Raw genomic sequence first — 72089 nt, forward strand, 5'->3', positions numbered from 1 at the left:
TACTTGACCGAGCAAGTGAGTTTATTAATGTTGAAGAGACTCAGGTTGCTTGAAGGATGGAGATTATGGCACCCACTCCTTCTCCTGTTGTTGATCACCCTACACAGCCAGCTCATCCACCAAGAGGACCTTAGGTGGGCCCTTAATTTCATCATCAAGGATCATGACCTCAAGCTGTAAAGCATGTGGAAGTTCCTCAAAGAGTTCCATGAAGGTGGTGTACATTTCATCATACATCTACCCACAACACTGAAGATTGTTATACTTTGAAGAATCAACAAAATAACAATCCCATATATCATCGATGTTCACCAGCATCTAATCTCAGACCATATCAATATTAGCCATACAAATAATAAAATAGTCCGCTCAAGATTGAATATAAGGCGGCCAGACAATAACAAGGAACAACCCAGCAATAACTCAAGTAGGGTTCAATCCCCATCCATGTTTAGCTAGAGCAACCTTTGACTCGGTAGAAGGAAAATCGTAACAATGCTCCCAGGGGTAGCATTGGTGTGATTGAAGGAGGTCCTACTAATGGGGACTCCAACCTAGCAAGGAAGTCACGTGCCTGACGTCTAGAAATTCATGCAGTTGGGTGTATGTGGAACGTGGAGCTGGGCCCAAAATTTGTTTTGGAACCCAAGATCCATAAGGGGTAGAAATATCCCATGATGATGCTTTAATAATAAAAGCTATTATTGCTAACAATACCATTTCTCATACTTTTATTGACATAGGTAGCTCAGTTAATATCATTTTTAAGCAAGCATTCAAGCAATTATAAATTGACCTGAACGAACTCCACCCCATGATTGTTAGAGTGTATACTAAAAGCCTAGCTTTTGTAAACATTTATTTTTGAAATAAAAGAATCACATTGGTCAATATCTGCATTTATTTGTTAAATGTAATTGTTCAATTAATTTATATAGTAAGTAACATGGAGCGTGGTGTCACACTCAGAAGATCATGTTGTCGGTTCTTTATAAACTATAAAAACTTGCTCGCGACTACGATGGAAAGGAACAAACCATTAGAATAGTTGTAGTGTAATTAAGTATTAGTTTATCTTGACTAATAAATTACACTGATACACTCTAAGCGTATTGAGTAAGACCATTTTAGGTAAGTTCTTTTTGTACTGATTTAATAAAAGAACTAGATCTTAGTTATTATGGAAGTGTGTGCTCTTAAACCTAATATAATAACAAGCACATATATTTAATATTTATTTCTTTGACTTATAAAAGGGTGAGGTTTAGCTCAATAAATCAATATGCCCGATAAGTTGGGAAATGACATTACTTATAGTGTGTGTTGTTGATTATAGAAGGAATCTGTGTCCTAGTTATATAGGTTGAGAATGTCCCTAAGAGGAGCTCATAAGGATTGCCATGTTAAACCCTGTAGGTGGACTTAGTCCGACATGACAATGAAGTTGAGTGGTACTACTCTTAGAGTTAGATATTAATTAAGTGAGTTGTCAGTAACTTACTTAATTAGTGGACATTCGTTATCTTAAACACAGGGAGACTAACACACTCATGATAAGAAGGAGCTCATAATGTAATTTGAGATTGGTGTGGTAGTGCGATAATAACTCTCTAGTGGAATGAGTTATTATCGATGAACTTGAGTTGTGTGTTCAGGGCGAGCACGGGATACTCAAGCTCATCGGAAGGCGAAAACCAATTTCTCCTCTAGGTCCTTGTCGTAGCCTCATTATAGCCTCAAGTCCAACCAAATGTAAGGCCCTTCTTGGTGTACAAGAAGGGGGTCGGTCCATTGCTTGGTGACCAAGCAATGGCCGGCCACATCCTCTTCTATAGGGGCCGGCCCTATTGCTTGGTGACCAAGCTAGTAGGGGGCGACCATAATAATTCAAACAAGGAGGGTTGTTTTGAATTTTTTAAATCTTCTCTTTGTAGAAAACTATAAGTTTTAAAAGAGAGATTTTAATTTTTAAAACTTTCCTTATTTGAATTAGGTCACATGTTTAATAGAGAGTTTTAAAAGTTTTGAAACTTTCCTTTTTTAACCATGCTCATGGTTTAAGAAAAAAGAAAGATAAGTTTTAAAATTTAAATTTTCTATCACCATGTTAAAAAATAAAATTTTATAAGAGAAGTTTTAAATTTTAAAACATGGTTTTAATTTTTAGAACTTTCCTTTATTAACTCCTACTTTAGGAAAGAGAGCTTGTAAAATTTTATAAAAGTTTTTCTTCTTGTAAAATTTTACAAAAAAAATTTAATATTCCTTTCCTCTTATGGGGGCCGGCCACCCTTGCTTGGTGCCCAAGCAAGGTGGTCGGCCATGTTAAAAAAAAATAAAATCATCAAATTTATTTTTGGTGATTGATTCAATCAAGAGGAAATAAAATGAAAATTAAAAGGGAAAAGGAAAAGCTAGAGGAAGATTTTAATTTTTGTAAAAATTCTTCCCTTATTTGCCTTGGGCAAGTATTATAAAAGAAGGGGTGAGGAGGCTTCTTGAGACACAACAATTCTTAGTCTCTTGCTTGCAGATCTTGGTGTGGCCTACCCCTTCTCCTTCTCTTTTCCCTTGCTCTCTTCTCCTTGGTGGTGGTGGTGGCTAGATTTTAGAGGAAGAGGAAGAAAGCTTTTGGGTGGTGTTCATCTTGCCGGATCGTCGCCCACACGACGTCCAAGGCGAGGCGAGGAATACGGCAAAAGATCTCGAGCTCATTAGCATACAAAGAGAAGGTATAATTAGCAATTGTTTTCCGCATCATGCTAGTTATTTCTTTTTGTAAGAATTCCAAACACAAGAGGCATTAGATCTAGTTTTTTGAAATTATTTTTTGAGTTTGTGTTTTCTTTTTTTTTCGAATTTGTGATTCGATTGTTCTTTTTGGTTAACCTAGAGTTATTTAAGAAAATTAAATATTAGCTTTCCTTAAAAGGCTTTTTCTAGGCGGTGGTGGTTACTCCCATATCCAAGAAGGTCATGTGCCTCGCCATGTAGTCCTGGAAGCCAATTTTGGAAATTAATATTTAATGGAATTAATAACATAGGTGGATTTGAATCAATAGTGTTAAGTTCCGCTTGCGATTCAAATCTAAACCATTAAGAATAGATAAGTTAAATTTGGAATCAATGATGTTAAGTTCCGTCTGCGATTCCTAATTTAATTTCTAAAGAACACAATAGGTTATTTAAGGAAAGGTTCGACACTTGTATAAAAAAATTTTGTACAGTGGAACCGGTATGTTTTCCTAGGACTAACCAACAATGATGACTACTTTATATGGTTTCACTGGTATAGAAGTACAGCCACTCAGTCAAATAAAACTGGCTATATCTCTAAGGGAGGAGCCCCCAATGAGGATACGACAATTAATCTTCATGGTGGTGGGCACACCTTTAGCTTACAATGTCATTTTGGGTTGGTCGACCCTTATTGAGTCTCGAGCAGTTGTTTCAACCTTTTGTTAGAAAATTAAATTCCCTGTGTTGGGATGTATACTATAAGCCTAGTTTTTGTATGAACATCTGTTTTGAAATATTTTGAAATGAGAATAACTTTGCTCAAATGTTTGCATTTTATATTTATATATACGTCAATGCAGTTGTCCACTTAATTTATATTGTAGATAACATGGTGTGTGGTGCCACACAGAAAATCATGTTATCGGTTCCTTATAAATTACAAATAGTAGCTCACAACCAAGATGGATTGGGATAAACCATTGGAATGGTTGTAGTGTAATTTGGTATTAGTTTGTCTTGAATATAAAATTACACTAGTAGACTAAGTGTGTATTGAGCAGGACCATTTGAGGTTGTTCGATTTATACTGACTACATAAAAGAATAGAACCTCTATTATTATGTATGTGCATACTCTTAATCCCTATATAATAACAAGCACGTATACTTAGTATTAATTTCTTTAACTAATCAATCGGTGAGATTTATTCGTTAAATCAATAGGCCCGATGAGTTAGGAAATAGTATTCATTATATGGTGTGTTATTGATTATACAAGGAATCTGTGTCCTAATTATTTAGGTTGATAATGTCTCCTTGAGGAGACCATAAGTATTATCATATAAACCCTGCAGGTGGACTTAATCCTACGTGATAATAAAGTTGAGTGGTACTGCTCTTGAAATCAGATGTTAATTAATTGAGTTGTCAGTAACTCATTTAATTAACGGGCATACGATATCTTAAACACAAGGAGATTAACACACTCATGATAAGAAGGAGCCCATATTGTAATATGGGATTGGTGCGGTAGTTCAATAATAACCCTTTAGTGGTATGAGTTATTATTGATGGACTTGGGTTGGGTGTTTGGGCCGAACACAGGAAGCCTAAGCCCTCAGGAGGCCTAAACCAATTCCTCCTCTAGGTCCCTGTTGTAGTCTCTATATAAAGCCTCGCATCCACCCATCCATAACTTGGTTTGGTTTAACCTGGTTTGGTTTAACTGGGTTTGATTTAGAAAGAGAGATTTTTTTCTAAACAGAATTATGTTATTTTTCTTTATTTGTAACCGACGGTAAGCTTATAAAAGGGAGGAGGCACTATAAGAAAATCCTTATTCAACAACACTCAAACGACAACGGTTTTATGTTAAATCATTGTCTTTTTGCCTTTTAACAACGGTTTTAACAAAAACCGTTGTCTTTTAGTAGTTTTTTTGTCCTACGACAATGGTTTTTAAAAATCGTTGTCTATTTATGTTTTTTTGGCGCTACAACAATGATTTTTAAAGGCTATGACAACAATTTTTGAAAACTGTTGTCTATGTGCGTTTTTTTTCCTTCGTCGCTTTTCCACTTCGCCATTTTTTACCGCCGTGATTTTTCTTTCCCTCTCCCCAAAATTTTTTGTCGCCACATCCCCCCTTACCTTCTCGATCCCTAAACATTTCCATCAAACTTATGATCTCCATCTACGTTTCTTTCCCTCTCTTCACCGGCGAACCCCTCTCCACCTAACCCCTCTACGCTGCCTAAATGTGTTTGTGTTTCCCCCTTTCGTATTTTCCTTCCTGAACCTAAATACCTAAATGCCTTCCTGAACCCTAAGCGACAAAATACATCTCCGCCAATCCTCAATGCCTTCGAGCTCTACACGACCATGAGCAACACCTCTGTGCCCTCGGATACTGATGATGGTATGTATCTTAGTTGAAGTCTTGCCAAACCTTGCAGAGTGTCAGAAGATACTTAATGACCAAGCTGGAAACCTCTCATCTTGTGTTCTCTTGTTGTCTCTGGAGGATGGTTTATTCTTGGCTAAAGAACGACAAGCTTTTCAGTTAGAGGTTGTTCGTCTTGCACATAGTAAAATGAAACATCTAGTACCCCTTGATGTTTCATTGTTGATCACATTTTCAGGCAATCCTGGTCCACCACTTTAGTTATGTTATGGGGACCCTGGTATAGTTTCAATAACTATTGTAAAAAAAGACAATTGGTGGACTTGTGGAGGAAAAAGTTTTTCTTCTTCAATTCTCTATACTTACGAGCAATACAATGACTAATTTATAGGGTGTAGTCTACCCTTTTAAAACTGAAATAAACTTAACTATAGGCAATTAAAAAAACATTAACTAAGAGTAATTGCTGACTCTTGACATTTCATATTCCTAAAACTGTTGGAATAACTAATGTAAATGGACATTTAATGTTTATTCAACAATACTCCCCCATAAACTTAAATGCTTCTGCCATCTTTCATGCCAATCAGTCTTTTGTAGTTGTCGAGAAGTATCATCGGTAGCGGTTTCGTGAAGATATCTGCGACTTGGTCCCGACTTGCCACGTGCATTAATTCCACACTTCCTTCCTTTACCTGATCTCGGATGAAGTGAAATCGAACGTCAATATGCTTGCTTCTTTCATGATTCACCAGATTCTTGCTCAACTCAATTGCTGATTTGTTGTCAACTCGTATTACAGTTGCATCGAGTTGTTGTTGCTCCAAGTTCCCCAATAAATTTCTGAGCCATATCGCATAGCATACACATAAAGATGCTGCCACATATTCAGCTTCACATGTCGAGAGTGTCACGATCGGTTGCTTCTTTGAAAGCCAGGTAAACGCCGTATCACCCATAAAAAACACATAACCCGATGTGCTTTTTCGATCATCCAAGTCTCCACACCAATCGCTGTCGGAGTACCCGACCAACTTGTAATCTGCAGCATTTGTATAGTATAACCCAAGTGACACTGTTCCTATGATGTACCGTAGGATTTGCTTCAACGCCTTCCAATGAGAATGAACTGGCTCCTCCATGAACTGACTTACAATGCCGACACTTAATGCAAGGTCCGGCCTTGTACATGTGAGATAGCGAAGGCTTCCCACTAAACTTCGGTATTTGCTTGCGTCGACTCGTTCTCCTCCATCAAACTTAGAAAGTTTTGCTCCTGGTTCCATTGGTGTTGAAACAGGATTGCAAGACTCCATCTTGTACTTCTTCAAAATCTCCTTTGCATATGCCTCCTGGGATACAAAAATACCCGTCTTTCCTTGTCTTACCTCCAGACCAAGGAAAAACTTCATCAAGCCCAAATCTGTCATCTCGAACTCCCGTGTCATTGTGCTCTTGAACTTTTGTAGCATTTTACTATTATTCCCCATAAAAATGAGATCATCAACATAAAGGGCAACAAATAACATATTACCTCCATTCTTCTTCACATAAAGGGCATGTTCGTAGGGACATTGTTCGAACCTGTTCTCCTTGAAGTATGCATCGATACGAGTATTCCATGCCCGTGGTGCTTGCTTCAACCCATAAAGTGCCTTCTTCAATTTCAACACCTTCTTTTCTTCTCCGATTTTCATGTATCCGGGTGGTTGTTCGATATAAACTTCTTCTTCAAGCACACCATTCAAGAATGCCGACTTGACATCCATTTGTAATATCGGCCATTTGCATTGAGCCGCTTGTGAAATGAGCAATCTGATTGTCTCCATTCTTGCAACGGGAGCAAACACCTCCTCATAGTTGATTCCTGCCTTTTGCTTGTATCCCTTTGCTACAAGTCTTTCCTTGTATCGTTCTATCTCTCCTTGAGCAGTCATCTTTCTCTTAAACACCCACTTGACACCAATGGGCTGAGTTCCTTTCGGTAATTCTGCTAACTCCCATGTGTTGTTTCGATCTATTGCTTTAATCTCTTCGTCCATGGCAGCTTGCCATTTCTTGTCTCGCACTGCCTGTTCAAAACTTATATTCTCAGAATCTACCAAAAGACATATAAGGTGTACCTCATTTGTCGAATCATACAGATCTTGTAAACTTCGCATTTTGGACTGTCGTGGTTCATCTTCATTATCAATAGTTTCAGAATCTTCTGATATGGCTGTTGGTATAGCAGTTGATGATTCTCCAATTTTAATGATGCCCTCTGTTTCTTTATTCCAATCCCATTCAACTGTTTCATGAACTCGTACATCACGGCTCACAAGAATCTTCTTGCTTATCGGGTCGAATAGCTTGTATCCTTTTGTTTTCTCATCATACCTAATAAAAATATATCTCTTGCTTTTGTCTTCAAGCTTTGTTCTTCGCTGATCCGGCACGTGTGCGTAGGCCAAACTGCTGAATACTTTGAGATGAGAAACTGTTGGTTTTTGTCCGCTCCATGTCTCTTGTGGTGTTTGATCATACAACTTTGCATGTGGGCACCGATTTTGAATATAGACGGCGCATTGCACGGCTTCCGCCCAAAATTCCTTTTGCATTTTCTTGCTCTTGAGCATTGACCGAACCATGTCGAGAATGGTCCTATTCTTCCTCTCGGCCACCCCGTTTTGTTGTGGAGAGTACGGTGCGGTTAGAAATCGCCTTATTCCTTGCTCCTCACAATACTCCATGAAAGCCGTTGAAGTGTACTCGCCACCTCTATCGGATCGTACAGATTTGATGTGTCTACCGGTTGCCTTTTCCACCAGCACTTTGAATTTTTTGAACAACTCAAATGCCTCGGATTTTTCTTTCAGAAAATAGACCCAAGTTTTTCGTGAGAAATCATCAATAAAAGAGATGAAATACCTTTTGCCGCTGAAAGATTCAGGGGTAATTGGTCCACATATGTCGGAATAAATTAACTCGAGAGGTTGCTTAGCCCGATATTCTGCCTTCTTTTGAAATGGCATTCTGGCATGCTTTCCAAGCACACATTCTTCACAAAACTTTCCCTCGTATTGCATGTCTGGTAGTCCGTGCACCATATTCTTCTTTGCCAATTTGTTTAGGCCTTCATGATGTAGGTGGCCAAAGCGGAGATGCCATAGTGACGCCTTGTCTTCTATGTTGACTTGCAAACATCTTTCTCGTACACTTCTCAAATTCAGTTTGTACATCCGATTTCTCCCCATTTCAACTTGAGCGACTAAATGCCCTTGCTTGTCTTTCAACAGTAATATCTGGTCTTTCATAAAAACCGAATAACCTTTCTCCATAAGTTGCCCCATACTTAAAATGTTGCTCTTGAGGTCTGGTACATAATACACATCTTGGATTGACCCAACTAAACCATCTTTTTGTAAATAATAAATCGTACCTTGGCCTTTGACCTCAACCTTCGATCCATCTCCAAATGATACAGATACAGCTTCAACCTTTCGCATTTCTTTGAAATAATGCTCATGCCCGCACATATGGCTGCTTGCAGCCGTGTCGAGGTACCACTCTGTGTTGTTGTCGGTGTTGACTTTGTCATATGCCATTAAGAGAAAACCTTCTTTCGCTTCATCTTCCATGGCTAGGTTGATTGTCTCTTCCACCTTTTCTTCGACTCAACATTCTTTTGCAAAATGTCCCACCTTTCCACAATTGTAACATTTATCAGAATTGCAATCCTTCACATAGTGACCATATTTGCCACACTTGTAGCACTCGATGTTGGAATAATTTGACCGACCGCCTCTCCCACGACCGCGTCCTCTTCCACGCCAGTTCTGTTGGTTTGATTGCCTCTTCTCCTCATGATATCTTTCTTGGCCGCGGCTTCTCCCACCGCGACTATTTCCTCGATCACCATGGCCACGCCATTTACCTCGAAAGTTTTGAGAATAGAATATCTTCTCACCATTGATCGATGCTTTGGTTTGAAGTGCCTGCTCAAGTGTCTCCTCCTTCTTCTTCTTCTTCCGGTATTCATGTGCCAATAGGGAACCAGCAAGCTCATCGATCGTGAACATTGCTAGATCCTTTGACTCTTCTATGGCACATACCACATTCTCGAAACTGTCGGTTAACGACCTCAGAATTTTCTCCACGACCTGTGCATCGGACAACTTTTCTCCATCTCGGTTGAGTTGATTCACCACAGTTTGAACACGTGTGATGTAATCTGACACACCTTCTGACTCCTTCATCTTCATGCCTTCCAACTCGTTGCGAAGAGTTTGAAGGCGAACTTGTTTAACTCGGTCGGCTCCTTTGTATGCAGTCTCCAAGATGTCCCACGCTTCTTTTGAAGTTGTTGCATTCGCAATCTTCTCAAAGCCCGACTCATCAACAGCTCGGAACAGCATGTACAATGCTGTCTTATCTTTTGATCGCGTTTCCTTCAACACCTTATTTTGAGCCGCCGAATATCCTGCGGTAGATTCTGGTTCTTCGAAACCTTCTTGAGCCACCTCCCAACAATCCACCTCACCAAGAAGAGCTTTCATTTGGATCCTCCAATTCTCATAGTTCACCTTCGTTAACTGGGGCAACGACACATTATTGATTATACTCCCCATCGGCTCTGATACCAATTTGTAAAAAAAGACAATTGGTGGACTTGTGGAGGAAAAAGTTTTTCTTCAATTCTCTATACTTACGAGCAATACAATGACTTATTTATAGGGTGTAGTCTACCCTTTTAAAACTGAAATAAACTTAACTATAGGCAATTAAAAAAACATTAACTAAGAGTAATTGCTGACTCTTGACATTTCATATTCCTAAAACTGTTGGAATAACTAATGTAAATGGACATTTAATGTTTATTCAACAACTATTTGGAGTGGTTTTCCTGATGATATTACTTTGGAGTCTCTTAGCTTGACACTTACAAATACTCATAATACAGATCAAGGTGTCAAGATTTGCCTACTATCTTGTAGTACAATGAACATCGTGCAAATAAGCTAGTTACAAATTTTTCATTATGTTTTGTTTTATCTTTTTAATGTTTTATCCATGATCGCACACACTAATTTAGTCTCTGGTTCATTTAGTTTATCTATCATTCAATATAGTATTTTTCACGTGGACATTAAATCTTGCATGTGTCTTTACACTGGATTAAATGAAGAATATGTCAAGATATTTTTATTAGCATTGGCCAGACACTTTGTATTTTGTTTTCATGTTTTGAATTTTTCTTTTCTTTTTTTTTTTATGAAAATAACTGCATCTTATATAGACAATAAAGATTGCAGATTCCTAAATTGACATTTTGTCTTATGCAGACAATAAAAAGTTTAGATGCTCATATTCTCAAACCTGGTAGGAATGTCATCAAACTTGATGTGCCTCCACAAAAGCCAGGTCTCTATGTTCTTGGAGTTCTTACATGACAGATTGGCAACTCGAGGTTTAGATCCCATAACTTTTCACAAAAGGTGGGCCGCAAGATAATGATGATTTTATGAGTTATGAGAAACCAACCAGACCTGTTCTGAAGGTAAAAGTTTTGGTTGCTAAAGCTCATCATTTTTCGTATACATTTTTGTTTGGATTTAGGATTTCAGAGTAGGTTTTCTTTTCTTTGGTTATTTAGCATCCCCTATGAAACAGTGTTGCCAACTTCCACTGAGTTGAGAGTGTATAAAATGGAAGGAAAAGAAAAGAAAAAAAAAGAGAGTCAATAATGTTGTACTTCAATAAGTGTGGAAAAACTCATGGATTCTATCTTCTTTCAGGTGCTCAAGCCAAGAACTCTAGTGGATATTTCTGCTGCAGTAACATCGGCTTTGTTAATGAATGAACTCCAATGGCTTGGACTTATATTGAAGCCAATAAACTACTCTCTCAGGGTTCTCTTTTAAGCATAGATACTGGTCTTGGGTTGATGATTGATGAATCTCATACAATTGATATTAATGAGTATGCAAAAATAATGGAGGATAAAGTTCATGCACATGATTCCAACACTATTACAGAGAATAACGCTCATCCTCTAGAACTTAAACAACTTTATATTGAAAATGGTAAAATAGCATTGCCAAATTGGGCTAGTGACACAAGTACAACCTTATGGTTTCCAGTTCATGCTATTGATGACAGGATGGCGAGAGCAGTATCTGCAGGTTCAGTCATTTCCTTTCCATGTAGTAGCATTGTGGAAACCTGATAATATATCACACGAACAGTTTTCATGTGCAGATAGCCCTCACAGGCAGAACATGGTTGATGGTATGAGAACAATTGCCTTGAAACTTGAATTTGGAGCTTTCCGAAACCAAATATTTGAAAGGTAATTTTCCTTCTCTACTCATGTACATAATATGTCAATTTTTTTGAGATTAGCTAATTTTACTTTACCCTATTTCCCTTCGCACCAGGAACATTGTTGTGCATTTCACTGACCCATTCTATGTCACTACAAGGGTTGCCAATAAATACAATGATGGCACTTTACTTTTGCATGTTTGACGATCCATATCTAAATGATGTTAATTTAACAAGGGAGAACTACCCTGGAATGTATGGTTATTATTAAATGTCATTCAGCATGAACCTCTCTTATGTTTGGTTCCCTCTTCTCGTCCATGTATTTTTGTTGTGAAAATAGACATCACTTCTGCAAAATTTCTGAAAACTTGTAAAATTATTTACTGGAAAGAAAACAATTTTTCACTTGAGCATGTTTGTAACTCTGTGATTATCTTTTAATGACTATTTGAATATGTGTTTTAAAAAAATTTATCTGCTTATCTAGGCGACGATACACTCCCAAGTAAAAGCTACTTTGTTCTTATATGATGCGTGGTTAGACCTTCAAGCTGGATTTGTGCATGTGAGGAAGGAAAATGGGAGACCTGTTTCAAGTTTTTTCCCTCTCATCATTTCTCCATCTTCCAGGAATCTTATTTAGTATTTGTATAGATAAGATGGCTATTGGAGGTACATTTGTAACACCCATGAATTTTTGTTATATAAATACATAGGTATTATTCTCATTAAGAGCATGGAAATAAATAAAAAGAATAAGAGAAAAAGAAGAGTAAGAAACAAAATAAAAATAAGAGGTAAGAGGTGGAGGCCAAGGATTGAACCTTGAACCTCCCACCAATAATGGAGAAAGATTAATGGCATGATCACCACTAGGATAGAAAGTAACATATGCATAGGAAGGAATAAAAATATTAGTTAAAGGAGAGAAGAAAAATAAAACAAGGAGCTAGAGAAAACCAAATTGCTCACCTCTTCTCCCTCTTGACTAAGAGAAGGAATAAGAAGAAGGCAAGCTGTTTCCTTCACCCTTCCCTCTCCTCATTTTTCATGGGAACCAAGAGAAGAATAATGGATGAATTAAAGAGAAAATTAATGAGGGCATAAATTTCCCTCATGAGGAATAAATAGAAAAAAATGAGAAGTAAACCTCTCATTTTCTTCATTCTTCCTCCTCCTTCCTTCTTTTCTTTTCTTCACCGAGACTAGGAGATCCACCCACTCCTTGATCCGAGCACTAAGTCAAGTTCTTCTCCAAGGAAGCCAATTTTCAAGAAGAAATCTTCAAGTTCTAGCCCTTCCCAAGCAAAGGAAATCAAAGAAGGCACAAGAGGAAGAAACTTCTTCCTTCCCTAACAACTAGAACACTTTCCTCCTTAAGGAAAACCACAAGCGAAAGGATGTAAGTTTCCCTCACCTGTGGTACAATAGCTATATGTTTGTTATGAAAAATATTGCTTAAAAACCTATGGTTATTTGATGTGCGTAGATTATATACTCTTTTATGCATGTTTTTACGCACATTTATATACTTTGAGCATTCTTGATCTATGCATTCTTATACTTCCAGCTTTCCTTTTAGCATATTTACTCTTTTGGTTCGGAGATCTGCTTTTTGTGCATTTTCTGTACACAGGAGTCGAAATTGGTGAAGATTAGGCGTCCTCGGGCAAGCTTGGAAGTAATTAAAGGAAGAGGACATGGCCGTGTGAATCTCACACGGCCGTGTCTTGATTTGAAGAAACCAGAGCAGATGCCCTACATGGCCGTGTGGATCTACACGGCCATGTGAGGTTTCCAGAGACCAAGCAGGTGATGGCCGTGTGCATTACACGGCCGTGTGAATTTTCCAGAGACCAAGCAGATGGTGGTCGTGTGGATCTACACGGCCGTGTGGATTTTCCAGAGACCAAGCAGGTAGCGGCCGTGTGCACCACACTGCCGTGTAGCATTTCCAGAGAGCAGGAGGTACTTGGCCGTGTGCACCACACTACCGTGCAGCATTGGCAGAGAAGGAACTGGACATGGCCGTGCGGATCTCACACGGCCGTGTCGAGGGGCCGTGTGGCGCCCAATTCCCTCTTCTATTTAAACCTTCCTTCATGAATTGAAAGGGGATCTCTGCCCCTTTGGGAGAAAGCAAGATTTGGTGGTTTCCTCCCATTCTTGGGAGGATTTCTGGACGATTCTAAGGGAGATCTCGACGATTTCGACTCCGGAGCGAGGATTGGATCCGAAGACAAGGCTTCTTCGTAGATAAGTTTTCTTTTTCCCCCTTTTCTTGTTTTCTTGGATTGGGGATTCAAGGAATGCTTGTAATCTCTATTTCTTCGGGTTTTCTTCCTCGATTCATGGAGTAGATCTTGTATTCTAGGATTCAGGGAGTATTTGTATGATGGATTGATGTAATCTCTTATGGATTTGCCATTTTCTTGTTTCAATGACATTATCTTGCTTGTATCAATTAGATCTTGAACGATTAATGGTGATTTGTGCTTAATTCTCATTCTTGATTGATTGTTTGGATTTCTTATGGACTTTGTAAAGATAAACTCTCACTCGATCATCCGAGGGATCCACGTGACAGGTGCAAGCCCGTGTAAGGACGTTTGAGAGATAATCTTGAAGAGGAAATAGGAATATTCAAGAGAGTAGGATGGATTTTATGATTAGCTTCTTGTATCTTGATAGATTAATAAGTTGTGGGCTTCTATGTTGATATCCGAGGAAGGCATAGTAATAGGTGCGCTTCTGTGTAAGGACAACGTAGGTTCATGTCTATTTAATCCTATTTAGATACATTTCTCAGTCCTTAGCCAGTTGTTTATTGCAAGAGGGAACCGGCAACTTTCTACATGTTTGGCAATTGAGGGATAAGAATTGGTGAACCATTTACATTCAAGAAATCTTACAAAGAAACCGAAACTCCTAGAATCTCCCTTTATCATAACCCAAAACACTAAACTCTTGTTTGTTGATCTTTAATATTAGATTTGTTTACCTTTACTTTGCTTTTGAGACGGTTGGATAGTTGTTTAGCTAATTCGCATTGAGATATTTCTAGTGCTTATTCCAGTCCCTGTGGATACGATAATCTTTTATATTACTTGTGACATTTCCGTACACTTGCGGAGAGTAACAAGTTTTTGGTGCCGTTGCCGGGGACTGCGCTATAACATTAGGAATTATCAATTGAGTTAGACTAAACATAACTTTTCCTTTTTTCTTTTGATTTGCATAGTTATAACTAATTGTTAGAATTCTATTTTCGTAAGTTTTTCCTTTCTTGAATAATATTCTTGACAACTCTTTTTGTTGCAATTCTAATTCTAATTCTAACTTTGCATTCTTGATTTCTAGTACTCTAATATAACTTTTCTCTGTTTTCTCTTTTGATCTTGTTTCTTTCTTCTTTTCTTTTGTAAACATATCTTGCAATTTTTAGCATATGAATTATTCTAGACATTTTTCTTTTTTCTTTTATCTTTTCTTTCTTGTTTTCATTATGCACTTTCTTTCTTGCAATTTAAATTCTGCATTTGCTTTCTTGCTTTTCATATTGCATTTTATTTCTTGTTTTTGATTCTTGATAATTTTCTTTTTCTTCTTGAATATCCATGAGCACTAACATGTCAAGCAGGACCATGAGAAATTTTTCTACACCCTTTTCTGCAAGATTTTTATCTCCCATTGTGCAACCTCAAATTGAAGTAGAAAGTTTCCAACTAGACCCAGAGATAATTTTCATGATACAAGGTCACAAATTTGGAGGAGAAGTATCAGAAAGTCCTTATCTGCATCTTGAAACATTTTTAGAGATTTGTGATTTGGTGAAATATGAAGGAGTATTAGCAGATGCAGTTCGATTAATAGCATTTCCTTTCAGTATCAAGGATAAAGCAAGGACTTGGCTATATTCTCTCTGTCCTCAAAGCATCACAAGTTGGGAACAATTGGAGAAGCAATTTCTAAATCATTTTTTCCCTCCAAGTAGAACGGTGTATATGAGGAATTGCATAACAAATTTTTCTCAGGCATATGGAGAATCATTATTTGAAGCATGGGATAGATTCAAGAGTCTTCAAAGACAGTGCCCTCATCATGGTTTTGAAAAATTGTTGATTTTGAACATATTCTATGGGGGAATTTCTTTCTCAGACAAGACTTTATTGGATTCATCAGCTGGAGGTTCTTTTATGGACAAAAGTGTAGATGAAGCTTATTCGTTAATTGATCAAGTGACATTGAACCTCCATGAATGGTCGAACAAAAGTTGGATGGAATTTCCCTCAGATATTCAAGAAGTGCAAGCCATAAATGTAAGAGAACCTGTCAAACAAAATGAAATTCAACCACCTAAAAATGTTGAAATTCACAAGTCACTGAGTGAGGAGTTCAAACATTTGGGGGCAAAGCTTGATAGTATTGTTTCAAAATGGTTTAAAGAAGATCCCCCTCCTACACAGTCAAGATCTAATGAAAATTGTGATGATGTTGGGTTGAGAAGTGGCAAAAATCATGAAGAACTTCTGAAGAATGACATATTTAGAATTGAGGAGAAGAATAATAGAAGATCACAAGAACTCAGTTCCATTTCTCTAGGAAGTTCCCAAAGGCCACAAATACCTTTCCCTCAACGATTAATCACACCAACATTAGATAAGCAAGTTGGACCTCCTCCAAAAGCTCAAAGGGAATTTGGGAAAAAGGGAGTTCAGTTTTTCCCAGGACCTTCACTAAGGGTTCCTTTTCCACAAAGGTTAGTGGGGGTCAATGAAAATAAAGACTTCGGCAAATTCTGTGACACTAATATGGTTGAGTGTAGATTTTTGAATATATATGAAGATGAAGATTTTTCAGATGAGGATTTTATTGATAATGTAGTGGTAAATAAGTTTTCAGATCTACCTCAAAATTTTATAAGGTATTATAGTGACATTGAATTTTCAGATGATGAATGTGATGTGGTAGATCAATTTAAAACTGTAAGTGAAGTTATTGATCCTCTGGTTATTGATTCTCCTATTGAGGGCATAGATGTTAGTTTATTTTTTGATGTATGTGTTGATGATGATGATATGGGAGAATGTGTAGGGAGCTGTGGATCACCACCTTTGTCAAGACAACCCTTAGAGGTTTTAAGAATTGATCATGTTGTGGAACAATGTGTAGGGACTTATGCAGAGCTAGCAGAGTCTCAAGAATCACCATCATTGATATCATCAACACCTAAGCTAGAGCCAGAACCATCATTTGATTCAGAGGAAGTCACATCTACATGTTTAGAAATTTCAAGTATTTCTCAGCAAAGTAAGGATTGTATTTCTTGTGATCTTTTGGAAAACTTTATGGAGGTACCTATAATTGACTTTGTTGGATGTGATTCAGTTTTTATTACTTATTCATCTTATCTTGATATGGTTCTAGCTCTATACTATATAACGTGCTTGTGGGAGATTTGTTTTTCTTTTGGATGTGCAGATTTCACATGGGCCAATAATTGGAAGCTCAATCTGAACCGTCTTCGACCACCTGAAGAAATTTCCAAGAAGACGAAGATGGAGAGAGTTATACTTTACTTTGTAGCTCCTTTGATGAAAGCTCCCTCCATAATAAGAGCCCTTGGTAGGAGGGTTCTAAAATATCTTACCCCTCCAAGAGCAAGATTTAGATGAATCTAATGAGGTGGTCGAGCTAATGACCTTAAACAAGTGCTTCTTGGGAGGCAACCCAAGTTCATTTTCCTTATTTTCTTTTATGTCTTTAGTTCTCTCTTTATAATAAACATGTATCCTCTACTTAATTTTTCTTGTCTATCTTATTGTTGTAGAATTCAATGTTGTGGAGGAATGTGTGTATTGGATGGAGGAGTATCTTTAAAAACATGAACGTCAACCATTTGGAGCTCATCACTTGGTAACTTCTTTTAAAATCTCCACCACATTGTTTTTAGTTTTCATTGGGACAATGAAAAATTTAAGTCTAGGGGGATGTATTAGATGCATTTGATTTGCTTTGTTTGTTTTTGTTTTTGCTTATGTCTTGCATTGTGTTTTGATTTTTTGTGGCATACATCTTGAGAACATCAAAACTTCACTTATATGCTTTCTTGGATTCATGTGAAATGTTAGCACGATTATTGTCTTGATTCATGATGTTTGAATGATGCTAGTAGTAAACTTTATGTAGTTCTTTTTTCTATCTTGGGAAGCATTAATAAGCTAAGAATCTTATGGTGATGAGTTTTAGTTTTGGTTCAACCTTAAGGACTTTATCTTCACTACACTTGTGCTTGATGCTTGAATAGTTGATGTCATTGAAATAGTCATGATTCATCTTGTTTGCTTAGTACTTGGTTTCCATGGTGATTTCTCAACTTTCATTTTGGTTACTGGATGATGCTCGAATCATGTCAACTCATTTGGAAAAATAAAAATATCCCAACATGTGTGCTAAAAGTACATTTGTGAATAAGTTTTGCACAATGCAAACACTTAAAAAAAAAAAAAAAAAGGGATATAAAAAACAGTTGTCATGAGTGGAATCTAGCAAGTCACCCCTTTGACACCGAGTTAGGTTACTGGGGAAATGACTGCTTAGCTTCTCTTGAGATTGAGCACACCTTTAAGACCATGGGTTAGTTGAGAAATATGAACCAAGTGAATGGTGAGTAAGTGCCTATCACTGGTTACTTGTCTTTCATTGGAAACATTAGGAATTCAAATTTGATGACGACTTGACTAGGACATGGATTGAAACTTGAAGGGTGTTGAGTTACTTTTACACTGTGCACAAGATTCTTATGCTTGAACCATACTTTACTGGTTTCCATGATCATGCTTGTTAATGAAACTTTTTGATAGAATTAGGAAAGTGCATTAGGTTTTATGAATGTGTTGTAGAACATATGAATTTAGACTGCAGCATTTTGCTTGAGGACAAGCAAAGGTTTAAGTCTGGGGGTGTGATGTGCGTAGATTATATACTCTTTTATGCATGTTTTTACGCACATTTACATACTTTGAGCATGCTTGATCTATGCATTCTTATACTTCCAGCTTTCCTTTTAGCATATTTACTCTTTTGGTTCGGAGATATGCTTTTTGTGCATTTTCTGTACACAGGAGTCAAAATTGGTGAAGATTAGGCGTCCTCGGGCAAGCTTGGAAGTAATTGAAGGAAGAGGACATGGCCGTGTGAATCTCACACGGCCGTGTCTTGATTTGAAGAAACCAGAGCAGATGCCTTACATGGCCGTGTGGATCTACACGACCATGTGAGGTTTCCAGAGACCAAGCAGGTGGTGGCCGTGTGCATTACACGGCCGTGTGAATTTTCCAGAGACCAAGCAGATGGTGGCCGTGTGGATCTACACGGCCGTGTGGATTTTCCAGAGACCAAGCAGGTAGCGGCCGTGTGCACCACACGGCCGTGTAGCATTTCCAGAGAGCAGGAGGTACTTGGCCATGTGCACCACACTGCCATGCAGCATTGGCAGAGAAGGAACTGGACATGGCCGTGTGGATCTCACACGGCCGTATCGAGGGGCCGTGTGGCGCCCAATTCCCTCTTCTATTTAAACCTTCCTTCATGAATTGAAAGGGGATCTCTCCCCCTTTGGGAGAAAGCAAGATTTGGTGGTTTCCTCCCATTCTTGGAAGGATTTCTGGGCGATTCTAAGGGAGATCTCGACGATTTCGACTCCGGAGCGAGGATTGGATCCGAAGACAAGGCTTCTTCGTAGATAAGTTTTCTTTTTCCCCCTTTCTTGTTTTCTTGGATTGGGGATTCAAGGAATGCTTGTAATCTCTATTTCTTCGGGTTTTCTTCCTCGATTCATGGAGTAGATCTTGTATTCTAGGATTAAGGGAGTATTTGTATGATGGATTGATGTAATTTCTTATGGATTTGCCATTTTCTTGTTTCAATGATATTATCTTGCTTGTATCAATTAGATCTTGAACGATTAATGGTGATTTGTGCTTAATTCTCATTCTTGATTGATTGTTTGGATTTCTTATGGACTTTGTAAAGATAAACTCTCACTCGATCATCCGAGGGATCCACGTGATAGGTGCAAGCCCGTGTAAGGACGTTTGAGAGATAATCTTGAAGAGGAAATAGGAATATTCAAGAGAGTAGGATGGATTTTATGATTAGCTTCTTGTATCTTGATAGATTAATAAGTTGTGGGCTTCTATGTTGATATCCGAGGAAGGCATAGTAATAGGTGCGCTTTTGTGTAAGGACAACGTAGGTTCATGTCTAATTAATCCTATTTAGATACATTTCTCAGTCCTTAGCCGGTTGTCTATTGCAAGAGGGAACCGGCAACTTTCTACATGTTTGGCAATTGAGGGATAAGAATTGGTGAACCATTTACATTCAAGAAATCTTACAAAGAAATCGAAACTCCTAGAATCTCCCTTTATCATAACCCAAAACACTAAACTCTTGTTTTTTGATCTTTAATATTAGATTTGTTTACCTTTACTTTGCTTTTGAGACGGTTGGATAGTTGTTTAGCTAATTCGCATTGAGACATTTCTAGTGCTTATTCCAGTCCCTGTGGATACGATAATCTTTTATATTACTTGCGACATTTCCGTACACTTGCGGAGAGTAACATTATTTCATAAGGGTTTTGGCCAAATAAAGAAAAAAGGAAAAGGGAGTTTAAAGAACCTTGAAAACCAACTAAGATATGTTCATGATTTTTGCTTATGTTATGTACCTTATGATAGGAGAGATAAACTAATATTTTCATGCTAGAATGTTTGGTTAGAACATAAATTTATGAACTTGGATTTTCGGCATAGAAGGTACAAAAGAACTAGAAGAGCTCTAAACCTAAACCAAGCATGCTACCTTGTTCTCATGATATGTACCTAATGATAAGTGGTGTTGTTGATGTTTTTTCTTTCCCACTTGTATGTCAATTTAAACTTGGTTCCTTATTCATGTATATTCGGCCATGATAGAGTTGAGAGCCTAGAAGGGCTTAAAACCTAAAAATTTAAGCATGCTATGATTCTCATAAGACAAGATATGAAGCTAATGTGACATGCCATGATCTTAGGTTAAGTTGAACAATATTTCTTATATATGAGGGTTCGGCCATTTCAAGACTTGAACCCTAGGAAGGTTTAAATCATGTCTAAGATACCTATGCTCTACTTGATGAAGAGATATGAAATAAATTAATGTTCACATGTTGCTTGAAATTTGAATTCTTGTTCTTTAGTATTCGGCCACAATTGTTTTTAAGACCTAGTATGCTTAAATTTCTAAACTAAGTGGACCATGTTATTCTTTGAAATGAAAGCTAGGAAAGTTCTTATGGTCTTCATGCTAATATGCCACTAGGAACTTAATACCCATGCTTACAAGATTCGGCCACATTGGATTAAAATGCTTGAGAAGCTTGAAACTTAGACTAAATGTACTTATGGTGATTCTCATGATATGTATTGATATGTTAGTATGAAGATTAACCTTTTCATGTTGCTTGTAACCTAGAAACATGTTGCTAGGGTTTCGGCCATGTTAGGGTTAAAGGCTTAGAGAACTTGGAACCTAATCAAATATGCTCAAAGGGTTTCTTATGGAATATGATATGAAAATTGTTAGGTTTGTTCATGCTTATATGTTGTTAATAACCTAAAAAGGGGACTTAATAAGTTTTGGCCAGGTTATGAAAAGGGACCTAGAAAGCTTGGAACCTATACCTAACATGCTTAAGATGCCTCTTATGTCATAAGAAATGATAGGTGTTTAGGGTTCACATGTTCTTTTGTTGCTTGATAACCTAAACCACCTCTATATGTTTCGGCCACCACTTGTCACTAGGGATAGAGACCTAATTGTGTTCTTCCATGAACTTCACATGCAATGCTTTATGATATGTGGAGAGTATGACATGCTGTGAGGTTCATTTATATATGTTAGGTCCTATTCATGATATGCTGTGTGCTAAGTTTCATGATATGCTATGTGCTTATTTTTATGATATGCTGTGTGCTAAATTTCATGAAAGGCTATGTGCTCAAGTTCATGATATGCTGTGTGCTAAATTTCATGATATGCTATGTGCTCAAGTTCATGATATGCTGTGTGCTTAAACTCATGATATACTATGTACTCAAATTCATGATATGATATGTGCCTAAACTCATGATATGCTATGTGCTCAAGTTCATGATATGCTGTGTGCTTAAGATCATGATAGGTTGTATGCTTAATTATGCATGTGTTCATGATATGCTGTGTGCTCAAAATCATGATATACTGTGTGCTCAATTATACGTGCTTTAAGCTATGCCTAAAAGAATTGCTTCCCTATAAGTGGGATCAAGAGCACTCTTCATGACATGAATATGGCATGAGTGATATGGACTATGTAAATATGACATGTTATTTTACTTTTAAGGCTTGTACCAAGGGTGGGCTCCATAAGCGCCCCGGGGTCGATGGACTAAGAAACGGGCCTCGTTAGGGATGAGCTCCTAAGTGCCCCTAGGTCGATGGACTAAGAAACGAGCCAAGTATATGCCTTGTAGGGTTCAAGATTTGCTACCTTGGACCTACTAGGACGCGCGCATTTATGTACGTGGTACAAGCCAGGATCCCCTCTTATGTTGAGATTATGTTTAAGTATCTATGCTATACGTTTTAAAAAGTCATGATGCATGTTTAAAAAGTTCACCTTGCATATACTTTATGAATATGTCATGATATATACGATGATCATGTTATGATATGCCATGCTACCTTGTGTTTATGCCATGATTATGCCATGATATCTATGATTGTGCTCATATATATATGATGATCATGTTATGATATGCCATGCTACCTTGTGTTTATGCCATGATTATGCCATGATATCTATGATTGTGCTCATGATATATATGATGACCATGTATGATATGCTATGATACTTTATGCTTTGATATATGCTTTGTGATTGATGACATGCTATACGGATTTTGTGAGTAGGAAAGGAACTTACTGAGCCATGATTGCTCACAGCTTACTTTCTTGTACCACAGATAAGGGCAAAGGTTGGATGGACTAGGGGAGCAGCAGGAGGGGCTAGCAGGATGTGTGTGATAGTGACTGGCTAAAGAAGAAAAGACCTGCTTCCATTAAATATGAATTGTGCTTGTTGATATTTTTATGATTGTAACTCCATGACATTTTATCATGTTAATTTCTATATGTCTTGAAATAATGTAAGGTATGACATATGGATTTTATGTTTCAAAAATTTACAAGTAACACTTCCGTTGTAATAAGTTAATAAGTTGTTAAGTAGGGTTAAGTAACCCCCGTGGCCTTAGCAGGAGGGGCGGGGTGTTACAGTATGGTATCAGAGCCAAGTTAGCCTCTCACTACACACATGTCAAGCCTTCCTCCTGCCGTTCCAAGTAAGAATTTATATGTTTAAGTTAAATTCTTTTATTATGATGCTTTAATATTATGCATGTTTACTTATTCTGTTTAATTATGATAGTAACCAGTTTAGGATAGGAATGCATGTTGGTAGAATAAGAATGTTAACGACCTTATGTTAAATTGGATAGAAATAATGATAATTTATTGTCATTAAATGAAGATAAGCATGGCTAGGAGACGCACTGCTCGAGCAGATGAGACAGCGACTCCACCGGATCTGACCCAGGTAGTTACTGACCTCCAGCGCCAGATCACGGAGCAACAACAGTTGATCACGACTTTAATGGGTCAGCAAGAAAATCTCATCACCCCGCCAGTTAATCAGAACGCAGTGCCCATTATTCCAGTTGTTGCACCAGTACCACCGATAGCCCCTACTCCGGTAGTCCGACAGGAGACCTACCTGATCCAGTGGCTAAGGTTGAAACCGGAGAATTTCTCAGGTACTTGCTAGCCATGGGACGCCCAGGCATGGTTCAAGACAGTAGAAAGCATAGTAGAGCTATTGGACTGGCCTGTACCGGAGAAGATCAAATGTGTATCGTTCTGTTTTTCCGGAGACGCAAGGATGTGGTGGGAAAGAGTAAAGGCAAAGAGACAGATTAATTTGATGACCTGGACAGACTTCGAGACAGAGTTCCTTGAGGAGTTCTTCCATATGCAAGTGACGAACCGACACTATGACGAGTTCACCGAGTTTCGACAAGGTAACCTATCAGTGAACGAGGCAGTTAAACGCTTCAACCAATTGGCACGGCTATGTCCGGAGTTGGTTCGCACAGAAAGGGAAAGGGTCAGACTGATGCTGAAAATGCTCCGACCTGAGATAGCACTGAACGTAGCTGGTGGAGTTAATAGACCACAGACTACAGAGGAACTGGTCAGCAGTGCCCTGATCACGGAGCACTATCAGAAAGCAATGAACGAGAATAAGAGTCAGTCCCGAACAGACGGACAGAGAACCTCAGGCGGCAAGACAAACTGGAAGGGGACCTCTACCGGAAAAAGGAAGCAATGGGACAATGCTAAAGGTGGCCCAACGAATAAGCAACCGAGATACCCCTAGTGCACTATTTGCGGAAAGCTGCATCCCGGAATGTAGCGCCCGCCCTCCCTTCTAACCCTAAGGGACGGGGCTACGATACTCTATGTACATATTACAGCGGAAGACTTAAAATAATTTTCTTAGTTTAATAAAACTTTTGTTTTGTTTTCAAATCCGAACTACACTAATATGGTTTCCATAACATGATAACAAGATAAATAGAAACATAACATCAAGTTACCCATATAGTACTACAATTTACGAAACCAAAGCGTAATTCTTAAAAGTTCTTAAAGCAGGTTCTTATTGTGTTGCCTAGCCACCGCCACACACATCTCCTTGCCTCTCCTGCTGCTCCTTTAGCTCATCCAGCTTTTTCCCTTATCTGTGGTACAAGGAAAGTAAGCTATGAGCACTCATGGCTCAGTAAGTTCCTTTCCTACTCACTAAAACCGAAAATCATCACATGATCAAAGAATATCTTAACATAACATGATCTTAACTAGTCATGGCATAACATATCATACTCTTTAAGCATATCATGCAACATAACAAAATCATAACTAATCATGACATATCATCTCTTAAAGCATAGCATGATGCATAACATAATCATATCTAATCATGGCATATCATAGCATCATCATAAGGTAGCATGGCATATCAAGCTCTTAAAGCATAGCATGAAACATAACATAATCATATCTAATCATGGCATATCATAAATCATAGCATCATCACAATATAAGGTATATGCAATATGATTTTGAAAACATGTATCCGAAAAACATGTGTATGTCTCATGATCTTTAAAACCATTTCTTCTTACATATATACTTGAACATATTATCAACTTAAAGGGGATCCCGGCTATGTACCACTTACATATTGCGCGCAACCTATGTAGGTCCAAGATAGCAAGTCTTGACCCCTACAAGGCAAACATACTAGGCCCGAGTCTTACTCCATCGACCTAGGGGCACTTAGGAGCCCATCCCTAACGAGGCCCGAGTCTTATTCCATCGACCCCGGGGCGCTTATGGAGCCCACCCTTGGTACAAGCCATATAAAGTAAAGTATATGTCATACTTATACATATCACACATCATAAGGGTATGCATCACTTAGGCACACATCATATCATAAAAGTATGCATCACTTAGGCATACATCATGTCATAAAAGTATGCATCACTTAGGCATACATCATATCATAAAGGTATGCATCACTTAGGCATACATCATGTCATAAAAGTATGCATCACTTATGCATACATCGTATCATAAAGGTATGCATCACTTAGGCATACATCATGTCATAAAAGCATGCATATTTTCACCACATAGCATATCATAAAAGCATGCATATTTTCACCACATAGCATATCATAAAAGCATGCATATTTCTATCCACATAGCATATCATAAAAGCATGCATATTTCTAGCACATATCATATCATGGAAAGTATGAATCACAAGCATACATGTTTAAGCATAAGGGTGTATCATGTGATTATACTATCATAAGAAACATGGTAACATAGTTAACTTGGGTTCCAAGCTTCCTAATCCCTTGGGTTCTTATCATGGCCAAACCCCCTTAGATCTCAATTTAGGTAAAAATAACCTCCAAGCATGTGGAACCTAAATTATCATCACATCAATTTCATAGGAAGCATTATAAGCATGATTAACTTGGTTTCTAAGTTCTCCAAGTCCCTAAACTTCATGTGGCCGAACCTTATCAGGTGTGAAACAAGGTCCCAAATGTCATGAAAGCATGGAAACCTTAAACCATATTTATAACATTTTTCTTCCAAGTAACATAGTAATCATATTTGAGCTAATTCCTAAGTTCTTCAAGCCCTTAACATATGTGATGGCCAAAATTTCACAAGTATTCATTAGGGCTAAAAACAAGCATACAAGCATGTGAACTTGAACTAACATCTTGTATAAATTCATAATAAGGTATCATACAAAGGGTATGGCCGAAACTTACCCTAGCCTCATTTTAGGTCATTAAGCAACATATAGCATGAGAACTTTGGCTTTCTACTTATCATATTTCATGTAGAGTGCCATGAGAATATTTAATTTTCATTCTAGCGTTTCTAGGGCATCTATCCCTTCATGGACAAGACCTACAATGGTCCATTTAGGTCATGGAAAAATTATACAAGCATGTGACACAATCAACACATTATCATATTTCCATAAGAAGCATTTTTAACACAATTGGTTTCAATTCTAAGGCCTCTAGGTCATTTAAACCCTACTTGGCCGAGACCCATCAGTGGTTAACTTTGCTTCAAATAGCCTAAAAGCATAGGAAGTCATACAAGTTTCATAGCATGTATAAAGACAAGCATAATAAACATACATGTGCATTGTGTCTTAGGCTTCCTAGGTTTCTTTCCTTTTTCTTTTATTTTTCCTCATGGCCGAAACTTACCATTCTCTAAACTAGTTTTTAAGTGGCCTAAAGCATGGAAAACCTAAGTAAGTTTCATGGAAAAAATTACTAAGAACATCATATACAAATTTGGTTCATAAACAAGCTAGGATCCTTGTGACCTTACAAGTCATATATCATGTAACTAAATTCTCTATACCCTAATTAAGCATGAGAGCATTAAAACACTTTCATATCTTAATATCACAGAGGTCTTGAGCATGTTAAAATTTTGTTTAAGCTTTCCTAAGCTATCCATCTTAACATGGCCGAAAATCTTAATGAAGAGTTCATGAATTTCTAGCAATATTCAACATGCAATTCTTTAAGAGAACTCTATATTCTATCATATAAACATGGTTACTTAAATTTAAAGGTCTTCCTAACCCTAAGCTCTTTTCTTGGCCGAAACATATGAGGGGATTTCCTTTGGTTCCTAGTAACTTTCAAGCAGGAAAACCAATAAACGATCCTTAGTAATTCATGGAGGGAATCTTGTATTAGTTTGGTTAAACAATGATTTCCCTAACATCTTTAAAATATTTTTGGCCGAAATTCTAGGGTTAGGTACTCCTCTGACCAAGCATCATATAGGTATAAAAACATGAAGGAAAACCTTCCTACATAGCATAGAAAAATATTATGAAATGAGGACTTGTTTTAACCTTCCTAGATATGAAAACTCTTCTTTGGCCGAATTTTTCTTAAATTCTATTCTAGGTTTCTAATCCTCATAAAATCCGAAAATCACATAAAAAGCCTTGTACCACAGGTGAGGGGAAGCTTACATCCTTTTCTCTTGTGGATCTAAGGTATGGTGATGGAAGAAATAGCCTCTTCTTCTAGTTCCCTTTCCTTGATTCCCTTGCTAAGTCTTCCTTGTATCTTAGGCTTTCTTAGGAGAAAACCTTGGCTTGGGGCCGAAGATGGAGGAGAGGGAACTGAGGTTCTCGGTGAGGGAGAGGGAAGAATGAGAGAAATGAGAGAAAAATTAGAATTCTTCTCTTTACTTGCTCCCTTTTATGTTAAGGAGGAAGAAGTAGCAAAATTAGTTTTTGCTTTCCTTCTCCCTTAGCCCTTTTTCTCTATTTTATTTTTATTTTTATTTATTTATTTATCCTCATCATTCATGGTGAAATAAGGGGGAATGAATCCCCTTAATTAGCCTCTTTGATTTTCGGCAAGAGAAGAGAGAAAGAGGGAGAGAAGGAAGGAAGGCAAGTTGCCTTTCTCTTGCTCTTTTCTTGTTTTCTTTTGGCTAACTTTTACTCTCACCCTTATCATGAGTTTCCCTCCTTTGCTATCAATATCTTCTCTCTATCCCAATTGGTTTCTACTAATTAATTCTCTAAATTATAATATAAGAGGTTCAAGGTTCAATCCTTGACCTCCTCTTCTTTTTATTTCATTTTATTTCTTTTTGCTTCAACCCACTTCCTTTTATTTTTCTAAGGCAAAATCCTACATTCATATGCTTATCTTAAAAGCTTAGTGGGTGTTACAGACGAGGCATTGTCTGTTGTTGTGTATCAATTGTGATACATGTTGCACTTTCCTTGTGGTATCTCACCTTGTACGGGTGGTATAAGATTAGATCGTAATCCTTAATTAAGAAGCCATTGGCGTTGCCTCATATTCAGGTTTTTTTACGTGAAGAAATATTTCAGACTCTGATGGTCGGTATAAATCTTACACTGAGCTCCATATAAATAGTGTCTCCATATTTTGAGACTGAAGACCACTGCTGCTAGTTCTAAGTCGTGAATGGGATAATTCTTCTCATGCTCTTTAAGTTGTCTAGAAGCGTAGGCAATGACTTTGCCATCTTGCATGAGTACAGCTCCAAGTCCTGTGATGGAAGCATTGCTGTACATATCGGAGCACTGGTCAGTCTCCTTTTAATTCCGTGAAACTCTTCTCGCAAGCTTCTGTCCATTCATACTTTGTATTTTTCTTGGTGAGGGTGTCATAGGGGCTATGATTTTGGAAAAATTCTCTACGAATTTCCTGTAATAGCCTGGGCATTCCTTGGTCTGTTCCAGTTATTTACAGCTTCGATTTTGCTTGGATCCACCATAACTCCATCTTTGGAGATGACATGACCTAGGAATATTACCCGATCAAGCCAAAACTCGCATTTGGAGAATTTGGCATATAGTCGTTTCTCTTGAAGGATCTGTAGTACAGTATTCAGGTGTTCAGCATGTTCTTCTGGGGGTCTCGAATAGATAAGTATATCGTCAATAAAGACGATTACAAATTTATCAAGATATGCCGTAAATACCCGATTCATCAGGTCCATAAATACTGCAGGAGCGTTGGTTACTCCGAAAGGCATAACTATGAACTCATAGTGTCCATATCGGGTTCGAAATGCTGTTTTTGGTATATCATCTGGTTTCACCTTCACTTGATGATAACCGGATCGTAGGTCTATCTTTGAGAAAACGGTCGCACCCTTCAGTTGGTCGAACAGGTCATCGATCCGTGGGAGTGGGTACCGGTTCTTGATCGTCACATTATTCAGCGCTCGGTAGTCTATACACATTCGCATAGACCCATCTTCTTCTTTACGAACAGCACTGGAGCTCCCCATGGAGAGTGACTAGGACGAATAAGTCCTTTGTCGAGTAATTCAGATAACTGTTCCTGAAGCTCCTTTAATTCAGCCGGAGCCATACGATAAGGTGCTTTTGAGATCGCTGAGTACCAGGAATCAATTCGATCTCGAATTCTATCTCTCTGTCAGGGGCCAACCCTGGTAGTTCATCAGGAAATACTTTTGGATAGTTGCATACTACCCTGACATCTTCTAGCTTCGGGTCTTTGACTTGATTGGTATCAACCACGTGCGCTAGAAACCCCATACATCCTTTATCTAACATCCTTTGTGCTTTAATAGATGACAATAACTTCTCTGTTCCTTTCGGTTCCCCGTAAAACTCAAACTCTGGTTCATTTTCGGGTCGAAAAATCACTTTCCTTTTGCGGCACTCGATTGAAGCGCCGTATTTGCTAAGGAAATCCATGCCCAATATTATGTCATAATACTGCATATTAAGTACTATCAGATTGCAGTAGAGTTCTCTGTTTGCGATCCGAATGAGTACTGCTTGCAGCATATGGTCCGATGGCATAATCTCCCCGGATGGTAAGGTTGTTAAGAATGTGTCCTCAAGAGTTCGGAGTGGTATATCTAGCTTCTTCATAAAAGGTGTTGAGACGAACGAGTGTGTTGCCCCGGTATCAAATAATACTACAGCATACTGATTGTAAATAAGTAGCTGACCTGTGACAACAGTAGAGGCATTCGCCACGTCTTCCTTGGTAAGAGAGTAGACTCTGGCGTTCGTCATAGTGGGAGGGGCCTCCAATCTTCCTTGGCTGATTGAAGTCCCTTCTATGGCAGTATGCATCTGGTGCAGCTGTGCAGGGGTACTCATATTCTGGTTGTTCTGCAGAGGTAGTGCCTGAGACTGAGTAGGGCAATTTCTTGCCAAATGACCTTCCTTTCCGCAGTTGTAGCACTTTCTAGTGTTTAGAAGACATACTCCAGAATGCATCTTTCCACATGTGGCACACTGAGGGTACTTGGTTTGCTTATTGGCCGGACCACCTTTTGTGTTGTTCCACTGTTTCCTCTTTCCACTTGAGTTTCCTTTCCAGTCGGTTCTGGTATTGTGCGATTTTTGTCCTCCTGTCAGTGCTTGGTTCATGCCCTTGTTCATTGCTTTCTGGTAGTGCTCGGTAATTAGGGCACTGCTGACTAGCTCCTCTACAGTCTACAGTCTATTAACTCCGCCGGCTACATTCAGGGCTATCTCGGGTCGGAGCATCTTTAACATTAATTAGACCCTTTCTTTTTCAGTACGGATCAGTTCTGGGCACAGTCGTGCTAGGCGGTTGAACCTCTTGACGGCTTCGTTAACTGACAGATCACCTTGCCGGAACTCAGTGAACTCATCATAGTGCTTATTGGTCACTTGCATGTGGAAGAATTCCTCTAAGAACTCTGTCTCAAAATCCGTCCACTGCATCTGGTTTATTTGTCTTTTCGCCTTTACTCCGTCCCACCACATCCGGGCATCTCCGATAAGGCAGAACGACGCGCATTTGACCTTCTCGTGTTCAGGCCAGTCCAGTAGTTCCATTATGCTCTCCACGGTATTGAGCCGGGCTTGCGCATCCCATGGTTCGCAGTTTCCCGAGAATGCTTCCGGCTTAAGCCTTTGCCACTGAATCAGATAGGCCTCTTGTCGGACCATCGGAGTAGGGGCTGGCGGGGGCACTGGTGCGGCTGTAGGTACAACAGGTTGTGGATTCACCGGTGGGGTAACTGGGTTGCCTTGCTGACCCATTAAGGTAGTGATCAGCTGTTGTTGCTCCGTGATTTGATACTGGAGGTCTGCGACTACCTGCATCAGGTCTGGTGGAGTCACTGTCCCTTCGGTTCGGGCATTGCGTGTCCTAACCATGTTTATCTAAATAAGGAGAAACAGACTAGTGTAAGTGGTTATCGTTTTTAGCCCATCTAACGTACTGTTTTGTTTCTATCTATTTGTTCTGGTATTATTCCTAAGCTACCAATACGTAATCCTAATCTAAATTATAACTAAAAGCATAGAATAAAGCATCAAACATAAACAAGCAAAACATGAAACTAAAGCATAAGCAGTATAAGGAAAATAAGGAATAGAGTGACAAACAATATAACATAAGGAAATAAAGCATAAGCAATGTAGCAAAGAAAATAAAGCATAGACAATATAACAAGGAAGAAAAATAAATAAAGCATAAGTCATATAACAAGTAAATTAAGCATAAGCATATAACAAGAAAATTAAACATAAGCATTCTTACTTGGAGCGGCAGGTCGGAGGCTTGATGTGTGTGTAGTGAGCTGGCAAAAACTTGGCTCTGATACCAACCTGTAGCGCCCGCCCTCCCTTCTAACCCTAAGGGACGGGGCTACGATACTCTATGTACATATTACAGCGGAAGACTTAAAATAATTTTCTTAGTTTAATAAAACTTTTGTTTTGTTTTCAAATCCGAACTACACTAATATGGTTTCCATAACATGATAACAAGATAAATAGAAACATAACATCAAGTTACCCATATAGTACTACAATTTACGAAACCAAAGCGTAATTCTTAAAAGTTCTTAAAGCAGGTTCTTATTTGGTTGCCTAGCCACCGCCACACACATCTCCTTGCCTCTCCTGCTGCTCCTTTAGCTCATCCAGCTTTTTCCTTTATCTGTGGTACAAGGAAAGTAAGCTATGAGCACTCATGGCTCAGTAAGTTCCTTTCCTACTCACTAAAACCGAAAATCATCACATGATCAAAGAATATCTTAACATAACATGATCTCAACTAGTCATGGCATAACATATCATACTCTTTAAGCATATCATGCAACATAACAAAATCATAACTAGTCATGGCATATCATCTCTTAAAGCATAGCATGATGCATAACATAATCATATCTAATCATGTCATATCATAGCATCATCATAAGGTAGCATGGCATATCAAGCTCTTAAAGCATAGCATGAAACATAACATAATCATATCTAATCATGGCATATCATAAATCATAGCATCATCACAATATAAGGTATATGCAATATGATTTTGAAAACATGTATCCGAAAAACATGTGTATGTCTCATGATCTTTAAAACCATTTCTTCTTACATACATACTTGAACATATTATCAACTTAAAGGGGATCCCGGCTATGTACCACTTACATATTGCGCGCAACCTATGTAGGTCCAAGGTAGCAAGTCTTGACCCCTACAAGGCAAACATACTAGGCCCGAGTCTTACTCCATCGACCTAGGGGCACTTAGGAGCCCATCCCTAACGAGGCCCGAGTCTTATTCCATCGACCCCGGGGCGCTTATGGAGCCCACCCTTGGTACAAGCCATATAAAGTAAAGTACATGTCATACTTATACATATCACACATCATACGGGCATGCATCACTTAGGCACATCATATCATAAAAGTATGCATCACTTAGGCATACATCATATCATAAAAGTATGCATCACTTAGGCATACATCATGTCATAAAAGTATGCATCACTTAGTCATACATCATATCATAAAAGTATGCATCACTTAGGCATACATCATATCATAAAGGTATGCATCACTTAGGCATACATCATGTCATAAAAGCATGCATATTTTCACCACATAGCATATCATAAAAGCATGCATATTTTCACCACATAGCATATCATAAAAGCATGCATATTTCTATCCACATAGCATATCATAAAAGCATGCATATTTTCACCACATAGCATATCATAAAAGCATGCATATTTCTATCCACATAGCATATCATAAAAGCATGCATATTTCTTGCACATATCATATCATGGAAAGTATGAATCACAAGCATACATGTTTAAGCATAAGGGTGTATCATGTGATTATACTATCATAAGAAACATGGTAACATAGTTAACTTGGGTTCTAAGCTTCCTAATCCCTTGGGTTCTTATCATGGCCGAACCCCCTTAGATCTCAATTTAGGTAAAAATAACCTCCAAGCATGTGGAACCTAAATTATCATCACATTAATTTCATAGGAAGCATTATAAGCATGATTAACTTGGTTTCTAAGTTCTCCAAGTCCCTAAACTTCATGTGGCCGAACCTTATCAGGTGTGAAACAAGGTCCCAAATGTCATGAAAGCATGGAAACCTTAAACCATATTTATAGCATTTTTCTTCCAAGTAACATAGTAATCATATTTGAGCTAATTCCTAAGTTCTTCAAGCCCTTAACATATGTAATGGCCAAAATTTCACAAGTATTCATTAGGGCCAAAAACAAGCATACAAGCATGTGAACTTGAACTAACATCTTGTATAAATTCATAATAAGGTATCATACAAAGGGTATGGCCGAAACTTACCCCAGCCTCATTTTAGGTCATTAAGCAACATATAGCATGAGAACTTTGGCTTTCTACTTATCATATTTCTTGTAGAGTGACATGAGCATATTTAATTTTCATTCTAGGGTTTCTAGGGCATCTATCCCTTCATGGCCGAGACCTACAATGGTCCATTTAGGTCATGAAAAAATTATACAAGCATGTGACACAATCAACACATTATCATATTTCCATAAGAAGCATTTTTAACACAATTGGTTTCAATTCTAAGGCCTCTAGGTCATTTAAACCCTACTTGGCCGAGACCCATCAGTGGTTAACTTTGCTTCAAATAGCCTAAAAGCATAGGAAGTCATACAAGTTTCATAGCATGTATAAAGACAAGCATAATAAACATACATGTGCATTGTGTCTTAGGTTTCCTAGGTTTCTTTCCTTTTTCTTTTATTTTTCCTCATGGCTGAAACTTACCATTCTCTAAACTAGGTTTTAAGTGGCCTAAAGCATGGAAAACCTAAGTAAGTTTCATGGCAAAAATTACTAAGAACATCATATACAAATTTGGTTCATAAACAAGCTAGGACCCTTGTGACCTTACAAGTCATATATCATGTAACTAAATTCTCTATACCCTAATTAAGCATGAGAGCATTAAACCACTTTCATATCTTAATATCACAGAGGTCTTGAGCATGTTAAAATTTTTTTTAAGCTTTCCTAAGCTATCCATCTTAACATGGCCGAAAATCTTAATGAAGAGTTCATGAATTTCTAGCAATATTCAACATGTAATTCTTTAAGAGAACTCTATATTCTATCATATAAACATGGTTACTTAAATTTAAAGGTCTTCCTAACCCTAAGCTCTTTTCTTGGCCGAAACATATGAGGGGATTTCCTTTGGTTCCAAGTAAGTTTCAAGCAAGAAAACCAATAAAAGATCCTTAGTAATTCATGGAGGGAATCTTGTACTAGTTTGGTTAAACAATGATTTCCCTAACCTCTTTAAAATATTTTTGGCCGAAATTCTAGGGTTAGGTACTCCTCTGACCAAGCATCATATAGGTATAAAAACATGAAGGAAAACCTTCCTACATAGAATAGAAAAATATTATGAAATGAGGACTTGTTTAAACCTTCCTAGATTTGAAAACTCTTCTTTGGCCGAATTTTTCTTAAATTCTATTCTAGGTTTCTAATCCTCAAAAAATCCGAAAATCACATAAAAAGCCTTGTACCGCAGGTGAGGGGAAGCTTACATCCTTTTCGCTTGTGGATCTAAGGTATGGTGATGGAAGAAATAGCCTCTTCTTCTAGTTCCCTTTCCTTGATTCCCTTGCTAAGTCCTCCTTGTATCTTAGGCTTTCTTTGGAGAAAACCTTGGCTTGGGGCTGAAGATGGAGGAGAGGGGACTGAGGTTCTCGGTGAGGGAGAGGGAAGAATGAGATAAATGAGAGAAAAATTAGAATTCTTCTCTTTACTTGCTCCCTTTTATGTTAAGGAGGAAGAAGTAGCAAAATTAGTTTTTGCTTTCCTTCTCCCTTAGCCCTTTTTCTCTATTTTCTTTTTATTTTTATTTATTTATTTATCCTCATCATTCATGGTGAAATAAGGGGGAATGAATCCCCTTAATTAGCATCTTTTATTTTCGGCAAGAGAAGAGAGAAAGAGGGAGAGAAGGAAGGAAGGCAAGTTGCCTTTCTCTTGCTCTTTTCTTGTTTTCTTTTGGCTAACTTTTACTCTCACCCTTATCATGAGTTTTCCTCCTTTGCTATCAATATCTTCTCTCTATCCCAATTGGTTTCTACTAATTAATTCTCTAAATTATAATATAAGAGGTTCAAGGTTCAATCCTTGACCTCCTCTTCTTTTTATTTCATTTTATTTCTTTTTGCTTCAACCCACTTCCTTTTATTTTTCTAAGGCAAAATCCTACATTCATATGCTTATCTTAAAAGCTTAGTGGGTGTTACATGGAATATGTCACAAGGGTTCAAGGAGGTGCTATAATTGCGGAGGGGAAGGACATCTGGCTAGAGATTGCACCAACCGGGTTCAAGCACCGCCCCAGCAGAATAACCAGAACAGGAGTGCCCCTCCCCAACTACACCAGATGCAAGCTGTGATAGAAGGGACTTCAATCAGCCAAGGAAGATTGGAAGCCACGCCAGCGACGACAAATGCTAGGGTTTTCTCGCTCACTAAGGAGGATGTGGCAAACGCCTCTACTGTCGTCATAGGTCAGCTGCCTATTTTCAGTCAGTATGCTTTAGTATTGTTTGATACAGGGGCGACACACTCGTTCGTCTCGGCATCATTTACCAAGAGACTAGACATACCACCCTAGACACTGGATATCACATTCTTAACAACCTTACCTTCCGGGGAAGTTATGCCATCAGATCATATGCTGCGAGCCGTACCTATCCGGATCGCAGACAGGGAACTATACAGTAATTTGATAATACTCGATATGTGGGACTATGACATTATATTAGGCATGGATTTCCTGAGCAAGTACGGTGGCTCAATCGAGTGTCGTAAGAAGATAGTAGTTTTCCGACCTGAAGCTGAACTAATGTTTGAATTTATTGGGGAATCTAGGAAGGAAATTGAAGGATTCTTATCAGCTATAAAGGCACAACGAATGTTAGACGAACGGTGTGCTGGATTTCTAGCACAAGTGATTGATGCAAGACAAACCGGGAGCCAGAAGCTAGAAGAGGTCAGAGTAGTTCGCATCTATCCGGAAGTATTCCCTGATGAACTACCAGGACTAGCGCCCGATAGAGAAGTGGAGTTTACGATTGAGCTAATTCCGGGTACTAAACCAATCTCCAAAGCACCCTACCGGATGGTACCAACTGAATTAAAGGAACTTCAAGAGCAGGTACAGGAGTTACTCAACAAGGGACTTATCCGCCCTAGTCACTCTCCATGGGGAGCTCCGGTACTGTTTGTGAAAAAGAAGGATGGGTCTATGCGAATGTGTATAGACTATCGAGCGCTGAACAACTCAACAATTAAGAACAGATACCCTCTTCCACGGATCGACGACTTGTTCGACGAATTGAAGGGAGCAACTGTCTTCTCGAAGATTGACCTAAGATCCGGCTATCATCAAGTGAAGGTGAAACAAGATGATATACCCAAGATAGCCTTCCGAACAAGATACGGACACTATGAGTTCGTAGTTATGCCCTTCGGAGTAACAAATGCCCCTGCGATATTCATGGATTTGATGAATCGGGTATTTACTGCATACCTTGATAAATGTGTGATCGTTTTCATTGACGATATCCTCATCTATTCAAAAACCCAGGAGGAACATGCTGAACATCTGAATATAGTACTACAGATTCTCCGAGAAAAACAACTGTATGCAAAATTCTCCAAGTGCAAGTTCTGGCAAGACCAAGTAGTATTCTTGGGTCATGTCATTTCCAAAGAAGGGGTCATGGTAGACCCAAGCAAGATTGAAGCCGTAAGTAACTGGGACAGACCAAGGAATGCCAGTGAAATCAGAAGTTTTCTGGGATTAGCAGGCTACTACAGGAAGTTCGTAGAAGGTTTTTCCAAAATTGCAGCCCCTATGACGAGTCTTACCAAGAAAAACAAAAAGTACGAATGGACAGATGACTGTGAGAAGAGTTTTACGGAATTAAAATGGAGACTGACCAGTGCTCCGATCCTTACTCTTCCGGAAAGTAACAAAGGCTTTGATATGTATAGCGATGCTTCCTTACTAGGGCTTGGAGCGATACTCATGCAAGATGGCAGGGTCATCGCCTATGCCTCTAGACAACTCAAAGAACATGAAAGGAATTATCCCATTCATGATTTAGAATTAGCAGCAGTGGTTTTCGCGCTGAAAACATGGAGACATTATTTATATGGAGCCCAGTGCAAAATTTATACAGACCATCAGAGCCTGAAGTATTTCTTCAAGCAGAAAGACCTAAATATGAGACAACGCAGATAGCTCGAGTTAGTCAAGGACTACGATTGTGAAATCTTTTATCATCCGGGAAAATCAAACAAGGTAGCCAATGCACTCAGTAGAAAGTCCGGCACCACTTGATATCATTATTCTAAGTTCGAGGATGAACTTTCTACGAGGTATGGGGTACTTTAACACCTGTGAATTTTTGTTATATAAATACATAGGTATTATTCTCATTAAGAGCATGGAAGTAAATAAAAAGAATAAGAGAAAAAGAAGAGTAAGAAACAAAATAAAAATAAGAGGTAAGAGGTGGAGGCCAAGGATTGAACCTTGAACCTCCCACCAATAATGGAGAAAGATTAATGGCATGATCACCACTAGGATAGAAAGTAACATATGCATAGGAAGAAATAAAAATATTAGTTAAAGGAGAGAAGAAAAATAAAACAAGGAGCTAGAGAAAACCAAATTGCTCACCTCTTCTCCCTCTTGACTAAGAGAAGGAATAAGAAGAAGGCAAGTTGTTTCCTTCACCCTTCCCTCTCCTCATTTTTCATGGGAACCAAGAGAAGAATAATGGATGAATTAAAGGGAAAATTAATGGGGGCATAAATTTCCCTCATGAGGAATAAATAGAAAAAAAATGAGAAGTAAACCTCTCATTTTCTTCATTCTTCCTCCTCCTTCCTTCTTTTCTTTTCTTCACCGAGACTAGGAGATCCTCCCACTCCTTGATCCGAGCACTAAGTCAAGTTCTTCTCCAAGGAAGCCAATTTTCAATAAGAAACCTTCAAGTTCTAGCCCTTCCCAAGCAAAGGAAATCAAAGAAGGAACAAGAGGAAGAAACTTCTTCCTTCCCTAACAACTAGAACACTTTCCTCCCTAAGGAAAACCACAAGCGAAAGGATGTAAGTTCCCCTCACCTGTGGTACAATAGATATATGTTTGTTATGAAAAATATTGCTTAAAAACCTATGGTTATTTCATAAGGGTTTCGGCCAAATAAAGAAAAAAGGAAAAGAGAGTTTAAAGAACCTTGAAAACCAACTAAGATATGTTCATGATTTTGGCTTATGTTATGTACCTTATGATAGGAGAGATAAACTAATATTTTCATGCTAGAATGTTTGGTTAGAACATAAATTTATGAACTTGGATTTTCGGCATAGAAGGTACAAAAGAACTAGAAGAGCTCTAAACCTAAACCAAGCATGCTACCTTGTTCTCATGATATGTACCTAATGATAAGTGGTGTTGTTGATGTTTTTTTTTCCCACTTGTATGCCAATTTAAACTTGGTTCCTTATTCATGTATATTCGGCCATGATAGAGTTGAGAGCTAGAAGGGCTTAAAACCTAAAAATTTAAGCATGCTATGATTCTCATAAGACAAGATATGAAGCTAATGTGACATGCCATGATCTTAGGTTAAGTTGAACAATATTTCTTATATATGAGGGTTCGGCCATTTCAAGACTTGAACCCTAGGAAGGTTTAAATCAAGTCTAAGATACCTATGCTCTACTTGATGTATAGATATGAAATAAATTAATGTTCACATGTTGCTTGAAACTTGAATTCTTGTTCTTTAGTATTCGGCCACAATTGTTTTTAAGACCTAGGATGCTTAAATTTCTAAACTAAGTGGTCCATGTTATTCATTGAAATGAATGCTAGGAAAGTTCTTATGGTCTTCATGCTAATATGCCACTAGGAACTTAATACCCATGCTTACAAGATTCGGCCACATTGGATTAAAAGGCTTGAGAAGCTTGAAACTTAGACTAAATGTACTTATGGTGATTCTCATGATATGTATTGATATGTTAGTATGAAGATTAACCTTTTCATGTTGCTTGTAACCTAGAAACATGTTGCTAGGGTTTCGGCCATGTTAGGGTTAAAGGCTTAGAGAACTTGAAACATAATCAAATATGCTCAATGGATTTCTTATGGAATATGATATGAAAATTGTTAGGGTTGTTCATGCTTATATGTTGTTAATAACCTAAAAAGGAGACTTAATGGGTTTCGGCCAGGTTATGAATGGGGACCTAGAAGCTTGGAACCTATACCTAACATACTTAAGATGCCTCTTATGTCATAAGAAATGATAGATGTTTAGGGTTCACATGTTCTTTTGTTGCTTGATAACCTAAACCACCTCTATATGTTTCGGCCACCACTTGTCACTAGGGATAGAGACCTAATTGTGTTCTTCCATGAACTTCACATGCAATGCTTTATGAAATGTGGAGAGTATGACATGCTGTGAGGTTCATTTATATATGTTAGGTTCTATTCATGACATGCTGTGTGCTAAGTTTCATGATATGCTATGTGCTTGTTTTTATGATATGTTGTGTGCTAAATTTCATGAAAGGCTATGTGCTCAAATTCATGATATGCTGTGTGCTAAATTTCATGATATGCTATGTGCTCAAGTTCATGATATGCTGTGTGCTTAAACTCATGATATACTATGTACTCAAATTCATGATATGATATGTGCCTAAACTCATGATATGCTATGTGCTCAAGTTCATGATATGCTGTGTGCTTAAGATCATGATAGGTTGTATGCTTAATTATGCATGTGTTCATGATATACTGTGTGCTCAAAATCATGATATGCTGTGTGCTCAATTATACGTGCTTTAAGCTATGCCTAAAAGAGTTGCTTCCATATAAGTGGGATCAAGAGCACTCTTCATGACATGAAAATGACATGAGTGATATGGACTATGTAAATATGACATGTTATTTTACTTTTAAGGCTTGTACCAAGGGTGGGCTCCATAAGCGCCCCGGGGTCGATGGACTAAGAAACGGGCCTCGTTAGGGATGGGCTCCTAAGTGCTCCTAGGTCGATGGACTAAGAAACGGGCCTAGTATATACCTTGTAGGGTTTAAGACTTGCTACCTTGGACCTACTAGGACGCACGCATTTATGTACGTGGTACAAGCCGGGATCCCCTCTTATGTTGAGATTATGTTTAAGTATCTATGCTATACGTTTTAAAAAGTCATGATGCATGTTTAAAAAGTTCACCTTGCATATACTTTATGAATATGTCATGATATATACGATGATCATGTTATGATATGCCATGCTACCTTGTGTTTATGCCATGATTATGCCATGATATCTATGATTGTGCTCATATATATATGATGATCATGTTATGATATGCCATGCTACCTTGTGTTTATGCCATGATTATGCCATGATATCTATGATTGTGCTCATGATATATATGATGACCATGTATGATATGCTATGATACTTTATGCTTTGATATATGCTTTGTGATTGATGACATGCTATACAGATTTTGTGAGTAGGAAAGGAACTTACTGAGCCATAAGTGCTCACAGCTTACTTTCTTGTACCACAGATAAGGGCAAAGGTTGGATGAACTAGGGGAGCAGCAGGAGGGGCTAGCAGGATGTGTGTGGTAGTGACTGGCTAAAGAAGAAAAGACCTGCTTCCATTAAATATGAATTGTGCTTGTTGATATTTTTATGATTGTAACTCCATGACATTTTATCATGTTAATTCCTATATGTCTTGAAATAATGTAAGGTATGACATATGGATTCTATGTTTCAAAAATTTACAAGTAAGACTTCCGCTGTAATAAGTTAATAAGTTGTTAAGTAGGGTTAAGTAAACCCCGTGGCCTTAGCAGGAGGGGCGGGGCGTTACAACATTTGTTTTCACTGATTTAGAGTGCTTATCCTTACTGTATAGGTCGTCTTTTTTCCTCCCTTTTCTTCCTTGTATAATGCAGTTGGCAATCTTTATCTTTTGATTGTAGCATTATTCTGAATTGGATTCTTCTTCACACAATATAAAAGGGCAGCTCGGTGCAATAACTTTTGCCACATTTTGGTCACAATATAGCAACAACTTTACCGTTGTGCTAAAGCTCCAATTCTTCTTCACACAATATATTATATAATATATGCAGCTTTACCATTGCACCAACTTTACCGTGACCTTTTGATTAAGGTTGCAAGTTGAGCTCCTCAAGGTTGTGCCAAATTGAAGAGCTACATTGTTCCTGCAGCTGTGGTCCTAGAGGTTCTCTCCAAATCGAAGCACCAAAGTTGTGCCAGGGGCTCCGAATATGATAATCTCGGAGGGGGTGCTTGATTAATTTACCATTTAGGAATGGCTCTTAATTTCTATTTGTCTGTTGATAACCCATATTAGGATTTAATAAGTATCTTGACCTTCCAGTTGAGATCTTAGAAATCAACGTAGTCATTACTTTCTATCATTAGTGGTTACATCATGACATGCTATTATTTCCTAAGAAAAACTTTGTACTAGTGTATTATGTCACAAGATTTTTGAAGAATACTCTCTATCTTGATTGGTTGAGTGTTATATATATATATATATATCTGATGCATGTATAAGAGCATTGATTGCCATTTGGATGATTTAAGCTCATTTTATTACTTTGTATCTTGTTCAAAACTTTGTAGAAAATGGTAAATAGTGGGAGAGTGAATAGCTGGACATGTATCAATTTTGCAAAGAATGTGCAAAATAATTTGGCTAGAGGATTTTGTCATGAGCTTGCTCAGATGTGCCAGATATCAGGAATGGTATGGCTTCAACATTTTTACTACAACATATGATTTACTACATGCAACTTATTCCAAGTAAAATAAATGGTGGACGCTGAAAATTTCAGTGTTTTTTAGTAGAATCGTATTCAAGTTTTAAAATTTACTTGTTCCAGATATAAATACTATTTGTCTTGTTATTCCACATGCTTTGAGGAGGCACGGTGATGGAACCATGCTGAGAAAAAAGTAGCTAGCTAATTAATTAATGTTTCGTCAATGGCAAACCACACATTCATGATTCTAATTCTCTATCTGTAAGACATTATTTTGTTCTCAAGCATCCATGACCACATCATCAAATTATGTCTGTGCATGTTTACTAAATGCATCTTTCTTTCTATTATTAACAAGTACCATTCTCCACATTAAGCTAAAATTTAGCTACTACCCCACTGTTTTCATACACTTATACTAACATGATCTCATCTACCAATTCTCTTTAAATGCTCTCCTATGTCGATCTCTCCAGTCACTCATTTCAGCACCAACAAAGAGCTAGCTTCATATACATCAACAATCACCCTATTCTTCAGGTAAGATATATAGATAGACTTTTGTTTTTTAAATTTTCTTGCATACATGTGCTATCGATGTTGTTTTCTTACATGTAGAACTACAATGAACGGAAAGAAAGGTAGCAATATTCAGATCGACATTTGCTTGCCGCCAAATGCAACACCACAATCAAAAAGCATGAAGAAGTCTACCAAGGATCTTAATGGCAAAGCCACGATACCAATGAGGAAATTGATGATGGAAGTGTGGGAGTTTGCCAGAGAGGACACAGATAGGGTGACCTTTTCCCTCAAGGTTGGCTTGGCTTGCCTCCTCATCTCCCTTCTCATTCTCATCCATGCACCTTATCAAGTATTCGACACCAACTTCATATTGGAAAAGGATGATAAGAAAAAATAAGTGAGAAAGAGGAGTCCAATGAAATCCTACAAGTTGAAGATTGTGATGGGACTTTGGTTGATAATAATTAAGTGCAATCCTACATGGCATGAACCACCATTACAAGTTTCTAGTCTTTTGACTATTGTTCAATAGTTATAAATAGAGTTTATTTGTTTATTTGTATTGGGATAAATTTTATTTGAACATGAGATATGTTTCTTCTTTTGTGATTATAATTCTTGTATAACTAACATTTTGAATGATATTGATGTGGGGAATATTCTTTCTTGATTATGATTCTTTATTATATATTTAAATTGAAATATGATATATTGGTATTGAAAGATAATAATTTAAAAAACAACGGTTTAAAACCATTATTATTGTCTATCATCCTAAAAGACAACAGTTAAAAACCGTTGTCGTAGCCTCAAAAACAGTTATAACCTGGCAGAAAAATGCTCTAAATAACAACGATTTTAAACTGTTGTCTTTTCATTCAAAGATAACGGTTTAAAACCATTGCGAAACTATTGTCTTTTCATTCAAAGACAACGGTTTAAAACTGTTGTCGTAGCCCCCCACTTTTAACAACACTGCCAATTACAATGGTTTTAAAGGGCCTACGACAATGGTTTTTAACCGTTGTCTTTTAATGTTTTTGTTGTAGTGAGGTGTTGATGCAGGAAGCATCTGACGATCGAACCCAAGTTTTGATAATGGAAAAGGAATCAAAGTTAAGCTTATTTGTGATCTAACATGTCTGATGGAGATTGCAAGAAAGTCCTAAGTGTTCTTAGGCAAAAGTCCTAGCCGCGGTTAGGCAAGGTGATAATCTTAAGGGGTGGTAACCTTAGGTCCTAGGGGGTGGTAACCCTAGGTGGATGAAAACCCTAAGGGGCGGCAACCTTAGGTCCTAGGGGGTGGCAACCCTAGGTGGAGGAAAATCCTAAGGGGGGGGGGGGGGTAACCTTAGGTCCTAGGGGGTGGTAACCCTAGGTGGAGAAAAACCCTAGGAGACGGTAACCTTAGGTTCTAGGGGTGGTAACCCTAGGCAGAAAGTCCAGTAGGTCTAGAGGACTGGACTGGCATCAGGTAATCTCTCATAAGGGGAGTAGATGAGGACGCGTTCCCCGCAGAGGGAATAGTAGGCGTCGGGTCAACCTAGGGTTTCCTGTCAAAAATTTGAAGTCAGTCCCGGATAGTCCGATGACTGTTGATCACCTGATTTATCATGTTTATATTTGTTCTAACTTTGTCTTATAGGGTATGTTGTTGTTTTGGAACTAACGTGTCTTGTAGGTACAAAAGGAACAAGCTAAGCCTTGGATGAACAATGTCTGAGGTGCGTCCATAGAGCTTGGAGGCGCCTTGGGTGCAAAATAGAAGTTGGTTGTGAAGAGGGGCTGGAGGCGCCTTGGATGGAGCTGGAGGCGCCTTGGAGCAGGGCTTGGAGGCGGCTTGGGTTGGCCATGGAGGCGCCTCAAGCTGGATAAGCGACGAAGGTTTCTACGCTGATCCACGCGGCTGACTCGAGAGGCTTGGAGATGCCTTGGATGAGATTTGAGGTGCCTCCAGCAGTGTATAAAAGGGGTGTTCGAGTAGTAGCTTGATACAATAAATTGAAAAGTGACCTTCTCTCGTGTGCTGCTAACAAGAGGACCCAGAACTGCTGTTGCAAGTACCCGACAACCCGAAGCTTCGTTTTCTTCATCTCTAGTTGTCGGTATAAGTTTTCTTTTCAGTACATTTAATTGTAAACACTTATTGTACTCTTATCGATTTTATAGTTGTTGCCCACCGAAAAGCGATCAACGATCGCGGGCCTTAGAGTAGGTGTCGCCCTAGGCTCTGAACCAAGTAAACCCTTAGTGTCTTTGTGTGTGTTTATTATTTCTTTCTATTTCGCTGCTTACTCGTCGAGTTTTTCAAATCCGAAACGCGTGAAAGCCACGAGCGCTATTCAGCCCCCCCTCTAGCACTTTCAATCCAACAATTGGTATCAGAGCGTGGTAACTTTGATTTGCTGCAACCACCGATCAAGAACTTTTCATGGTATTTTCTATTTTTCGGAGTCGATCAGAATCGGTGTTCTTGTCGTTTTCCGATCCTATATTTTTTTTGTAATCAGACTTTTTGCTCGAGGTTGGTGCAACACCACCCGAGTTCATTTTTTTTTATATACATCCCGCACTACTAAATTTAGGATCAAGTCCTGAGATATTCTTGTTGTTCATTTTCTTCGTGCTAGCTGCAAAATGGCCCAACAAGAAGGCTACAACACTGGCCGTCCCCCGCTCTTCATCGGAGAAGACTTCAGTTACTGGAAGGGCAGAATGGTGTATTTTTTGAAGATCTAGTTCGAGATGTGGATGATCGTCAAGATTGGATTTGAACTACCAACTAATAGAGACGGAAAAAAAATACCCTGCGAACACTAGGATCCAATATTAATCAAGAAGGTGGAATCAAATGACAGAGCAACTTGCACCCTCCAGTGTGGAATAACAAAAGAGGAGCTCAACCACGTCGGCCCTTTCTCCAGCGCCTAGGAATTGTGGGAGAAGCTGATCGAGCTTCATGAAGGAATGTCTAACACCAAGGTAAGTAAAAGAAACTTAATGTTTAATAAGTTATATAATATTAAATTACAGGAAGGTGAGACAGCTACCCAACTCCACGCCCGGATACAAGATCTACTCAATGGGCTACAACAATAGGGATGTAATCAGGTATTCCTTAAACGCATTTCCGAGGAATACCTTGTGGGCATCCATGGTAGATGCCTACAAGGTCTCTAAGGACCTTTCTGTTATTAAATTAGATGAATAGTTTGCTGAGTTTGAACTTCATGAACAGATTAACTCACGCCCAGTCGAGAAAGGTTTGGCTTTGATTGTAGGTACAGGAACAGTACGCGAGTCAAAATTAAAGGACAGAATCGAACTGGAGTCAAAAGAAGAACCAGATTCGGACAACGACACCGACGAACGCACAGGCCAACTCGTTAACTTAGTGAGGAAGTTCTACAAGAAAAAGAAAGGCTTCAACAAGAAGGACCTCAAAAAGGCAATTTATGTTAGTGAGAGCCCTAGAGTCAATCATGTGATGATTGTTGTATGGACTCGATGTATCATATTCCTATATATATATAAAGGCATTTCTTTATGATTATTATACTTACTTGTATTGGTGCCAAATAATAGAGTATAATAACGTCCTTGAGTAGAAGGTTCTTATCTATATCAATCGATTGGTTGAATTGATAGTGAGATGATATCGAGAACACTACTCTTAATCATTCCTAGTCAAGTATTAACATTCAGGGACAATGTTAATGCGATGAGACTAGCATGTAGGTCAACTCGATGACTTGATCTCACAAGTCATGGATATTAGATATCAAGTTGGCACATGGGTATGCATTAGAGAATGTATAATGAATGACCCGCTATGAGAAAGTATCATGGATTGTTATATGAGTGTCATATACTTTCTCATGTGACTTTTAGTATGACTATCAGTCCTTGGACCTGAAGTCACCATGGTTCCCTACATAAGGAGTTGCATACTTTGGCTTCTTCAAACGTCACCCGTAAATGGGTGGACTATAAAGGCGACTACAGGGTATGTAACAAATTATGCGGAGGGATGTGAATGATGTAGTAGGGATCTATCCCTCCTATATAACGAGAGTTATATCATGATTCTTGATAAAGTGAGACCACTAAGTGCATGGTCATGCCCAAATAAGTCAATATGAGATATTGAGTTCATTTTATTAGAGTGAGTCTACTTGGAGTTCAAGACATAAATTGATTAGAGGATGACACGGTCTATGCCTCAATTGATCAATTTAGATGTCAAGGATAGAAGGACATTGTTACATATTGTGAGAGTAACAATTAGTAGTCACAATGGTGATGTTGGATCTCAACATTCTTGTAACTTGGGTAGTAATGATGTGTTGCTAGATACCGCTCATTACTTATGTTTCTAAATGGGTTTAGGAGCATTGCCAACGTTACAAGAACCTATAGGGTCACACACAAAGAGAAATTAGATGGAGATTAGGTTCATATGATGGACCAAGAGGATTAGGTTCATGTGATGAACCAAATTGGATTAAGAGTAATCCAAATTAGACTAATTGAGTTGGACTCAATTTGATTCATGTGTCGAATGAGTCTAATTTAGATTATGATTCATTGAGTCAATTTAAACCAATGAATAGAGATTCATTAAATTAAATTATTTGAGTCAAAGGGTAGATTTGATCAACCATGGGAGATAAAAGAGGTCAAGTTTGATTTGACCTGAGAAGGAAGATGAAGGATCAAGTTTGACTTGACAAAATGCCATTTCATTTTGACTTGGCATGGGCCGACCAATGATGATGTTCCACATCATCGAGAGCCACCTCATTGTGTGCCACCTCATGAGGAAGACCAAGAGCCATGACTCTTGGTATTACATGGAGGTATAATGTTGGGTTTTTCGGGCCGCGAAAACCGCGTTTTTGCGTCGCGGAAACCCCGAATCATCCTAGCCAACGGATCTCGTGTGAAGAAAAGATTTAAAACAAAAATTACGAGTACGAGTTTCTCCTTAGATCTGCTCCTAGATCTACATGAAAAGAGTTATACCTTTGAAGCGAAGCCCTTCGCGTTCCCGCTCGTCCAAACGGTGCCGGATCTCAAGAGTATCAAGATAGATACTCCTCTAGAAGTATCCACACGGATAACTTAGGTGGAGAAGACCTAAACAAAGGTGTGCTAGCACCTTGATAGGTCACGGCAAGAAGAGGAGAGGGAGAGGAAGAGAGCTCCAAGAGGAAGAAGAAGGAATAATGCACTTGAATGAGGAAAATCAATTTGATTCCCATTCAAAAGTGGCCGGCCACTTTCAAGTTGTGTAACTCCCAAAAATTGCATTAAGTGCAATTAATGTGAAGCTATTAAAGAAAATGGCTTTGTAACTTCCATGAGGTGGCACCCATGATGATGTGGAGTAACATCATTGGTCCACATCAATGCCAACTCACCAATGAGGTGGCATAAAGTCAAGTCAAACTTGACTTTTAATCTTCCTCTCAAGTCAAGTCAAACTTGACCAAATCTCTTCCATGGTTGATCTAATCTAACCATTTGATTCAAGCCAACTTAATATAATGAAACTAATTCATTAAATTAAGTTGATTTAATGAGTCATAATCTAAATTAGACTCATTGAATACATGAATCCACTTGAGTCCAACTCAAGTTAGCCCAATTAGGATTACTCTCAATCCAATTTGATTCATCAAATGAATCTAATCCTCTTGGTTCATCATATGAACCTAATCTCCATCTAATTGTCCTTAGTGTGTGACCCTATAGGTTCTTGTAACATTGGAAATGCCCTAAACCCATTTAGGAGCATAAGTAATGAGCAGTATCTAGCAACACATCATTACTACCCAAGTTACAAGAATGTTGAGATCCAACATCACCTTGTGACTACTAATTGTGACTCCTCACAATATATGACAAGTGTCCTTCTATCCTAGACATCTAGATTGGTCAATGTGAGGCATAGACCATGTCATCCTCTAATCAATCTAAATCTTGAACTCCAAGTAGACTCACTAAATCAAATGAGCTCAATATCCTATATTGACTCATTTGGGCATGGCCATGCACTTCGTGGTCTCACTCTATCAAGAATACCGATGTCTCTCCCTTCATATAGGAGGGATAGATCCCATCTACATCACTCACATCCCTCTACATAATTTTTTATATACCCAGTAATCGCCTTTATAGTCCACCCAGTTATGGGTGACATTTGACGAAACCAAAGTATATAACTCCTTATGTAGGGATCTATGGTGACTTCAGGTCTAAGGACTAGTAGTCATACTAATAGCCACATGAGAAAGTATATGACACTCATATAACGATCCATGATACTTTCTCATGGCGGGTCATTTAGTATACATTCTCTAATGCATACCCATGTGTCAACTTGATATCTCTATATCCATGACTTGTGATATCAAGTCATCGAGTTGACCTACATGCTAGTCTTATTGCATTAACATTGTCCCTGAATGGTAATACTCGACTAGGAATGATTAAGAGTAGTGTTCCCTATATCATCTCACTATCGGTTCAACTAACCGATTGATATAGGTGAGAACCGTCTACTCAAGGACATTATTATACTTAGTTTATTTGGCACCAATACAAGAAAGTATAATAACCAAAAATCCAAATGCCTTTATTTATATAGAATATGATACAATAATTCCAAAATACAATCATCAAATGATTGGCTCTAGGGCTCTAGCTAACAATCTCCCACTCGCACTAGTGCCAATCAGTGTAGGCTCTAAGCCCAAATGACCTAGTGTGACCATCATGCTTCCTCTGTGCCAAAGCCTTGGTCAAGGGATCTACGATGTTAGCCTCTGTAGGTACTCTGCAAATCTTCACATCTCCTCTCTCGAATGCGATGGAAGCGTCGTAGTATGTGTTCGGTCCGCTGGTGTGAGCGAGGTTCCTTCGCCTGTGCTATAGCTCCATTAATGTCACAAAAGAGCTCAATAGGGTCAGCGATACTGGGAACCACCCCAAGTTCAGTGATGAACTTGTGGATCAAAGCGCCTCCTTTGCGCCTCTGTTGTAGAATCAGCTACTGTATCCTGCTTCGAACTCTTCCAGCTGACAGTACCACCATTAATGTAAAATATGAACCCCGACTGCAATCTATAGTCATCCTGGTCGGTCTGGAAGCTATCATCACTGTAACCCTTTACAGCTAGCTCATCATCGCCTCCATATATCAAGAAATATTCTTTAGTCCTTCTTAAGAACTTAAGAATATTCTTGACTGCTATCCAGTGACTTTCACCTGGATCTGACTGGTATCTGCTCGTCATGCTCAAAGCATACGAGACATCAGGTCGAGTACATAGCATGGCGTACATGATCGATCCTATGGCTGAGGCATAAGGGATCTGATCCATGCGGTCTCTCTCCTCTCTAGAAGAAGGACCTTGAGTCTTCGAAAGACTCACGCCATGTGACATTGGCAGAAATCCCTTCTTGGAGTTCTGCATGGCAAACCGTAGGAGTACCTTATCAATGTATGTACTCTGACTTAGGCCAAGCAATCTCTTAGATCTACCTCTATAGATCTGTGTCCCTAGAATACGGGATGCCTCACCTAAGTCCTTCATTGAGAAGCAACTCCCAAGCCAGGTCTTGACAGACTGAAGCATAGGGATGTTCTTCCCAATGAGTAGTATGTCATCCACATACAATATGAGGAAGATAACTATATCCCCTATAACCTTCTTGTAGACACAAGGCTCATCTTTGTTCTTGATGAAACCAAACTGTTTGATTGCATCATCGAATCAAAGATTCTAGCTCCGAGAAACTTGCTTTAGTCTATAAATGGACCTATGCAGCTTGCATACTCTACTAGTATGCTGTGGATCTACAAAACCCTCAGGTTGTGTCATGTACACATCCTCGAGCAGGTTTCCATTCAGAAATGCGGTTTTGACGTCCATCTGCCATATCTCATAGTCATGGTAGGCTGCAATAGCAAGCATGATCCGAATGGACTTAAACATTGCTACTGGAGAAAAGGTTTCATCATAGTCAATACCATGAATCTGCTTGAAACCTTTAGCTACCAAGCGACCCTTATAGATAAGTCCATCCATGTCAGTCTTTCTCTTAAAGACCCACTTGCACCCAATGGGTTTTACCCATTCAGGTGGATAAACCAAAGTCGATACTTGGTTGGTGTACATGGATTCCATCTCGGATCTCATGGCCTCTAGCCATTTCTCGGAATCTGGTCTCATCACAGCTTCCTGATAGGTGGTAGGCTCATCATTTATGAGCACAACGTCATCATGGTCAGACAAGAGAAATGAGTATCTCTCAGGCTGACGACGTACCCTATCAGAGGTATGTCTACTTGAACTGGTTGTTGTTCCTCAACTCCTTGTGGAACAACATCATCCACAATACTTTATGGTTCCAGTTCAATTTCCATCGAGGCATCAGTGCTATTGTTCGCATCTTGAACTTCTTCAAGATCGAACGCGCTCCCACTAGTCTTTCTAGAAACAAAGTCCCTTTCTAGAAAGACCCCAGTCTTTGCCACAACTACCTTGTGCTGACTGGGAATGTAGAAGTAATATCCCTTAGTTTCCTTGGGATATCCAATAAAGTAGCACTTGTCAAATTTGGGTCCTAATTTGTCTGAGACTTGACGTCTAACGTAAGCCTCACAGCCCCAAATCCTCATGAAAGACACCTGGGCATCTCTCCCAGTCCATATCCTATATGGTGTCTTTATCACGGCCTTGGATAGAACTCGGTTGAGTATAAAAGCTGCCGTATCTAGAGCATAGCCCCAAAGGTATGTCGAAAGATCTGTGTGACTCATCATAGATCGTACCATATCTAATAAGGTACGATTCCTCCTTTTGGATACACCATTCCACTGTGGTGTTCCAGGAGGAGTGAGTTGGGATATAATCCCACACTCAGCTAGATAGTCACGGAACTCATGGCTAAGGTATTCTCCACCTCGATCGGATCGAAGTATCTTAATACTCTTGCCAAGCTGGTTCTGTACTTCATTCTTGAATTCTTTGAACTTTTCAAAGGATTCAGACTTATGTGTCATCAAGTACACATAACCATATCTACTGAAGTCATCAGTAAATGTGATGAAGTATCTATAACCGCCTCTAGCAGCAACATTGAAAGGGCCACATACATCACTATGTATGAGTCCTAACAAATCAGTTGCTCTCTCGCTGTGCCCACTAAAGGGAGTCTTGGTCATCTTACCTCGTAGGCATGACTCGTGTTAGTTAGAGCCCTAGAGCCAATCATTTGATGATTGTATGGACTCATTGTATCATATTCTTGTATATTAATAAAGACATTTGTTTGGTTATTATACTTACTTGTATTGGTGCCAGATAAACTAAGTATAATAATGTCCTTGAGTAGATGGTTCTCACCTATATCAATCGGTTAGTTGAACCGATAGTGAGATGATATAGGGAACACTACTCTTAATCATTCCTAGTCGAGTATTAACATTCAGGGACAATGTTAATGCAATAAGACTAGCATGTAGGTCAACTCGATGACTTGATCTCACAAGTCATGGATATAGAGATATCAAGTTGACATATGGGTATACATTAGAGAATGTATACTGAATGACCCGCCATGAGAAAGTGTCATGGATTGTTATATGAGTGTCATATACTTTCTCATGTGGCTATTAGTATGACTATTAGTCCTTAGACCTGAAGTCACCATAGATCCCTACATAAGGAGTTATGTACTTTAGTTTCGTCAAACGTCACCCGAAACTGGTTGGACTATAAAGATGATTACTGGGTATGTAACAAATTATGCGGAGGGATGTGAGTGATGTAGATGGGATCTATCCCTCCTATATGATGGGTGTGTCATCGGTATTCTTGATAGAGTGAGACCACGAAGTGCATGGCCATGCCCAAATGAGTCAATATAGGATATTGAGCTCATTTGTTTTAGTGTGTCTACTTGGAGTTCAAGATTTAGATTGATTAGAGGATGACATGGTCTATGCCTCATATTGATCAATCTAGATGTCTAGGATAGAAGGACACTTGTCATATATTGTGAGGAGTCACAATTAGTAGTCACAAGGTGATGTTGGATCTCAACATTCCTTGTAACTTGGGTAGTAATGATGTGTTGCTAGATACCGCTCATTACTTATGCTCCTAAATGGGTTTAGGGCATTGCCAACGTTACAAGAACCTATAGGGTCACACACTTAGGACAATTAGATGGAGATTAGGTTCATATGATGACCCAAGAGGATTAGATTCATTTGATGAATCAAATTGGATTAAGAGTAATCCTAATTGGGCTAACTTGAGTTCGACTCAAGTTGATTCATGTGTTCAATGAGTTTAATTTAGATTTTGACTCATTGAATCAATTTAATTAAATGAATTAGATTCATTATATTAAGTTGGCTTGAATCAAATGGTTGGATTCGATCAACCATGGAAGAGATTTGGTCAAGTTTGACTTGACTTGAGAGGAAGATTAAAAGTCAAGTTTGACTTGACTTTATGCCACCTCATTGGTGAGTTGGCATTGAAGTGGACCAATGATGTTACTCCACATCATCATGGTGCCACCTCATGGAAGTTACAAAGCCATTATCTTAATAACTTCACATTAATTGCATTTAATGGGGAGTTACACATGAAGATAGTGGCCGACCACATTTTGAATGGGGATGAATTGATTTTTCATTCATTCATTCAAGTGTGCATTATTCTTCCTTCTTCCTCTTGAAGCTCTCCCTTTCCCTCTCCTCCTTGCTTGGCCGAATCTTACCAAGGTGCTAGCACACCTTTGTGTGAGGTTTTCTCCACCTACATGTCCGTGTGGATACTTCTAGAGGACCGACGCTTGACGGTCTAGAGATCCGGCAATTCCTTGGACGAGCGGGAACGCAAAAGGGCACGCAACAAGGGTAAAGATCTTCATCATGTAGATCTAGAAGTTTTGTAACTCGTACTCGTAATTTTTGTTCGGTTTTCCTTGCACGGATCTACGGATTTGGGTGATTCGGGGTTTTCGCGACGCGAAAAGCGATTTTCGCCGCCTGAAGAACCCAACAGTGGTATCAGAGCCACGTGCAAGGCTTGTACGAGTTTAGTTTTATTTTTTTGAAAAATAAAAGATTCTGTGATTTTCTGTAAATTTAAGTTTTTATAGTTTTTTATGGGTAATTTTTCCGTAGAAGCGAAGCACAAGTGTCTCGGCACTTGTAGGCTTCGGCTACCGGAAAGATTTTTCCAAAACGGCTTCGTTTCGCCCCAAAATTTTTGGGGACAGCGGGCTTGGGTGCCATTAGATGGCTTAGGAGCAACTCGCGATGGTTAGATCATGGGTAGGGGTACTGCCCCTAACCCCGCAAGGGGATTTGCTCCGCGATTGCACCCGAAATCGCTAAAACGAACCCGCCGGGAAGATTTTTCCGAAACGGCAATGTCTCGGCCCAAATCGTTTTGGGACAGCAGGTTTAGGCGCTGTTGGATCGCAAAGGAACCCTCGCGATGGTTAGATCGCGGGTAGGGGCGCTGCCCCTGGCCCCGCTAGGGGATCCATTCCGCGATTGCGCCCGAAACCGCTAAACGGGGTCCACCGGGAAATTTTACTCGTAAAAATTATAAAAATTAATTTTAAAATTAAAGAAAATTATAAAAAATATATAATTTTGAATTATATATTAATTTTGTGATAGTCATGGCCCCAAAACCAAATGTGATTGGATTGTGTTGTAATTCATAATACGGCCTACGTGCCGTTATGTGTTTGCGAGGGTTGTATTATATTCGTGACCTGTGCGTCGCACCTTCTCTTATATTCTTATTGTAAATTAGATTTAGACTCGAATGTAACTCGAGTTTCAAATTGTAATGTACAAATTGGAGCGGTGGAGGGTCCACACGAGACGGAGTTCCGAGGCGGGCACGAGCAACACAAGGTGGTCAAAGGGAGGAGCTTGGAGAAGCTGTTGACCCTAGGTTGAGCAGTCGATCTTCTCATTGGCTTGAGAAGATCGTAGTAGGGCCATGACTAAATCACAAATAGATTAATTAATTGCTTGTGTATGTGATGCATATTTAATAAGTAGTTAATTAATTAGTGCCTTACGATTAGATTAGATCTAAGTCGTGCACATGATGCACCCTTGCGATTAGATTAGATCTAAGTCGTGCACAAGATGCATCCTTTTTCGATTAGATTAGATCTCAATCGACTCAACTCTAATGCCTAACCGTGCCATGATACCTATCACTACCTCTATCACATGTATTGTTGAATCTGCCAAAGAAGAGCAATACATATTATCTTGGTAGGGTACGGAGGGACAATCTTGGTCCCGCCTATCAACGCATGGGTGAATACAAACTCAATTAGATTGAGTATTCCTAGTTACTCGGTTGGATCGAGTCAACTATAGGAATTCTTCCAATAGTTGGAAAGGTAGGACAAAATCACGTTTATATTAACTCTCGGGCGTATTAACCAAAGCTAACTCGAGTTTTAATATAAATATGGATCTTGATCCTATAAACAAGAGTTGCATAGAGATGTAATTGGTAATCGTTACCTACCGATCATACTAAGTCTTGGGCGTATTAGCCAAAGCTAACTCAAGGGTTAGTATGATGTGTATCTTGTCCCACATGAATTATAGAATTCAATGGGAGCATCATTTAGTTAAAGGCCTAATTAAATGATTAGAATATGATACTTATTTCTGTATTTATTTCTGTTGTAGAATTTCCATGACGCCGAATACGAACATTTTCTTCCTGCGATCTGTCCTTAAGAAGGACAAGCTCAACGGAGCAAATTTCCTGGAACGTAAACTGTACGTTCTGGAGCAGCCCATTCCGGAGGCTCCTCCTGCCACTGCCACGCGAGCAGACCATGATGCTTACAAGAAGCATCAAGATGACGCATTAGATGTGTCCTGTCTTATGCTCGCGACCATGAACTCTGAGCTTTAGAAGCAACATGAGTTGATGGGTGCTTACGATATGGTTGAACATCTTTGTCACCTATATCAAGGACAAGTAAGGCACTGGAAGAGGAACTCCAAAGAATACCTGGGAGATCTTAAGAAGAAGAGAAATAAGGTTTCTACTTCAGGTATAAATGTTATAAAAGTCAACCTCTCTATTTCTTCGTCGTGGGTATTAGATAGGCATTGACGAAGGGTGAGATAGACCTACGAGTAGGCAATGAAGCACGGGTTGCTGCTATTGCTATAGGAACTTATCATTTATCTCTTCCCTCTGGGCTTGTACTAGAATTAGATGATTGTTGTTATGTGCCTGCGTTGACTAAGAACATAATTTCAGTTTCTTGTTTGGACAAGAAAGGATTTTCGTTTATAATAAAGAACAAATGTTGTTCTATCTATTTAAACGATATGTTCTATTGTAGTGCACCTCTGATGAACGGACTCTATATTCTAGACCTTGAGAGCCCTATCTATAACATAAATACAAAGCGGTTCAAGTCAAATGACATGAACCAAACCTACCTCTGGCACTGTCGCTTAGGTCATATAAATGGCAAGCGCTTATCCCAGATCCATAAGGATGGTTTGCTGGACTCATTTGATTTAGAATCATATGAGGTATTGGAGGCATGCCTACGAGGCAAGATGACCAAGACTCCCTTTAGTGGGCACAGCGAGAGAGCGACTGATTTGTTAGGACTTATATATAGTGATGTATGTGGCCCTTTCAATGTCGCTGCTAGAGGCGGTTATAGGTACTTCATCACGTTTACTGATGACTTCAGTAGATATGGTTATGTGTACTTGATGACACATAAGTCAGAATCCTTTGAAAAGTTCAAAGAAAATCAAGAATGAAGTACAGAACCAGCTTGTTAAGAGTATTAAGATACTTCGATCAGATCGAGGTGGAGAATACCTTAGCCATGACTTTCGTGACTACATAGCTAAGTGTGGGATTCTATCCCAACTCACTCCTCCTGGAACACCACAGTGGAATGGTGTATCCGAAAGGAGGAATCGTACCCTATTAGATATGGTACGATCTATGATGAGTCACACAGATCTTCCGACATACCTTTGGGGCTATGCTCTAGACACGGCAGCTTTCATTCTCAACCGAGTTCCATCCAAGGCCGTGATAAAGACACCATATAGGATATGGACTGGGAGAGATGCCCAGGTGTCTTTCATGAGGATTTGGGGTTGTGAGGCTTACGTACGACGTCAAGTCTCAGACAAATTAGGACCCAAATCCGACAAGTGCTATTTCATTGGATATCCCAAGGAAACTAAGGGATATTACTTCTACATTCCCAGTCAGCACAAGGTAGTTGTGGCAAAGACTGGGGTTTTTCTAGAAAGGGACTTAATTTCTAGAAAGACTAGTGGGAGCGCGTTCAATCTTGAAGAAGTTCAAGATGCGAACAATAGCGCTGATGCCTCGATGGAAATTGAACTGGAACCACAAAGTGTTGTGGATGATGTTGTTCCACAAAGAATTGAAGAACAACAACCAGTTCAAGTAGACATACCTCTTCGCAGGTCTGATATGGTACGTCGTCAGCCTGAGAGATACTCATTTCTCTTGTCTGACCATGATGACATTGTGCTCATAGAGGATGAGTCTACCACCTATCAGGAAGCTGTGATGAGACCAGATTCCGAGAAATGGCTAGAAGCCATGAGATCCGAAATGGAATCCATGTACACCAACCAAGTATGGACTTTGGTTGATCCACCTGAAGGGGTAAAACCCATTGGGTGTAAGTGGGTCTTTAAGAGAAAGACTAACATGGATGAACTTATTTATAAGGGTCGCTTGGTAGCTAAAGGTTTCAAGCAGATTCATGGTATTGACTATGATGAAACCTTTTCTCCAGTAGCGATGTTTAAGTCCATTCGGATCATGCTTGCTATTGCAGCCTACCATGACTATGAGATATGGTAGATGGATGTCAAAACCGCATTTCTGAATGGAAACCTACTCGAGGATGTGTACATGACATAACCTGAGGGTTTTGTAGATCCACAGCATACTAGCAGAGTATGCAAGCTGCATAGGTCCATTTATGGACTAAAGCAAGATTCTCGGAGCTGAAATCTTCGTTTCGATGATGCAATCAAACAGTTTGGTTTCATCAAGAATGAATATGAGCCTTGTGTCTACAAGAAGGTTGTAGGGGATATAGTTGTCTTCCTCATATTGTATGTGGATGACATACTACTCATTGGGAAAGACATCCCTATGCTTCAGTCTGTCAAGACCTGGCTAGGGAGTTGCTTCTCAATGAAGGACTTAGATGAGGCATCCCGCATTCTTGGGATACAGATCTATAGAGATAGATCTAAGAGATTGCTTGGCCTAAGTCAGAGTACATACATTGACAAGGTACTCCTACGGTTTGCCATGCAGAACTCCAAGAAGGGATTTCTGCCGATGTCACATGGCGTGAGTCTTTTGAAGACTCAAGGTCCCTCTTCTAGAGAGGAGAGAGACCGCATGGATCAGATCCCTTATGCCTCAGCCATAGGATCGATCATGTACGCCATGCTATGTACTCGACCTGATGTCTCGTATGCTTTGAGCATGGCGAGCAGATACCAGTCAGACCTAGGTGAAAGTCACTGGATAGTGGTCAAGAATATTCTTAAGTACTTAAGAAGGACTAAAGAATATTTCTTGATATATGGAGGCAATGATGAGCTAGCTGTAAAGGGTTACAGTGACGCTTGCTTCCAGACCGACCAGGATGATTATCGATCACAGTCAGGGTTCGTATTCTGCATTAATGGTGGTGCTGTGAGCTGGAAGAGTTCGAAGCAGGACACAGTAGCTGATTCTACAACAGAGGCCGAGTATATTGCTGCATCAGAGGCAGCAAAGGAGGCAGTTTGGATCCGTAAGTTCATCACTAAACTTGGGGTGGTTCCCAGTATCGCTGACCCTATTGAGCTCTACTGTAACAACAATGGAGCTATAGCACAGGCGAAGAAACCTCGCTCACACCACCGGACCAAGCATATACTACGGCGCTTCCATCTCATTCGAGAGATTATCGATAGAGGAGATGTGAAGATTTGCAGAGTACCTACAGAGGCTAACATCGCAGATCCCTTGACCAAGGCTTTGGCACAGAGGAAGCATGATGGTCACACTAGGTCATTAGGCCTTAGAGCCTATACTGATTGACACTAGTGCTAGTGGGAGATTGTTAGTTAGAGCCCTAGAGCCAATCATTTGATGATTGTATGGACTCATTGTATCATATTCTTGTATATTAATAAAGGCATTTGTTTGGTTATTATACTTACTTGTATTGGTGCCAAATAAACTAAGTATAATAATGTCCTTGAGTAGATGGTTCTCACCTATATCAATCGGTTAGTTGAACCGATAGTGAGATGATATAGGGAACACTACTCTAAATCATTCCTAGTCGAGTATTAACATTCAGGGACAATGTTAATTTAATAAGACTAGCATGTAGGTCAACTCGATGACTTGATCTCACAAGTCATGGATATAGAGATATCAAGTTGACACATGGGTATACATTAGAAAATGTATACTGAATGACCCGCCATGAGAAAGTATCATGGATCGTTATATGAGTGTCATATACTTTCTCATGTGGCTATTAGTATGACTACTAGTCCTTAGACCTAAAGTCACCATAGATCCCTACATAAGGAGTTATGTACTTTAGTTTCATCAAACGTCACCCGTAATTGGGTGGACTATAAAGGCGATTACTGGGTATGTAACAAATTATGCGGAGGGATGTGAGTGATGTAGATGGGATCTATCCCTCCTATATGACGGGAGTGACATCGGTATTCTTGATAGAGTGAGACCACGAAGTGCATGGCCATGCCCAAATGAGTCAATATAGGATATTGAGCTCATTTGTTTTAGTGTGTCTACTTGGAGTTCAAGATTTAGATTGATTAGAGGATGACACGGTCTATGCCTCATATTAATCTATCTAGATGTCTAGGATAGAAGGACACTTGTCATATATTATGAGGAGTCACAATTAGTAGTCACAAGGTGATGTTGGATCTCGACATTTCTTGTAACTTGGGTAGTAATGATGTGTTGCTAGATACCGCTCATTACTTATGCTCCTAAATGGGTTTAGGGCATTGCCAACGTTACAAGAACCTATAGGGTCACACACTTAAGACAATTAGATGGAGATTAGGTTCATATGATGAACCAAGAGGATTAGATTCATTTGATGAATCAAATTGGATTAAGAGTAATCCTAATTGGGATAACTTGAGTTCGACTCAAGTTGATTCATGTGTTCAATGAGAGTAATTTAGATTTTGACTCATTGAATCAATTTAATTAAATGAATTAGATTCATTATATTAAGTTGGCCTGAATCAAATGGTTGGATTCGATCAAACATGGAAGAGATTTGGTCAAGTTTGACTTGACTTGAGAGGAAGATTAAATGTCAAGTTTGACTTGACTTTATGCCACCTCATTGGTGAGTTGGCATTGAAGTGGACCAATGATGTTACTCAACATCATCATGGGTGCCACCTCATGGAAGTTACAAAGCCATTATCTTAATAACTTCACATTAATTGCATTTAATGAGGATTTACACATGAAGATAGTGGCCGGCCACATTTTGAATGGGGATGAATTGATTTTTCATTCATTCATTCAAGTGTGCATTATTCTTCCTTCTTCCTCTTGAAGCTCTACCTCTCCCTCTCCTCCTTGCTTGGCCGAATCTTACCAAGGTGCTAGCACACCTTTGTGTGAGGTTTTCTCCACCTACATGTCCGTGTGGATACTTCTAGAGGACCGACGCTTGACGGTCTAGAGATCCGGCAATTCCTTGGACGAGTGGGAACGCAAAAGGGCACGCAACAAGGGTAAAGATCTTCATCATGTAGATCTAGAAGTTTTGTAACTCGTACTCGTAATTTTCGTTCGGTTTTCCTTGCACGGATCTACGGATTTGGGTGATTCGGGGTTTCCGCGACACGAAAAGCGGTTTTCGCGGCCTGAAGAACCCAACAACTCGCATATCTCAAATGATTCAAAATCAAATGAGTCCAACAAACCATCCTTATGGAGCTGGGATAAGCGCTTGTCATTTATATGACCTAAGCGACAGTGCCAGAGGTAGGTTTGGTTCATGTCATTTGACTTGAACCTCTTGGTATTTACGTTATAGATAGGGCTCTCAAGGTCTAGAATATAGAGTCCGTTTATCAGAGGTGCACTACAATAGAACATATCATTTAAATAGACTGAACAACATTTGTTCTTAATAGTAAACGAGAAACCTTTCTTGTCCAAACAAGAAACTGATATAATGTTCTTAGTTAATGCAGGCACATAACAACAATCGACTAACTCTAGTACAAGCCCAGAGGGCAGAGATAGACAGTAAGTCCCTACAGCAACAGCAGCAACCCGTGCTCTATTGCCTACTCGCAGGTCCACCACACCCTTTGTCAATGCCCTGCTATTTCTTAGCGCCTGCACATCAGTACAAATGTGAGAAGCACATCCAGTATCTAATACCCATGATGTAGAAATAGATAGATTATAACATATATACCTGAAGTGGAATGCTCACTTCGCTTTTTCTTAATACAGTTCCTCTTCCAGTGCCCGGTCTGACCGCAGTGGAAGCAGGTAGCATCCTTGGCGACCCCTCCTTTAGGCTTCAGTGCCTTGCCTTTGCCCTTGGCTTGGGACTTTCCCTTGCCTTTGGGCTTGCCCTTGCCCTTATGTTTCTGAACCATGGTTTTGCTCAGCAGTTCTTAACATGCTAAGCAGCTCGGGCAGTGGCTTGTCAATCTCGTTCATATTGTAGTTTAGAACGAATTGACTGTAGCTATCCGGCAAGGATTGCAAGATTAGGTCAGTAGCCAGCTCTTGGCCAAGAGGGAACCCCAACCTTTGTAGGTTCTCTATGTACCCAATCATTTTGAGTACATATGGGCCTACTGGAGCCCCGTCTGACATCTTGCACTGAAACAGTGCCCTTGAGATCTCAAATCTCTCATGCCTCGCTTGTCCTTGATATAGTTGACGAAGATGTTCAACCATATCGTAAGCGCCCATTAACTCGTGTTGCTTCTGAAGCTCAGAGTTCATGGTCACGAGCATTAGTTAGGACACATCTAATGCGTCATCTTGATGCTTCTTGAAAGCATCTCGGTCAGCTCACGGGGCAGTGGCAGGAGGAGCCGCCGGAATGGGCTGCTCCAGAACGTACAGTTTACGTTCTTGGGTGAGAACTATTCTCAGGTTTCTGTACCAATCCAGGAAGTTTGCTCCGTTGAGTTTGTCCTTCTCGAGGACAGATCGCAGGGAGAAGGTGTTCGTATTCGACGTCATGGTAATCTTCAACAGAAATAAAAGCAGAAATAAATATCATATTCTTAATCATTTATTTAGGCCTTTAACTAAATGATGCTCCCACTGAATTCTATAATTCATGTGGGACAAGATCCACATCATACTAACCCTTGAGTTAGCTTTGGCTAATACGCCCAAGACTTAGTATGATCGGTAGGTAACGATTACCAATTACATCTCTATGCAACTCTTGTTTATAGAATCAAAATCTGCATTTATATTAAAACTCGAGTTAGCTTTGGCTAATACACCCGAGAGTTAATATATATGTGATTTTGACCTAACTTTCCAACCGTTGGAAGAATGCCTATAGTTATACTCGATCCAACCGAGTTAACTAGGAATACTCAATCTAATTGAGTTGTACTCACCCATGCGTTGATAGGCGAGCTAAGATTGTCCCTCCGTACCCTACCAAGATAGTATGTGTTGCTCTGCTTTGGCAGATTCAACAACTACATGCGATCGAGGTAGTGGTAGGTATCACGGCATGGTAGGCATTACGAGTTGACGTGATTTAGATCTAATCTAAACGATGATGCGTATCAAATACTGTAGGATCGTGATCGTTCGATAGAGGGGGGGTGAATATCGATTCGAAAACTCGAGTGTAAAAGTACGCAGCGGAAAAGTAAATGAACACAATTGATTTTACTTCGTTCGGAGCCTGTGACGACTCCTACTCGAAGGCCCGTACTCTGTGAGTACTTTCGTTGGGCAATCACTATCAATTCAAATATTACAGAGTTAAGTACAAGAATTGATAGATAAGGAAAATACCGACAATAGAATTAAAACAAAACCAGCACTGAGTCGGAGAGCTTTTCGTGGCGTCGCAAGAGCACAGAGCAGCAGATCTTGGATTCTAAGTTGTGTTTGAAGCTCCACCCCTGGGGCTTCTTTTATATGCTGCTCCGGGCGCCTGGATCCCTTCTGGGCGCCCTGGTGCGACGTGGCAGGTCTAATCAGTGAACTCGGCCGCCCGGACCTCCTATTTCCAGAAACTTCCTTTCCTGCAAAATAGAGTTAGTCTGAGGCAAATATATATTCTGCAAAACAGATTGTTAGCACAACTAAAGTAATATGATTTAACAAGAAAAGAGTATGACTTAGATTCCGTCTTTCCGAGACCAGAATCTAGTCACGATCTCGACTTAGATATCCGAAATAGATCTAAGCCGGATCGACGCCTAATGTTCCCTTCCCGGAGCGCGTTGCAAATCAGAGTCCTGTACCCACACCTTTAATTTAGCTACTGTAACGCCCGCCCTCCTTGCTACCCTAAGGGACGGGGCTACGATACTCTACGTATTAATTTTTCTTTTTAAAACAGCGGAAGACTTAAAATAATTTTCATAGTTTTAATAAAACTTTTCTTTTAAATTTCTTTTGAACTATACTATCACATGGCATCAAAATCATAACATCAAATCCAGTGGAACCATAATGTCAAGCCACACATGTTTAGGTATCACAAGTCATAAAATACCAATGCATAGTTCTTTAAAGAAACTTTAAGCAGGTTCTTATTTATTTGGTTGCCTAGCCACTGCCACACACATCTTCGTTGCCCCTCCTGCTGCTCCTTTAACTCATCCAGCTTTTTCCTTTATCTGTGGTACAAGGAAAGTAAGCTATGAGCACTCATGGCTCAGTAAGTTCCTTTCCTACTCACTAAAACCAACCATCAGCACATAATCAAGAATGTATCAACAAGTCATAATCTCAACTAATCATAGCATAACATAGCATTCTATTCAAGCATATCATGCATCATAATATAATCACAACTAGTCATGGCATATCAAACATCATCATGGCCGAAACATATACATAGTGCATTGCATAAAACATAGCTAGACATGGCATAACAAACAAGTATCATGGTATATCAAAGCATGGCCGAAACATGTATATCAAGGCATCATACTATGGCCGAAACATGTACATCAAGGCATCATCATATCCATGGCCAAAATCTATATATCAAGCATCAACATATCCATGGCCGAAACATGTCTATAAGGTATAGCATGAACATAACATAATCATACCTTATCATGGCATATCATAATCAAGAGCATAGCATGAAACATAGCATAATCATAAGGTGTATGCAATATGATTTTGGAAAACATGTATCCGAAAAACATGTGTATGTCTCATGATCTTTAAAACCATTTTCTTTTACATATACATACTTGAAAATAATCTCAACATAAGGGGGATCCCGGCTATGTACCACTTACATATTGCGCGCAACCTTGTAGGTCCAAGGTAGCAAGTCTTGAACCCTACGAGGCAAACATACTAGGCCCTTAGTCCTAGGGGCACTTAGGAGCCCATCCCTAACGAGGTCCTTAGTCCCCGGGGCGCTTATGGAGCCCACCCTTGGTACAAGCCACTCACACATAAAGTAAAGTACATGTCATACATATCATGTATCATAAAAGCATGCATCACTTAGGCACACATCATATCATAAAAGTATGCATCACTTAGGCATACATCATGTCATAAAAGTATGCATCACTTAGGCATACATCATATCATAAAGGTATGCATCACTTAGGCATACATCATGTCATAAAGGTATGCATCACTTAGGCATACATCACATCATAAAGGTATGCATCACTTAGGCATAGATCATAAAAACGTGCATATCTTAAGCATAAAGCATATCATCAAGCATGCATGATTTAACCACATAGCATATCATGAAAGCATGCATATTTTAAGCACTAAACATAGCATCAAAGCATGCATAATTTAACCACATATCATAACATAAAAGCATGCATATTTTAAGCACGAAGCATATCATATCATAAAAGCATGCATATCATATCAAAAGTCATAAATCACAAGCATACATATTAAGTATAAGGGTGTATCTTGTGATTATTCTATCATAGGAAACATGGTATCATATTTATCTTGGTTCTAAGCTTCCTAAACCCTTGTGGCCGAAACCCCTTTAGAGCTCAATTTAGGTTAAACACAACATCCAAGCATGTGGCACCTAAATTATCATCATAACATTTTCATAGGAAGCATTATAAACATGATTAACTTAGTTTCTAAGTTCTTCAAGTCCCTAATTTCATGTGGCCGAAACCTTAAGGTGTGAAACAAGGTTCCATATGACATAAAAGCATGGACAACTTTAAATCATATTTATAACATTTTTACCAAGGAACAAGGTAAACACATTTGACACATTTGAATTAGTTCCTAAGTTCTTTAAGCCCTTAACATATGTCATGGCCGAAATTTAACAAGTTCTCATTAGGGCTACAAACAAGCATACAAGCATGTGAACTTGGACTAACATTATGTATAAATTCATACAAGGCATCATACAATAGTTATGGCCGAAACATACCCTAGCATCATTTTAGGTCATAAAACAACATATAGCAATTGAACCTTGGCTTTCTACTTACCATATTTCATGTAGAGTGACATGAGCATATTTAATTTAAGTCCTAGGGTTTCTAGGGCATCTATTCCTTCATGACCGAAACATTCAAGGGTTCATTTAGGTCATGGAAAAATTATACAAGCATGTGAAACAATCAACACATTATCCTATTTTCATAAGAAGTACTTTTAACACATTTGGTTTCATTTCTAAGGCCTCTAGGTCTTTTAAACCCTACTTGGCTGAAACTCACAGAATATAAACTAGCTTCAAATAGCCTAAAAGCATGAGAATTTATACAAGTTTCATAGCATATATAAAGACAAGCATAATGAGTATACATATGAATTGTGTCTTAGGTTTCTAGGTTTCTTTTTTTCTCTTTCTCTTTATTTTTTTTCTCATGGCCGAAACCTACCATTCTTTATCTAGGTTCTTAAGTGGCCTAAAGCATGAAAAAAACTAAGTAAGTTTCATGGCAAAAGTTACTAAGAAACATATATACAAATTGGTTCATGAATAAGCTAGGACCCCTTGTGGTCATACATGTTATATGTCATGCAACTAATTTTTCTACACCCTAATTAAGCATGAGGGCATTAAACAACTTTCATATCATAATATCACAGAGGTCTTGAGCATATTATAATTTTGTTCAAGCTTTTCTAACTATCCATCTTATCATAGCCGAAAATCTAAACTAGGGGTTCATGAATTTCTAGCAATGTACAACATGCAATTCTTTAAGAGAACTCTATATTCTATCATACAAACATGGTTATTTAAATTTAAAGGTCTTCCTAACCCTAAGCCCTTTTCTTGGACGAAACATATAAATGGATTTCTTTGGTTCCAAGTAACCTTCAAGCAAGAAAACCAATAAAAACTCTTAGTAATTCATGGGAGAAATTTTGTACTAGTTTAGTTAAACAATATTTTTCCCTAACCTCCTTAACATATTTTTGGCCGAAATTCTAGGGTTAGGTACTCCTCTGATCAAGCATCATTTAAGTATAAAAACATGAAGAAAATGTTTCCTACATAGCATAGAAAGAATATCATGAAATAAGGACTTGTTTAAACCATCCTAGATTTGAAAACCCTTTCTTTAGCCGAATTTTCTTAAATTCTTTTCTAGGTTTTCTAATCCTTATAGAATCCGAAAATCACATAAAAGCCTTGTACCACAGGTGAGGGGAAGCTTACATCCTTTTCGCTTGTGGATCTAAGGTATGGTGAAGAAGAAGTAGCCTCTTCTTCTAGTTCCTTTCCCTTGATTCCTTTGCTAAGTCCTCCTTGTATCTTAGGCTTTCTTAGGGAAAAATTTGGCTTTGGGGCCGAAGATGGAGGAGAGGGGGCTGTGGTGTTCTCGGTGAGGGAGAGGATGAATGAGAGAAATGAGAGAAAAATAACATCCTCTCTTTACATTTTCTCTTTTATGTTAAGGGGGAAGAGGTAGCAAACTTAGTTTTTGCTTTCCTTCTCTCTTAGCCTTTTTTTTCTATTTTATTTTCATTTTTATTTATTTATTTATCCTCATCATTCATGGTGAAATAAGGGGGAATCAATCCCCTTAATTAGCCTCTTTTATTTTCGGCAAGAGAAGAGAGAAAGAGGGAGAGGAAGGGAGGAAGGCAAGTTGCCTTTCTCTTGTTCTTTTCTTGTTTCCTTTTGGCTAGCTTTTACTCTTACCTTTATCATGAGTTTCCCTCCTTTGCTATCAACATCTTCTCTCTATCCCAATTGGTTTCTACTAATTAATTCTATGAAATATAATATAAGAGGTTCAAGGTTCAATCCTTGACCTTCGCTTCTTTTTATTTCATTTTATTTCTTTTTGCTCAACCCACTTTCTATTATTTTTCTAAGGAAAAATCCCACATTCATATATTTATTTTAAAAGCTTAGTGGGTGTTACACCGTCGACCTAGCTGGGCTTCGTGCCTAAGCGTCCGGTCAGCCCGTCGACCCGCTTGGACTTCGTGCCAGCTATCTGGTCTGCCCGTCGACCTAGCTGGGCTTCGTGCCAGACATCCGGTCAGCCCGTCGACCTGTCTGGACTTATCCTCCACACTCGATCAGAGTGTCAGACAACAACAAAACTAACTTAACCCATTTGTCATTCATCAAAACCTAGGTTAGACCGTTAGTGCTACCCGCACCAACAAATACTTGATTTAGATCTAATCTAATCGTGGGGTGCATCATGTGCACGACTTAGATCTAATCTAATCGTTAGACACTAATTAATTACTTAATTAACTAGCATGCATCACATACACACAAAAGTAATTAATTAAATTAATTTGTGATTTAGTCATGGCCCTACTACGATCTTCTCAAGCCAATGAGAAGATCGTATGGTCAACCTAAGGTCAACAGCTTCTCAAGCTTCTTCCTTTGACCACCTTGTGTTGCTCGCGCCATCCTCGTAACTCCGTCTCGTGTGGACCTTCCACCGCTTCAAAATTACATTACAATTTTGAAACTTGAGTTATATTCGAGTCTAAATCTAATTTACAACCAGAATATAAGAGAAAGGCACGACGCGTAGGTCGCGAAAATAAAATAAAAATAAAATACAAGCACGCACATCACATAACGGCACGCTGGCCGTATTATGAATTACAACACAATTGTCCAATCGAATTGGGTCTTTGGGCCATGACTATCACAAAAATAATATATAATTCAAAATTATTTATTTTTCATAATTTTCTATAATTTTTTCATAATTTTACAGATTTTATGAGTAAATTTTTCCCGGCGGTCCCGATTTGCGATTTCGGGCGCAATCGCGGAGCAAATCCCCTTGCGGGGTTAGGGGTAGTACCCCTACCCACGATCTAACCATCGCGAGTTGCTCCTAAGCGATCTAATAGCGCCTTAGTCCACTGTCCCAAAAATATTTGGGGCGAAACATTGTCGTTTCGGAAAATTCTTCTCGGTAGTCGAAGCCTACAAGTGTCTAAACACTTGTGCATCGCTTCTACAAGAAAAATACCCATTAAAACTATAAAAGCATGAATTTACAGAAAGTTTACAGATCTATGTTTTTCATAAAAATATTAATCTAAACTCGTACTCGCTTCGCACGTGGCTCTAATACCACTGTTGGGTTTTTCGGGCCACGAAAATCGCGTTTTCGCGTCGCGGAAACCCCGAATCACCCTAGCCAACGGATCTCGTGCAAAGAAAAGATTTAAAACAAAAATTACGAGTACGAGTTTCTCCTTAGATCTACTCCTAGATCTACATGAAAAGAGTTATACCTTTGAAGCGAAGCCCTTCGCGTTCCCGCTCGTCCAAACGGTGCCGGATCTCAAGAGTATCAAGATAGATACTCCTCTAGAAGTATCCACACGGACAACTTAGGTGGAGAAGACCTAAACAAAGGTGTGGTAGCACCTTGATAGGTCACGGCAAGAAGAGGAGTGGGAGAGGAAGAGAGCCCCAAGAGGAAGAAGAAGGAATAATGCACTTGAATGAGGAAAATCAATTTGATTCCCATTCAAAAGTGGCCGGCCACTTTCAAGTTGTGTAACTCCCAAAAATTACATTAAGTGCAATTAATGTGAAGCTATTAAAGAAAATGGCTTTGTAACTTCCATGAGGTGGCACCCATGATGATGTGGAGTAACATCATTGGTCCACATCAATGCCAACTCACCAATGAGGTGGCATAAAGTCAAGTCAAACTTGACTTTTAATCTTCCTCTCAAGTCAAGTCAAACTTGACCAAATCTCTTCCATGGTTGATCTAATCTAACCATTTGATTCAAGCCAACTTAATATAATGAATCTAATTCATTAAATTAAGTTGATTTAATGAGTCATAATCTAAATTAGACTCATTGAATACATGAATCCACTTGAGTCCAACTCAAGTTAGCCCAATTAGGATTACTCTTAATCCAATTTGATTCATCAAATGAATCTAATCCTCTTGGTTCATCATATGAACCTAATCTCCATCTAATTGTCCTTAGTGTGTGACCCTATAGGTTCTTGTAACGTTGGCAATGTCCTAAACCCATTTAGGAACATAAGTAATGAGCGGTATCTAGCAACACATCATTACTACCCAAGTTACAAGAATGTTGAGATCCAACATCACCTTGTGACTACTAATTGTGACTCCTCACAATATATGACAAGTGTCCTTCTATCCTAGACATCTAGATTGGTCAATGTGAGGTATAGACCGTGTCATCCTCTAATCAATCTAAATCTTGAACTCCAAGTAGACTCACTAAATCAAATGAGATCAATATCCTATATTGACTCATTTGGGCATGGTCATGCACTTCGTGGTCTCACTCTATCAAGAATACCGATGTTTCTCCCATCATATAGGAGGGATAGATCTCATCTACATCACTCACATCCCTCTACATAATTTGTTATATACCCAGTAATCGCCTTTATAGTCCACCCAGTTACGGGTGACGTTTGACGAAACAAAGTATATAACTCCTTATGTAGGGATCTATGGTGACTTCAGGTCTAAGGACTAGTAGTCATACTAATAGCCACATGAGAAAGTATATGACACTCATATAACGATCCATGATACTTTCTCATGGCGGGTCATTCAGTATACATTCTCTAATGCATACCTATGTGTCAACTTGATATCTCTATATCCATGACTTGTGAGATCAAGTCATCGAGTTGACCTACATGCTAGTCTTATTGCATTAATATTGTCCCTGAATGCTAATACTCGACTAGGAATGATTAAGAGTAGTGTTCCCTATATCATCTCACTATCGGTTCAACTAACCGATTGATATAGGTGAGAACCGTCTACTCAAGGACATTATTATACTTAGTTTATTTGGCACCAATACAAGTAAGTATAATAACCAAAAATCCAAATGCCTTTATTTATATAGAATATGATACAATAAGTCCAAAATACAATCATCAAATGATTGGCTCTAGGGCTCTAGCTAACATATAAAACATGTAATAAGTGGCCGACCACTTTATGTGAATGAAATTAGTGTGCTCATTCAATTCTTCTTCTTCCTCCTCTCAACTTTCTCTCCTTCTCCTCCATTGCCAAGACCTCTCGAGGGTGCTAGCACACTCTAAGTGGTTCTCTCCATCTTTTGTCCGTGTGGATACGTGTAGAGGAGTGTACACTTGACACTCTACGAGATCCGGCAATCTTTTTGGACGAGCGGGATAAGCAAAGGGCATCGCTACAAGGATAACACTTCCTTTTCATGTAGATCTAAGGTAGATCTAGTGTAGACAAATATGTACATGAATATTTTTATTTATCTTTGCATGAATCCGTGGCTAGCTTCGAGGTTTCTGCAACGTAAAAAGCGGTTTTTACGACTCGAAATTGCTAACAGTGGTATCAGAGCCACGTGCGAAGCGTGTACATGTTTGTATTTGTTATTATGAAAAGGTTTCAGATCTGTAAGTTTCTGTAATTTTTCTACTTTTATGGATTTTGTGAGTATTTTTCTTGTAGAGGCGAAGCAACAAGTGTTTGGACACTTTTAGGCTTCAAATACCGAGAAAAACCTTCCGAAACGGCAAGGTCTCACCCAAACAAAATTATTTTTTTGGGACAGCAGCTAAAGGCACTATTAGATCATTTTGGGGGACTTGCAATATTCATTTCGCGAGAAGGGGTGCTGCCCCTAACCCCGCAAGGGCCATTGTCTCGCGATCGTGCCCGAAAATCGCTAAACGGGACCGCCGAGAAGTTGTGACTCATAAATTTGATAAAACAGTAGTAAAATTATAGAAATTTATGTAAAATACATAATTTAGAATTATGTATGATATTGTGATGATCATGGCTCAAAAACCCGAATGTGATTGGTTAAAATTGTGTTGTAATTCATAATATGGCCTGCGCGCCATTTTTTGTATTGTGCGTGTTCTATATGATATGCGACCTGCGCGTCGTGCCTCCCTTATTATGCTCTTGTTGTAAATAGAGTTTAGACTCGAATGTAACTCGAGTTTCATATTTGTAATGTACAAAATGAAGCAGTGGAAGGTCCAACCAAGAAGGAGTTACGAAGAGGGTGTTGTCAACACAAGGCGGTCAAATGATGGCGCTTGAAGAAGACGTTAACCCTAGGTTAACCGTCCCATCTTTTCATTGGCTTGAAAAGATCGTAGTAGGGCCATGACCTCATCACAAATTAATTATTGTTTGTGTGTATTTGATGCATGCTAATGTAGGATAATTAGTGTCTTAATGCTTATATGATAGACATTCATGATTAGATTAGATCTTAATCAAGTCAACTCGAAATGCCTACCAAGTTTTGATACCCATCACTACCTCGATCATTTGTTGTTGTTGAATCTGCCAAAGTAGAGCAACGCATATTATCTTGGTATGGTGCGGAGAGACAATCTTGGTCCCGCCTATCAAATCTTGGGTGAGTATAAACTCAATTAGATTGAGTATAATTAGTTAACTCAATTGGATTGGGTAAAACTATAGGCATTTTTCCAACGATTGGGAAGATACAAGAGTTGCATAAAGATGTAATTGATAATTAGTTATATACCGATCATACTATGTCTTGGGAGATTTAGCCAAAGCTAACTCAAGGCGTAGTATGATGTGGATCTTGTCCCGTGAGAATTATAGATAATTGGTATGAATCTAGTAGTGTGGTTTGACCACATCCATGACTTGATTCTACAAAAGTCCAATAATTCAGTGGGAGCATCAAGATGTTGCATTAGATGTGTCATGTCTCATGCTCACAACCATTAACTCTGAGCTTCAGAAGCAACACGAGTTGATGACTGCTTATCATA

The 72089-nt window shown here is 38.9% G+C and overlaps 1 non-coding gene and 1 pseudogene across 1 annotated transcript; one reads left to right on the top strand and one right to left on the bottom strand.

Annotated features, from left to right (window-relative positions):
* The first annotated feature begins 5154 nt into the window (after positions 1 to 5154).
* LOC122026471 lies at positions 5155 to 12094 on the top strand (annotated as a pseudogene).
* Positions 12095 to 15453: 3359 nt separating this feature from the next.
* LOC122028455 lies at positions 15454 to 15559 on the bottom strand. Its single transcript, XR_006124824.1, has one exon. It is a non-coding gene; the product is annotated as a small nucleolar RNA R71 (small nucleolar RNA).
* Positions 15560 to 72089: the final 56530 nt, after the last annotated feature.

The sequence above is a fragment of the Zingiber officinale genome, chromosome 10A (assembly GCF_018446385.1).
Source record: "Zingiber officinale cultivar Zhangliang chromosome 10A, Zo_v1.1, whole genome shotgun sequence".
Taxonomy (NCBI): domain Eukaryota; kingdom Viridiplantae; phylum Streptophyta; class Magnoliopsida; order Zingiberales; family Zingiberaceae; genus Zingiber; species Zingiber officinale.